Source organism: Populus nigra, chromosome 2, assembly GCF_951802175.1.
Source record: "Populus nigra chromosome 2, ddPopNigr1.1, whole genome shotgun sequence".
In the NCBI taxonomy this organism is placed as follows: Eukaryota; Viridiplantae; Streptophyta; class Magnoliopsida; order Malpighiales; family Salicaceae; genus Populus; species Populus nigra.
Window position 1 is genome coordinate 32,648,826 of NC_084853.1, and position 72,089 is coordinate 32,720,914.

At 35.9% G+C, this 72,089-nt stretch overlaps 2 pseudogenes; both read left to right on the plus strand.

Annotated features, from left to right (window-relative positions):
• Nucleotides 1-9,794: 9,794 nt before the first annotated feature.
• Nucleotides 9,795-11,686, plus strand: LOC133682919 (glucan endo-1,3-beta-glucosidase 7-like; annotated as a pseudogene).
• Nucleotides 11,687-23,152: 11,466 nt separating this feature from the next.
• LOC133682920 (glucan endo-1,3-beta-glucosidase 7-like) lies at nucleotides 23,153-40,832 on the plus strand (annotated as a pseudogene).
• Nucleotides 40,833-72,089: the final 31,257 nt, after the last annotated feature.

Sequence of the window (72,089 nt, forward strand, 5' to 3'; positions counted from 1 at the left end):
GGGAATTTTTGTCTCATTTCTGATTCTCTCTCCCATGTTTCTTCCTTGATTTGTGAGCTTCACCATAACACTCTAATGATGAGAACTTTCTTATTACGAAGTTCTTTCTCACCCCAATCGAGTATCTTTATCGATCTTACCTCAAGTGTTAAGTCTTCTTTTACCTCCACTGACACTTAAGGTAACACTCTCGAAGGGTCCACATCAGCTTTTCACAGCAAACAAACATGAAATACATTGTGAACCTTGGCTAACTGTGAGGGCAAGTTTATTTCATATGCTACAGGTCCGATATGTTTTCAGATTTCAAATGGTCCGATGAACCTTGGAGCTAACTTCCCCTTCATGCTGAATCTCAGCATATACTTCCATAGAGCTAACTTCCTCTTCATGCTGAATCTCAACATATGCTTCCATAGAGCTACCTTCAGAAATATTTTATCTCCAGGACAAAATTCAAGTGGTCTTTTTCAAATATCTGCATACTTCTTCTATCTATCCTGAGCCACCTTCATTCGATCCTTAATAATCCTCACTTTTTCAGTAGTGATTTGTACTAATTCTGCCCTATACAACCTTTTGTCTTGGACTTCTTCCCAACACAAGGGTGTCCTACACTTTCTACCAAAAAGAGCTTCAAATGGGGCCATTGCAATTGTTGTCTAATAATTGTTGTTATACGTGAATTCTACTAGTGACAGGTGCTCCTCCCAGTTTCCATTAAATTCCAAAGCAAATGCCCTTAGTAAATCCTCTAAGATTTAAATAACTCTCTCAGATTGACCATCAGTCTGCGGATGAAAGGCAGTACTGATACTCAAATTTGTTCCCTTGGCACTTTGTAAGCTCGGCTAAAGACGTGAAGTAAATCTTGGATCTTATTCTGAAACAATTGATATTGGGACTCCATGAAGCCTTACAACTTCGTTCACATAAATCTTAGCCAACTTGTCAACTGGATCTGTCATCTTTACTGGTAGGAAAAGGGCAAACTTAGTTAGTCGATCCACAATGACCTAGATTACATCATTTCCCCTTTTTCTTCTAGGTAGTCCTGACACAAAGTCCATTGTTATCATCTCCCACTTCCACTTAGGGATTGGTAATGGTTGTAATAGCCCTGCCGATTTTTAGTGTTCTACTTTTACTTGTTGACAAATACTACATTTTTCCACATAGTCAGCCACTTCTTTTCTCATATTTGGCCACCAGTAGTACTGTTTTAGATCCTGGTACATCTTAGTACTACCTGGATGTACAGTGAACTTAGACTCATGAGCCTCTCGTAGTAACTTTTATTTAAGGGCTTTGTTGTCAGGCATATACATACGTCACCCCAACATCACTATTCCATCATCACCCATTCAAAAAAGAGTTTCACCCCTTGATTCCAATTTTATTCTTACTTTTAACACTTCATCATCAAGTTGTTGTGCCTCTAATATTTGCTCTCAATATCCTGACTTCACCCTTAGTTGAGCTATTAAGGATCCTTTCGGACTCACATTTAATACTGCCCTAATCTCTTTAGCTTAATCATGGTTTCCTCATTCCAAGTTGTTGGTCCACCCCTAATCGCCTTGTCTTTACGGCTGAGAGCATCCGCGACTACATTCGCTTTTCCTGGATGATAATCGATAATACAGTCATAGTCTTTAATTAATTCTACCCATCTCTGTTGTTGCATATTCAACTATTTTTGCGACATCAGATATTTAAGGCTCTTATGATCTGTGAAAATTTAAACCCGGGATCCGTATAAGTAGTGCCTCCATACTCGTAAATAATACGGGTGCCCCCCAAGGTGAGTTGCTTGGTCGTATGAACCCTTTGTCTAAAATCTCCTGCAATTGAATTTTCAACTCATCCAATTCTTTTGGGGCCATTCTATATGATGATTGGGCTATAGGAGACACCTTAGGCAATATATCGATGGTGACTTCTACTTCTCTTTCTGGGGGCAGTCTTGGCAATTCTTCCAGAAATATGTTCGGAAATTCCCTCACAATTGGAATGCCAGACGGTCCTATTTTACCCTTTTTTGAATTTATCACATAGGCAAGGTATGCTTTACAACCTTTCTTTAGTAGTTTTCTCGCAACCATACTCGAGATTATATTTGTAAAGTTGGAAATTCTCTCTCCCTTAAAGACTATTGTTTCACCCTTAGCCCCTTGGAAGGTTACTGTTTTTGTAAAGCAGTCTAGACGAGCCTTGTTTTTGCCCAACCAATTCATACCTAGAATTGTATCAAAATCACTTAATTCTAAGGGTATTAAATCTGCTTCTAGTTCACACCCATTAATGTTAATTCCCACCCCTTCAAATACAACATTTGTTTCCATAGTTTCACCCAAAGGTGTCCCAATAATAAATCTTTTTTCTACCCTTTTTGTTTCCTTACTCAATTTGGTTACATTTTTATTTGCTATAAAGGAGTGAGTGGCACCAGAATCAAACAAAACATGCATTTGATAGTCATTCATTTGCAGCATACCTACTACCACATCTGATGCTGCTCTGATATCCTCCTAGGTCATATGGAAAACCCTTCCTTGATCCCTTTCATTTTGCACTCTGGGTCGTCCCCTATTTGAGTTAACTCCTGACTGAGTCGACTTTCCTGATCTACTTACTGTGATGGATTGCTGATGACTTTGACGTTGTTGCCTATGTCTCTGAGGCTGTTCAGTGTTTAACTGGGAGCATTCCTTTTTAAAGTGACCCTTCTCACCACAGTGATGACATCCTCTTCCCAAGTACTGGCAGGTTCTCCATTTATGACCTTCTCCTCGACATATGTAGCATTGTCCAAGAGAAACCAAGCAACTCCTGGGGTGTCTTTGTTAACACTAAGCACATCGAGGGTAAACAATTTCCTTCTGTTCATTAGGCCCCCTCGCAGATATAGACCTAGAGCAGGTTTGACCACTTCTCGACTTGCCACCAATATCATGTCGGGAGCTAGTTGATGTCCCCCTTTTCTTTTTCAATTGAAGGCACTGTTCGCCTCTACCTTTCTTTGGAAGCGGTGGCCCGCCTAAAAATTCCATATCCTTTCATTTTCCTACACCTTGTGACTCTGTTGGCCTTCTTCCATACAAGCCTCTAAGGTTTGTGCTGCTTCAATCAGTTCCCTTACTGTCTTGAATTATAAAGCAATCAACCTCTGCTTCAATTCTTGTCTGAAGCCATCCTTTAACATAATGTGGTGCGAATAGTGAGAGGTCATGAAATCATATCTCATACTCAAGTATTAACATTCCCTCCTGTCTCAAGGCTAGGAATTCTTGTTCCTTCATCTTCCGATAATATTTGGAGTAATATTGATTCTCAAACTCTGTCTTGAAATCATCCCAGGATAGGGTTTCTGTAGCCCTCCTCAACTAAACTGTCTCCCACCAAGTCATAGCTCCGTCTGATAGTAATTGTGTAGCATAATCTACTCGCAAATCATGTGGTATCTTAATTTGAATCATTGTTTTCTCCACCTTTCTAATCCATCTTCCCACCACTTCAGCATCATGTTCACCTGAGTAGGGTTCACAACCCATTTCTCTCATACTTTTCACCAAACAAACTAGATGTACTACATCATTAGTAGTTGTAGCTGCTTCTGAAACGATTGGTATGATGGGTGCGGGTGCGGGTGCTGGCATAGGAGTGGCAGCATTAGCCATACCTTCCATTACTGCTTTGACTAGCTGAGCTAGGAGCATCTGATCAACATTGGAAACAGATGGCCCTGCAGGTGTAGTCTGACGGGCTCTTCTACTTGTTCCCGTAGGGCTGACATGGTCAGCTGAACATCCCCAATTTGTCTTGGTGCTTGTCTAATTTAAGGCCCCGTCTATTCTTCATGCCCTGCTTGAGTCGATACTACCGGTGCAGGTGAAGCAGTAACTTCCAAAGGACTCTCTTCTTGCCCCTCAAAAAAGTCTATATCTCTATTCCCCCTCCCTGCAGAGGTTAGATCTATTCTAATCTATTGACGGGTACGTACCATCCTGCAATAAATTACTGAACATCAACAACATCTTTTAAATTCTTCCCAGAACCCATACTAAGGCTCTGATACCAACTGTAACAGTCCGACTGTACGACTTGATCAATGTTAAAAGATCCCAACATATCCTCTTAATTTGAGGGTAATTTTTTTTTAATTTAACAAAAAATTAGCAGAGTTTTGTTTGCATTTAGGACATCCCAAGTTATCGGCTACTATCAATTTACTCAATCAACCCATCATCACAAGGTCCCATAATTTCGGACCTTATATCAGACATCATAATTCAACACCTCATATAATCCACACAATATATATATTCTACAAGTTCAGTATAAACATGGTCCACATATCATATTATAAAATTTAAAAGAAAAGGAAAACTAACATGCAAAGAAAGCATTTACAACATAATAAGTGTTCTTAAACATTTCAAAAGGGTTAATTACATGATAACTAAAATACTACATGCTAAACTGAACTTTTATACATACATCAAGGTTTACACAACTATACTACATAAACGTGTTAATTCCCTTTTGTTTAAGTTAAATATTTACATAAGCTTGACAAAGTAGAGTCCTAAACTAATGATCTCCCTGGATATTTGATGGACCTGTTACATGAATAAACATACCATTATGTTGATAATGTTACTGTCTAAACATTTGAACTGTTACTGTCCAACTGTTACTGTCAAGACATTGAACTGTTACTGTCCAACTGTACTATCTAGACATTGAACTGTTACTGTCTGAACACTCATCAGATTTTTAACTATATCTAAAGTTCTAAAACTCTATTTTAAGTGAGATTAATCTCGTTAGAAATCTAAGACATGAGGCTAAAAGTTCTTTAAAGGAAGGAGAACCCAGTTTTGCCTTTAAGATAGTCAAAATTGCTCATCAACTAATCAGTCCTACTGCCTTACATAATCAGTCACAACTCAATCTCGATTGGTAACCTATAACTAGAGTTCTACATCTCCAAATTGAGCAAGACCAGTTTTCTTGGTTAGCTAACATTCAAATCTACAATTTCTATGAAGGAACCCGATCCTAATTCCCTCATCCTCCTACCTGAAATCTCACCGAAAGTTAGGAGATGAATTTGTCCAGATTGGTCACCCCCTTCCCTTCACACAAGACTTTCAAAAACTACATACCACACATCAATTAACTTAATTTTAACAACAAATACTTTTTCCCCAATTCATGTCTAGAACCCTAACTTATAATTCAATATAAAGGCATCAATTCATTATCGAATTTAAAATGAATTTTTAAGATCATGTTTAGAACACTTTACCCAGTACGAATTAAGATTTTGATCTTCAACCAGTTAAAGATTTTCAACTCCTTCCTTTCTTTTCTTCTTGTTCAATTTTTTTGTTAATCCCTTGCACACAAGTGTTTATCCCATCTATATACCCTTAATCTTGGACGGGTTCTTAAAATTTTAGTGTTTCTCTGTAGATTTTGTAAGAATGGGTACAAAACTCCCTATTTTCTTTCCTTATGGTTCCTGCAGATTTTGTTTTAGTGAGGAGAGGGTATTTATACTCTATAATCTCCCTTATTTGCATTTAGGCTCCCCTTTTCTTTTAAGTGTATTATTTTCTTCAATTAAATCCAACCCTCAACAATACCGGGTTTATTATAATGTCTCGAATTATTTCGCCCGGAAATTTATATTCAAAAATTTCAGAATTCTTGTTTTTATTTAACCATATGTATGAATTTCTTCACTTTTATTTATTTATTTATTTTCTTGGGTTTTACATGTTGGCATTGCTTTGCGAAAACAAAGACATCGTTTACGTTGCGGAGTCTAGCTTTTGAGTTGATTTCGACTAGACCATATTGAGGATCTACTCTAATTCCTCTGTCAGTGGTGTCATACCAATAGCATTTGAACAAAAACACTCTATTCTACTTGCTATTATATTGTAATTTCCCATAGTAGTCAACTTCAAACTCACTACAAGTCGATCCTTTAATACAAACACCGTTGTTGTATGTGTTTCTTCCATGCTCGTATTCTTCAATATGAAACACATATCCATTGACAAAATACCCGTTATAGCACTTGACTTTTCTTTCAGGGCCCAGGCTTAGTAAAGACAATGAAATAGCAGCACTACCTCCCATTTGATATACCTTGTATATCAAATACAACAATAATCAATAAATGGACATTATGTAATGTTGACGTACAGTTACCTTGCAAGAGATAATGAGTTTGTAATAGGACTTAAGTGTTTTAAACCACGTGGCAAATTGTTCATCTTGTAATTGAAAGATTTGTGATTCGGTTAGCTGTGAGTTATTGCACAGTAACTATCATCGATGTTACCTACAAGGTTGTTCCAAATTATATAAGTTTATGGTATCACAATATATAAGTAGTACACTTTTGACAAAGTTTAAGTAGTATATCTACTTACTTAATAAAAGGTCTCAGCTCATCACAATTAAATAGAACATAATTGTGTGTTTGTCTGAACTCTATTTCAGACAAATATCTTCCCCTTAAGGAATTTTTAGGTGTGGGTCGTCAAGGATTGAAGAATATTGACAAGTTCCCACTTGAAGGCACTTCACCACTATCATCATGTCGTGGAACATGGTTGATTCTCGTTCTCAACAATATAGACCTCACATATTAAAGCATCAACATGCGCCTTGTTCTTAACCTTTTTATTAAGATTGAACAAGTACCTGCATATATAGAATAAAAAAAATTATTAAATAAAAAAAACAATGAAAAACTTTTAATGATGAATTACATTGCAACTGTAATATCTAACCTCTTGAATTGATACATTCATCTATACTGGACCGGTCCTCCAACTTTTACCTTATACGGTAAATGTACAGGTAGATGCTCCATTGAGTCAAAAAATTATGGAGGGAATATCATCTCAAGTTTGCATATCGTCTCGATGATATTCGTTTCAAGCCTTTCAATGTGATCAACATTCAACTTGCTAGAGCATATATCTCTAAAGAAATGAGTGATCTCTATGAGTGTATCCCATATCCCATTTGGCAACAAATCACGAATAGCTAATGGAATGAGTGTTTGCATAAACATGTGGCAGTCATGACTCTTCATTCCATATAATTCGCATTCCTCCATATTAACCAGCCTTGATATGTTCGAGGCATGTCCATCAGGAAAATGCAGACTCTTAAGCCATTTGTAGACTACTAGTTGTGCATTTTTCTCTAACATAAAGCTTGCTCTAGGTTTTGTGACTCGTGACTCATCAAAAACCAACTCCATATTTTTTTGGTTACAGAACAATGCTAAATCCAATCTAGCCTTGATGTTGTTCTTTGTCTTCCCCTTCACATCCATGACGGTGTTGAAAATATTCTCAAACACGTTCTTTTCTATGTGCATGATGTCAAGGTTATGGCGGAGGAGATTGGTCTTTCAATAAGGAAGCTCCCAAAAAATACTTCACTTTACCCAATTATGGGTCAAACCAAAACCAGAAAACTTCTGCTTACCTGATTGGAAACCAAACACAATGTCACCGTACTATGATACAACATCATGCAATTCATCACCAGAAAGACAGGGGGTGCAACATCCTTTCAACTCTGCTAATAAAAAATCCTTTGTGTTCTTTCTGTACATGTGATTCGGTGGCAAGAAACGATGGTGACAGAACAAAAACGAAGTTTTACCACTGTTTGTTAGCGTGAAAGCCTTGTTGTTTTCCATGCAATATGGACAAGCTAGTTTTCCATGCATGCTCCAACCAGAAACCATTCCATAAGTTGGGAAATCATTGATAGTCCACATTATAGCCGCCCTTATAACTAAATTTTGTTTCCTCAATATATCATAAGTCAAAGCCCCGAAGGACCACAACTACGGCAACTCATCAATCAATTGTAGAAGACAAACATCTATATTTCGGCCTGGACTCCTCGGACCTGGTATGACAGTAGATAAAAACATGAACTCCAACCTCATACACATCCCCAATGGCAAGTTATAAACTGTTAGTATAACTGGCCAACAAGAATAAGGAGCAGCCAATGACCCAAATGGGTTGAATCTGTTTGTACACAACCCAAGACTCACATTCCTTGATTTAGTTGAGAAGTGAGGATGCACACTGTTAAAGTGTTTCCATCCTTCGCCGTCGAAAGGATGCACCATCACTCTATCAACCGTATTATGTGATTGGTGCCATATCATGTGCTCAGCAGTTCTTCGTGACATGAATAACATCTGCAATCTAGGTCTGATTGGGAAGTATCTAAGTTCCTTATATGCCATGAGATTCTTTCCCATGTCAGTTCTGGGTTTGTAACAGGAATGCCCACATGTCATGCACTCGGTCAGCTCAGCATTTTCAAGGTATTAAATCATGCAGAAGTTAGGGCACAAGTCAATTTTCTAGTATCCTAAACTGAGGGGTTTCATTAAGGACTTAGCAGCATTAAAGTTCTCTTTAAGCTTGTTCCCTTTAGGTAAAATGCTTCTCGCTCATTCCATAATTTTTTCATAACTGGCCTCACTCAACCCGTGATCTGACTTGATGGTGAACACTTGTTCTACGGCTGATAATTTATTGTGGTTCGTGCACCCATCCCATAATGGTTCGTCAGAATCTTTCAATAGATAAAAAAACCTTGCTGCATCTGCATTAGGTTCTTCTACGATTGGAAAATGACTGACATTACCTTGATTCATTCTCATTGCATCCATAACCATATTCCTGTAAGGATTACTATTGTCATTTACAACTTTATGCACGTTGCTAGCACTAGAAGTTGACCCAACCACCCTTTCTACCATGCTCTTATTAGGAACAAATAGTTTATTGTGCGCATACCCACATAGGTAATCCTCTATGAACCCTTTGATTAGAAGATGCATCGTTACAACATCTGGATGCAGAAACTTTTTATTTTTACACTTCCTGCATGGATACCTAATATCGCCATCAATAAAATTTTTGGGAATAGATGTTGCGAAATTAATAAAACCATGAACCCCATTACAATAATCCATCCTCCGCAATCCTTGGGGTGAGTCTCGATACATCCATGAACAATCATCCATGACTTCTATCGAACCTCTATAAAATTATGATGACAACATGTATTAATTAACTATGTTACGTAAATAAATTTGCAAAAATATTGGTTTGCCCTGACATTATCTAACAAATTAAAAAAACACTTATGTTAAATATTCATTATCAATTATCGATTATCAACGTTCATACAAATTTATATGTATATAAATTTACGGAAATCACAACTCCGCAATAGAATTGATAAAAATTAAAACGGACCCATTAAACAATCTATTATTTATTTCATCACAACACATCTAATTCAGTAAATCAAATAAAGTTTCAACAATTTACAAACAAATACAATTTAACAAAATTTAAAACAAACTATAACAACTATAAAATTATATATTCATACTACAAGTTTCTTTGAAAAATAACAATAAAACAAGTACATACATTAACAAAATACATATACTAAAAAAAACAATAAAAAATAATAAAATTTACATTTAAATGTTAAAATTAAAAAGGTGAGTGCTTGTGTTGAGAAGAGGGGGATATTTTTAGGGGGGTGGGTGGTTGTTTGCAGTTTGGGAGGGGAGAGTTGGGATGGGGAAGCAGAAGGAGAAATAAAGGAGGAGAGAGTCGGGAGAGTGTGGATATATGTGCTTTTACCGATGGAATCACCGATGGACATGTCATGTCGGTATACCCATCGATAATTCTAACGGTGAACGGGCCATGTCACTATACGAAGATCCCGGTTTGAATCCCTCAGTTATTTTGTCAGTAAAATCGTCTGAAAAATTTTCAGTCATCAAACTGTTTCTTTTTTTCAAATTCTATATATTCCATCAGCAATTTGGTCAGTATATACCAATGGAATTATTCTGTCAGTATATATTGACGGAATTGCTGACATAATATATGCCATCGGTAATTATTACCGACAGCAAAGGTTTGTCGGTATAGACCAACAAAGTTAGAGACGAAATTATACCCATCGGTAAAAATTATTGACCAAATAATTCTGTCGGTAATTCCGTTGGTTTTCGCCAATTTACGGGTGGTGTATTTGATAATAAAAATTAGAGAAGCACATAGAAGTAACAGAAAAAAATTTGAAAAACAAAAACACGCAAATAAAACATTACACAAAGGTTGTACAAAATAGCAATTGCTAATATTATAAAAAATGTTACAATCTTATTAGAAAATAAAATAAAAATTGAATGGTATTTAATAAGAAATATTCCAGATTAATTTTTAATTAATTTATTTTAAAATGCTAAATTATTTGAGATTCCTCCTAAGCCTCGGTGGTGCTTCCTTATACTGTTGCTTTCGTACTCCTTTCCTTCTTATAGACTACAAAAATCGCAAGTAAGTTTCCGTCTCTTCTATTTTAATGACCTCCTTCCATTTCTAAACAATTTACCTTAATTTTGCTGTCTTCATTTCAGTCTATGAAAACAAAAAAAGTTGGTGTTCTGTTTTGTCGTTTAAAAATTGATGTTTGATCATCTGCTTTAAATTTTGCTGCTTTTTGTGCAGGCTCGTAATCATTCATTGGTATAAACTATGGCCAAGTTGCGGACAACCTTCCACCACCATCATCCACCGCAAAACTTCTTCAATCCACTTCAATCAAAATGTCCGATTATATGGATCGGACCCCGCCATAATCAAAGCCTTAGCCAACACCGGAATTGGAATTGTTGTCGGCACTGCAAATGGTGACATTCCAGGACTAGCCTCTGATCCCAATTTTACCAAGAGCTGGATCAACACGAACGTGCTTCCCTTCTATCCAGCTAGCAATATCATCCTCATCACTGTCGGCAACGAGGTCATGACTTCCAATGACCAGAATCTCATGAACAAGCTCTTACCAGCCATGCAAAATGTACAGAATGCTCTATATGATGCATCGCTCGGGGGTAAAATTAAGGTCTCCACAGTTCATTCGATGGGAGTGCTTAAGCAGTCTGAGCCACCTTCTTCTGAAAGCTTTAATCCAAGTTATGGGGATCTGATGAAGGGCTTGTTGGAGTTTAATAGTGCGAATGGTTTGCCTTTGGCAATCAATCCCTACCCTTACTTTGCCTACAGAAGCGATACAAGGCTTGAGACTCTTGCTTTTTGCCTTTTCCAGCCGAATGCAGGACGAATGGATGGAAACACTAAGATCAAGTACATGGACATGTTCGATGCTCAGGTGAGAGTAAATGAAATTGCAAGTGCGAAAATTTTGTATCAATAGATGATCCAATAAAAATGCTACTGACAAGTGGTTTAATCAATTGCAGGTGGATGCAGTTTATTCTGCACTGAATTCTATGGGATTTAAGAATGTTGAGATTGTGGTGGCTGAGATTGGATGGCCGTATAAAGGAGATGACAACGAAGTAGGGCCAAGCATTGAGATTGCCAAGGCTTACAATGGCAATTTGATTGCACACCTTCGATCGATGGTGGGCACTCCACTCATGCCAGGAAAATCAGTGGATACATACCTCTTTGCTCTTTATGACGAAGACTAGAAACCTGGACCTGGTTCTGAGCGATCATCTGGACTTTTCAAGACTGGTCTCACCATGGTTTATGATGTTGGACTCTCTACAAGTATCTAGTTGATCCCAAAGATCTGTCATTGTAGAAAAGCACTCCTGAATACTTATATTTTTCCGGTGAAGAGCTCATCTGTCATTCTTTAATTGATACTACTTTGTAAAACTTGATTGTATGAATAATCTTTGCAGATAATCCCAAATCTCCTTTGCTTTCTCATACTTTGCCAACTGCGTACCTATGGAATGCTCAACAAAATTGTTAATCCAAGTAATAATCTTTGCATTGTTTGCTTCTCATGCATCTATTGAAGCAACATCCCTTTCCTCAGTATTCTTAGATACCACATCGGTTCCACTGACATATCCCCATATCTTTTTGCCCTTAAAGAAATTTCACATTACATAACTCCAATACGAATAGTTCTTCCCATCCAATCTCGCACTCATAGATTGAACCGAATCATCTCTTTCAGTAGCTATAATGAACAATTACAGAGAACCAAAATGCAAAAGTAGCGAAAAACAAAATACCAAATTGCATAAACTAAACAGATATCTCAAAAATTAAACAAATATCTTCTCGAAGTTATATGATTACTCAAAAACAAAACATTGAAAAAATAGAATGCAAATGCCAAGTTGTAGAAATTGAAGAGAAGATGAAATATCAAATTGTAGAAACTTAAGGGAAGATGAAATACCAGATTTGCAGAAAAAAAGCGAATATTACTAAAAAAATTAAACCAAAAGCAATCAAACCAACAAGATTGTGCTATCAAGTCTCTTCAAAATCCATCTAGTTCTAATTATTATTTCTATATCTTTTCAGTTTTATCGCATATTAATTTAGTCTTTTATAAAAACTGAACTAATTAATTATTCTGTTCATTACTTTTTTTATTGCCTTGGTTAATCCTATATATTCGAATATAATAGATAACTATGTTTTCAACTATTTTTAAAGTGTACTAGTTCTGTGACCTAGGCTTTGCCGCTGGTCAAATATTTTTATTTTTTATAAAAAATAATTACGTATATTTTTTCAACGCATTTTGATAGTTCAAAAAATATAACAAATTAAAAAAATGTATTTTTATGACAACTATAGTTATGAAACCCAACCTAGGGGTTGACTTGGCAAAGGGGTTGGGTTCTGGGTTATAAGGGTTGACTCAAGTCAAACCGGGAAAATTGAAAAAAAATTATTTGAGGTTTTAATATTTTATATGAAAAAATATAGAAATAATCAATGTGGATATAAGCTATACATGTTGTAAACAATTAAATTCAAAGGATTACCTGAAAATGTTTTTATCCCACATTGAAAAGGTACTATTTTATTTTTCTAACTTGAAATATTTAAACCAAAAATGTTTTTTATCCCACATTGAAAAAATAAAACATTCTTCTAATATTTATATAGTGAACTTTGAAATGAATTAGTAATTAACTGCAAAATATGAAACAAGAGGGGTCTCTACGTTGGATGAAAAAAAATATTAAAACAAAGGGGACTCTACCGGTTTTTAGTTGAGTCGCCCAAGTTACGGGTTGACCTGGCGGGACCGGTTTCCTTCAGCTCAATTATAGGCCCAAATTTCGAATGAAACAAACTTGGCCAACGCTACTGGGTCCTGGTGACAGAAATACCCAGCAGCAGTGGGTCTTATTGGCAACTGGGCCCACCTCTGCTTAGTCCTAGTGGAAGCAGGGCCCAACTTTAGTGGGTCCTACTTTAGCTAGGCACCTAGACCCACCATTATTGGGTCTGACAGCAGAGTTAGGCCCAATAAACTTAGGTCTAGCACCGTTGTTGGATCCTGCTAACAGCAATACACAATAGTGAAGGGTCTTACTTTCAGCAATATTGACAAGTGCAAAATGTACATGTGTTTTTCTTCGTTTTACGCTATGCTTTTTAAGGGATTTTGAACTTATTCGAGTTGATTGGAAGTTATTTTTATGAGTTTAGCATGCAGAAGAGACTTCGTGAATTAATCGCTAAAAGATAAGAAATTCTGCATTTTACTTTTTGGATCTAGCTTTTTGTGATAGGTTTTTTGCCAAGTTAGAGTTCCAAAATGAGAATGTGGGCTTAATCTAAGTTGAAGTACACGTGTCAAGATTTCCAGGAAGTTATATGAGCAAAAATCTTATCTCATTAGGACCTCAAATCAGACCTTCAAACTCGGGTCAGAATCCTCCTCGCAGCAGGATTCTCTACTTTCACACTTAATATTCAAATGGGAATATTTTCATCTTCAGATATCAAAATCAGGTTATTCAAAATCCCAAATTCATCTGTACATCCAGGAATACAACTTTAATGAAGGAATCCAATTCATATAAAATTGTTTTGAAGGCCAAACTCCGGACGCAATCTGGAGGATGAGATCGGTTTTCTACTATGATCAGGAAACCAATAGTGTTGAGCATCCTAATACGGCTGAGAGTCTGACATAAAAATGGTGGGCCTCAAGACCCAAGAAAGATGCAGATTAAGACTCTAACATACCATGAATGAATGAATACAGCTAGGATAGTTGAATATTGCAATAAATCAAGTCAGAAACAAAGTCTAAGTTGCAGCAGAGTTGAAATTACAACAGAATTGTGATAGCAGCAGAATTAGTTCTCAACATAAATTCTGAGAAGATTTATCCAACCTTAAAGACAAGATAAAGAAGGAACGAATTTAGCATCATGAAGAATCCTAATTAGCTTAATAATCTTGAAGATTTCAGGAGCAAAGGGGGTGGATTAAGAGAGTAGAACATACCTGAAACAAGGTCAGAAATCATTCATTTCTTCTCTGCTTTTGTCAATTTTCCAGCAACCATGAACTAAACTCCTGAATTCGGTTCAAGAGGGATACACTCCATCTCCATTAGCACGTTGTGAGAAGTAATGTTATCATTGTAATTCTTTTAAATTCAAGTAAAGAAAAAAATTTATTGTTAAAAAATTATTTATTTAATACAAATATATAAAGTATATTATGTGAATAAAAAATTTATTTAGAGCGCCATTAACTTTAATATGACAATATTAGAATTATAATTTTTCTAAATGCTTTTATTTTGAAAAAAAAATCAAGAGGAAAAAAATAAAAATCTTAATTCGAAGTAAAGAAAAAAAAATTATTTATTTTGAAAAGCATTTTTGAAAGGCAAAAACAAACATGCTTTAAGAAGGAAATTCAACCCAACCTCAAATGAAAAAAAAATATCACCACTCAATTTTTGTACAATATAAAAAAATTCTCATCTATTTGTGTGCTCTTTATCGTATGAGAAACAAAATTAAAGTCTTGGGTCCTACTAGGGGGAGCACCCAACTCTAATGGGTCTAGCATGACCCAATGCAATTGGGTCCTGGTGTAAGCAGGACCCAACACTATTAAGTCCTACTATAACAACCCAACAACCCTTTAGACCCCAGGTGCGTGGTTCTGCCGACCTGCTTGCCTGGGTTTGTAGCCAAGCACTTGTGTCTGGACCTAGCACCCAAGACATGGCAGCCCAGTGCCAAGTGTTTGCAGCCTAGGGCACAACCCCACCCCCTGCAACCTTTGGAACTCTGTGGTAGTGCATGACAGCATAGCACTAGGTGTCTGCAGTCTATGGCCTGTAACCACACCATGCCCCACCAAAATTTGCACTAACTGTTTTCTCCCAAACCATTTCTTTAACAGATAGACAGGTCCCCTCTGCTCCATGGACCCCCTATAACACTTATCCCCTGGCAGGTCGGACCTCCAACTAATCCCCCAGCATTAACACGTCTAGCACCTCCTAAATTCCTATCATGAATAAAACTCCCCCCTTTTCTCGGGAGTGGCCTGAATAATGACCCGCTCCTTCCTTTCTTTGAAGGAGGATTCCTCCATATAGGAGGCATGAAATCCCTTCTTTTGAATATTATAGTCTGACTCTGCTCACTTGTTAACCTTGGGGTGTCATTCATTACTCTTTCCATACCCTGAGCAGCTCGCACTAACTCTTGGACCCACCGAAACTACATAGCCACCAAAATTAATTTCAGCTCCTCCCTGAGCCCTTCCCAAAACCGTTCCACCCGATGATACTCAGTGGGAAGATAGGTGTTGGCAAAGATAGATAAGTCCTGAAACCTCCTCTCATACTCCAGGACGGTCATATTCCCCTGTTTCAGATCCAGGAACTCTTGTTCTTTCTCTTTCCAGTGCTGCCCGGACTAGTACCACTCCTCAAATTCTTCTCGAAAGTGTTTCCACCTCAATTCTCCTCATGCCATTCTTTCTCTAATAGTCTCCCACCAGGAGTGGGCACTCTCCGTTAACAACTGGGTCACATGGTCTATTTAAGTTTCAACATCAAATATGCAAATTAGATTATATAAATATTGTAATAATACAAAATAAGGATATGCTCTTTAGAAATAGATAACAAAAAGTGAACATAAGCTAGAATCTACTCCTGTCATGCATGCGATGGTCCTGAAACAAAATACATATTATTGAAACATAAATATCACAATAAGTATAATAACACAATTATCCAACAATTTTAAAAAAATAAGCATGTATTCATATTCTATTCACTTCTCCCCTCTTGTTTTCATTACAACTCTTTATCATTCAAGATTTCATAAGATCAACCATGACTATTTCTGCCTAACACATTGATGATACCAATTTCACCGGTATCATCATCACCTCATAGGTGTCGACGCACAACGATCCCCTCACCCGCAGGGGTGGAATTAAAGGGAGGCAAACAGGGGCACGGGCCCCTGCAATACATTTTTTTTTATTACTTAGTAAGTGTGAGAAGGTGAAATATTTTTTATTTTAAATAGGTGGGCCCTTCCCATAGTAAATATATTTGCTAAATGATATAGGATCACTTTAAAAGTCCTATATATGTGGAAAGAAAAACATAAAGTTATAAACCTTTTCAACTAAATTGACTTTGCCGTCACTATTTGGAGCCCTCAAATAAAAGTTAAAAAATATAAATAAGAATACAAATAGAAATAGCAAGCAAAAAGGCTAAAGCAGACGGCAAACCCATCAATTAATTCATCTTTCATCAAACAAAACAAGGTAATTGGTCATTGGTAACCCAAATTAATTTTTTTTTTTGTTTTGGGATGTTTGTTAAGAATTTGATGATTTTTTTTTAATTCTACTATTTTTGCTTTTTTTTTCTCAGATCTGCTAGTTTTAACAATTGTTTTTGAATTCTTGTTATAGTGATTTTTTTTCTAATTAATTAGATATATTTTATGGGTTTGTTTTGATTATGCTTAGATTTTTTTAATGTTTTGTTTTAGCAAAGCCACCAAAATTATCAATTTTTTCTCACGATATATGTTTTGATTTTAGGTTGAACCATGAACAAAATAAGAAGAATTGATTCATTTTTTGAGAAAAAGAGGAAAAATATTGATAACTCATAGCCTAGTGAACCAATTGCAATGTGTAATGTTGAAGTTATGGTTGAGCAGCCCCAATGTGCTTCATTTTATGAACAACCTACATTGACTAGTGAACCACCTCTTAGTAGAATCAACATTGCTCATTTAATTAGAGATCCAAGCAATCGTCCTTCAATTTGGGAATACCCGGTTAATCAACAAGATGAAATTTGAAAGGCATAAATTAATTTGAGGCCATATTAACCTTTGATGTCTAAATATCCACTGACAAGTGAAAAACATCCTTGTCGATTTCAAAATACTGCATTTTGTTTTCCTTGCTATCTATTTTCAAGTAAGCCATCTAGAAGCCAGGACCAAACACATTTACTGTTAAAGGATTCAATTGTTGGAAGAAAGTTAATGATGGGGAACGGTGTGCTTTTTTTACTCATGGGAAAAAGGTCCAAATTCAGCTCACAGATTTGCTACCAAGTGCTTGGAAATTTTGAAAAATCAGTCATGTCATATTGAGAAGGTAGTTAAGAGGCAAACTACTCAAGAAATTCTAAATAATCAATTGCGTATTAAAGCTTCAATAGATATTGTTCGTTGGCTCACATTTGAAGCATGTGCTTTTAGAGGGCATGATGAATGTCTAGAATAAAAAAACCGAGGTAATTTTCTTAAAATGATGGAACTTTTAGCATCTTACAATGAGCAAGTAGGTGCTCTTGTTTTGGGTAATGCTCCACAAAATGCTAAATACACCTCACATCAAATTCAAAAAGAAATTTTGCATGTCTTTGCTAGAAATGTTCAGTCTCCAATTCATCATGAGATTGGTGATGCAAGGTTTTGTTTAATTGTTAATGAAGCTCGAGATGAATCCATAAGAGAGAAAATGACCCTTGTTATTAGGTTTGTTGATAGAAATGGATTTATACGAGAATGATTTTTTGATATAGTTTATGTCAAAGATACAACTGCTTTAACTCTTAAGGAAGGAATTTCCTTGTTTTATCTCATCACAATCTTGATGTTTAAAATATTAAGGGTCAAGGGTATGATGGTGCTAGTAATATGTGTGGAGAGTGGAATGGTTTGCAAGCTTTATTCAAAACATTATGTACATTGCTTAGCTCATCTATTATAATTATCTTTTATTGTTGCAACTAGAGAAATATCTTATGTTCACACTTTCTTTCAGAATTTGATTTTTGTTATTAACATTATCAGTGTTTCTTGCAAGTTTAATGACAAATTACGAGCTTTTCAAGCAGCTACAATTGAACATCTAGTTGATATTGGTGAGATTGAAATAGGTAAAAGAGTTAATCAAGTAGGTGGTTTACAATGGCCTAGAGATAGCAGATGGAGTTAATTATTAAACTCAATTGTTTCACAAGTTCATATACCATAACTCCAGTTTTGATATCAAACTTAGCAATAGATTGTCTACAATAATAACTTAGAGTCTGCTCTAGCAATTACAATAAACAATCATAGGAAAAATAAGCATAGGAGAACAAACATTTTCATCATATAAACTAAAAAGAGAAGGTAAACTAAATCTCACAGTTCTTGAAATCCGAAGGTTTTCATGTCCTTGCCACCAAGAAAAAGAGTTTAGCCTTGCATGTCTACTGAACAATTAATCAAAAAGAAGGAAGAAAACATGATTTGCGATTCTGTTAGGGGAAAGGGGCTTTTTTTTTCTCTTAGCTGGCTGCCCTCTCTTTCCTTTCTCTCTTTCTTTTTATATCTTAGGAAACCCTAATCCCTTTTCTACAAAATTGTCCTTTCCTAAGTAGACAATTTACATTTAAGTACTTTAATAACTATTTTCCTAAAAAAGAAGAAATAGGCTTGCATAAAATCTTTAAGCTTTGACTTTTGACCTAGAGAAGCTAAATTGCCGAAATAAAGACTTGGATGATGTTTGGATTGTTTGAGAAGTACTTTGGACTTGTTTCTTCACAAAACCTGTCTACTAATAAAATTCACGTGTCGTCTTAGAAAAATCATATCCCTCTCATTTCAGCTCTTTTTCTGCTGAAATTTGGTAAGTTGATAGGTCTTTGAGTCAGGAATCCAAACAAATTGAGTTTGCATCCAATGGACTTCTGTAGCTCAAGATATTCTAGTCGCAGTGGTCGAAGGTCAACATTGGCAGAATGTAAGATTTGACTTTGAAGGCTATGATTTCCATGCTCTTTCTCTTTTTGTTTTTATTTCCTTATATGTATAGAATGGTGTGTATGTTAGCTTTCTAATTCTACTGGAATCACTTTGTTTCAACTTCTAGATCTCAAGCTCTACACAAAACATTGATTGAAGGTCAAATCTGTCAATTATCTCCAATTTACTTTTTTTTGAACCTTTCATCCAAAAGTGCCTTCAAAGCATATAAAAAAAATAATATCAAGACATTTTATGCATAAAACATAGGTAAATGTGAATAAAACTATCAAATAATATGGTTGCATTAACTATCCAAAATAATAACATCATTACGCAAACTTTCATCCTTTCACAAAATATCCAACATTTGCTAATTCACATTTCACATTTCACAACAATAACATATTAAATTATAGAATTTAACTAGAAAGTATAGGTGTGGTTCACCTACCTGCAATAGAAGCTCTACTCGTGCTCCCCTACTGCTGTTACTGCACAATGCATGTGGTTCCTCTTGGTAATCACAAGCATATCTCAGAAGTTATCCTCATTCAAGGCTACATTTCATAATAACCATATTAACAGTCAATATAGGTCTTTCTTTCAATTATTACTTTATTTATATTTTACATTCTCTCATTTCATGCATTAATATCGTCATTCTTTTTTCGACCATCATTATCATTATCATTATAAATTTCCATTTTGAATATGGCTTGTTTCTTCTAATGGTTTCTGAGTCAATGGTGATTGTGTGCATTGACAAATCCATATGTTCTGTAAAACCCGTCAAAAGAATTTAATGTTAGACTAGCCTATTTTAAGGAAAGTTGGTGGGGGAGGAACCAGCCTATCCTAGGAGGGGATTATGGAGGATATAACCAGTCAATAAGAGGATAAAGACCAAGGATAACTAGCACCCAAACATCCCCTCTCATTTAAGAGGGGTATAAATGCAGGAGGGAAGCGAAGGTGACCCTTTCTCTTCCCAAAAAACAGCCGCCTAGTAGCCTTGGCTTCAACAACCCCTCTCTTTTCAAAGTAGAGCCCAGTTGCATGCAAGCCCTTGATTGTTGTATGAAGAGAGAGTTAGAAGAAAAGAGAGGAGACCATGAAAGGCAAGTGAGATGGAAGGGCCGACTACTGCAATAGAGAGGGAAGAGAAGAAAAACTGAAAGTAGAGAGGAAGAAGAAGAAGAACTACATAAGAAACCTACCTAGGACAACCCAAGATTGTGAGGTAAGGAAAGAACATCACCTCATTACTTGCATTTTGGAATTTCGAGATAGAAAAGAGAAGGAAACCATAAGGGTTTGGCTAGGGTTCTTACACCTATTACTTGAGAGGATTGATTAGTACTTAAAAGTGCATTTTTATCAAAGTTTTATATCATTATATTACACTTAAAGTATCATTAAATTCCCTAACTTGAGCATGTTTTGTAATAGCAAGTATGATAACATAAGACATCTTTAATTTATGGTAAATGTTCATTTTGAATGTAGGTTTATCCTTCAACTCAAAGGATTGATTGATGTGATTAACTATTAAAAGTGAAGAGACAAAGAGAGGACTAAGCTTAGAGAAGAGATGCTGGTTCAATTCAAACTAGAACACCATTCGGTTATTGGATCATAACTGGAGTTGTAGACCTTGGATTTAGGTCTAGTTTATCTTGATGGAAACCTAAGAGATAGGTCTAAAACTTTCATGTAGAGTCCAAGATTCAAATCTTCCGTTTTCAAGTTCAACTCTTAACATCAAAAGAGACGTTTAAATCTGTTTTGTAGCCTAGATACTGTTCAGTGTTCAACCCATATCTCGAGTTCTAGAAGTCCAAATGAGCTTTGGTTTTTTTTGTTGAAAATCTGAGACAATTTCCCACAACTTTTATGAAGACTATGTGCTCGAATTCTGATGTTAGCAATGATGTTTTGGCTAGCCAACAATGTCAATAACCAACCACCAAGTCAATGGTTGGCCACCAACTAAATAGTTAGTCATCTAATCAATAGTTCTGAATTTTAGCCTATAAAAGGAGGCATTTTCTATATATTTAAGCATCTTGTTTTTGAGATCAAGATCATCTTCTTGCTTTCTCTTTTTGTAATGTTCAAGTTTTCTTTCATGCTATATTAATCTCTTGTTTATGCTTTTTCATTTCCTTTCTATACTGAGTTAACATATATCATAATCATGTTCTTAGCTTGTTTATTCATGTTTCTCTTCTTCATAATATTTAGCTAAGTTTATTATGTCAAGGTGAAATGTTTTCACTAGTGGTGTTAGAATATGTATAATATGAACTCAACATGGACTTCAATGTTTATATCCAAGAAAGTTTGCTGTTAACATGTCTTATCATTTTTATCTTATTCACTTTTAATACTTTGCTTGTTAAATGGTTAATCTAGATTTATGTTGTATAACACTTGGTACAATAAATGCTTGATCCTTCATAGTTTTCAGCTGACATCGTTGTTATGAGAGGAACTTGATTTGTTGTTAACATAAGTTAGAATCATGAATACTTGGCAATATTTACAAGTATGGTGTTACTTAGATAAGATGATTAATATGATCATGTGAATAATTTATAATGAGATAATAACGATAAATCATCTGATTGGATCCTCCTTTTTGTGTGGTTTCTAGTTGAGTAATAAAAAGAGTTTATATTATATTTATTTGAAATACCATTAGTGGATCCTCTAACGTTAATAATTGTTTTTATCTTTGATTAAATCTTTACATCAATATCACATCTCAAAAGTTCTCTTAAACTTTTCTCCATTTATACCGACCATCCATTCAGATGTCAATAGTCGAAGTTAATCAATCATTTGTTCCGGCCATCCATTCAGATGCCATTAGCTGAACCTAATCAATCATTTGTCAACATTTACCCATTTGGTAGTTTGATATCTATACTAACACAATACGTTAACTATTCATGATAAAGCATTTCATAAATCAATGTTATGAAAAAGGAAGGTGGAAGTCACCTACCTGCTCCACCTGTTGGTTGTTTTTGTCCTGACAATGGTCTAATCCCGACCGCACCACCTAAGACATCAATGGTCACAAATCAATACATTTGTATCTTTGAATCACATTCATCACCATACTTATTTCAAGAGTTCATATGTTCACATTCAAATGTTTCACATTTTACACCATTATACAATGAAATTGTTATAAGCATTTGAGTCATTTTTGCCCGAGAGGCCTATTGTAGAAATTGACAGCGAAAATTGATTCGTTGTAGGCCATACAATTTGGCAACGAAAACTGTTTCGCTGTTGACGCCACAATTTCAGCAGCAAGTCACAAATTCCCTGCGAACAATACAACTTTGGCATTGAATCACAAATTCATTACAGAACACAAAATTTAGCAGCGAATGCAAATTCGCTGCAACAAATCAATTTTGGCAGCAAATTACAAATTCACTGCATAACACACAATTTGACAGTGAATGCTAATTTGCTATAAACAACTCAATTTCAACAGCGAATTACAAATTTGTTGCATAAAATAGAACTTTTGGTAGCGAACCCTAAATTCGCTGCAGAACACATAATTCAACAGTGAATACTAATTTGCTACAAACGAATCAATTTCAGCAACGATTTACAAATTCACTGCAGACAATGCAATTTGACATTAGGTTCCAGCAAAGTCACATGATTTTTGCATGAACACACACACACACATGCAATAATCAATTCCAACACATAATTTGTCACAAAAGTCCAGCAGAAGACACACATGCAATAATGAATTCCAGCACATAATCTTTCATCAAATCTCAGCAGAACACACACATTGAAATCATCAATTCCAACACATAATCTTTAATCAAATCCCAGCATAACACACACAAATGCATTAGATAATGTAAACATGTGTTTTGGGGAATGTAATGTAGTATGTCCAATATGGGATATGTCAAGGCCGTTACCGTCACCAACATGCAAATAATCATTACCAAGATAGGGTACAAAATTGGTTAGAGTTCCAAGATCAAGTGTGACGTGTTGATTTATGCCGGTGTCGGGGAACCAAGTCACAACAGAAACATTCCCAACAACAAGGTGAGTAGAAGGTTGTTGAGTGCTACTGCGAAACTAGGAACAATGGGGAGCTATGTGACCGAAATTGGAGCATAATTGGCAGGGTACATGCTGCTATCTAGACCACTGCCCAGTGATGGAGTTGTGCCTGGTCTGCTACTAGTGGTTTGGCCGCCAATCTGCAACAGATTGGCCCCTGTTCTGGGGAGGGTAACTGTTGTAGCTGAAGTTGGGGTTGTGATGAGACATAGCATGGTGAGCAGAAAATTGTGGTGTTGGCAGCAGTGGTGGCTGTTGCGGCAGAGAAGAAGAAGACAGCAGAGGGAGTGGCATTCATGGAATGGAAAGAGTTCTTGTGCAGAAATTCATGGGTAAGAAGGTGGCTGTAAAGATCAGCATATAATAGCGGTTTTGCCTTGGTTATGAGACACGTTACCAAGTCTTTGAACTCGCCATGAAGGCCACGAAACATATAGAGATTGAAGTCTTCAAAAGACATTGGGTGACCAGCAGCAGCCAATTCGTCAAATAACGATCTAGCTTGCTTCATGTATATACTAACCGATAAGTCACCTTGCCAAAGGTCTTGAAAGGAGCCATGGAGTTGCATGATGCGAGAATTAGATGGAGAGTCAAGAGTGCGCTAAACACAATGCGAGGTAGAACAACCTATCACGAGATGCAACACATCTACGGAGAGAGAGGAGAGTAAAGTACTTAAAATAAGTTGATCTTGTTGCTTCCAATGAAGAAAAGATGGGCTAATGGTAGAGGAAGAACTAGCATAACTATAAAAAATATGAGATGGAGGACAAGGCACTAAGCCGTCAACGAAGTGAAAAACACTTTGACCAAGGAGATATGGCTTCATCTGCATTCGCCAATAGAGATAATTTGTGTTTGTAATTTTCAACGAAACAACTTGGTGGGTGTTTGATAAAGGAATGATAGCTTGGGGATGGCTGGCCGGCTGTGCTGCACCACCAGTGGAGAGAGAGAAGTCGGCGGCAATAGTAGAATCGATGTAGGAAAAGTAGAGAGAGGGCTGGCTGCAAAGGGAGGGAGGGAGAAAAGAGTTTTGACTGCAGAAAGCTCTGATACCAAGTTGAGAATAATTAGGAGGCTTAACCTAATGGTTAGCCAACCCTTTCTATATATATGTGTAAGGTAGTATACAATAGCAATGGTGGAGGTTACCACACAAGAGTATATCTACAATATTTCCTGTATACAATATTTCCTATATAAGTACATTTTATAATATTGTGCAACAGAATAAATCAAATTTTCCTTTATTATCAACAGAGTAATTTGATTTAATCCAATTTGCGTTCTGTTGCACAATTTTCCTTTATTACTCGTTCAGGTGAGAGTAAATCAAATTGCAAGTGCGAAATTTTTGTATCAATAGATGATCTAATAAAAATGCTATTGACAAGTAGTTTAATCAATTCCAGGTGGATACAGTTTGTTCTGCACTGAATTCTATGGGATTTAAGAATGTTGAGATTATGTGGTGGCTGAGACTGGATGGCCATTTAAAGGAGATGACAATGACGTAGGGCCAAGCATTGAGAATGTCAAGGCTTACAATGGCAATTTGATTGCACACCTTTGCTCTTTATGACGAAGACTTGAAACCTGGACCTGGTTCTGAGCGATCGTTTCGACTTTTCAAGACTGATCTCACCATGGTTTATGATGTTGGACTCTCTACAGAGCCTTTTGGAGGTGATGGGTGCTTTATGCCATTCTCTTTCTCACTTAAAGCGGTGAAGCCATCATCTTTTTACTAGTAAATTAAGGAGATTCAGTGTGTGTGCGTGTAAGCTTGCAAAGAAATGTTCATACAGTATTTTTTTTGCTAGAACGACCTATCCTCCATGTATTTGTGAAATTAGTGGGTCAAGTTTCTTACAATTGAGTAATGCTTGAGGTTATGCAGCAAGATAGTCTGATTTGATCAATGCAAACAACAATAAAATATATATAGCCTTGTTGCAGGTGATTAATGAAACCATAAAAACTTTTACTGCTTAGTCCACCATATGTGGCAGGACATAAAAACTTTTACTGCTTAGTCCACCATATGTGGCAGGACATGATTGCCTAGCACCAAGTGTCTACAATCAGGTCTGTAGTTCTATTATGCCCTATCAAAATTTACACTAATCGTTTTTTTAACTATTTTTTTAATATCAAATGTATCTCAATGAAAAGACAACCCGGCCCACCCTCCCCCTATAGTCTTTGCACCTCTATGTGACAAGGACAACTCTGTTATTATACTGCTTTAATCCACAGTGCCATGAATCTTGATGAACATGACTTTTACTAACACTGTTCCAATTCACGGTACAATTAGTCTTTATAAATAGAACTTTCCTCGCATGATTTAGTTTTATATATAATAATTTGCAGTTATGGGGGAAAACAAGAGGGAAAGGCTAAGAACTAAAGCGATCCAAGTCCTTGGAAAGTTATGGGGCGACGACAAACACTCCAAAGCTAGCTTGTTAACGTATAGTTCCTCCAGCCCTAACAACTAACACTAGGCATTGTCACAACCGTTGCATCTGCTTATAAATTCTTTGAAGACAAGTTCTCCTTCCAAGTTTCAAAGCTTCTCTGTAGAAATAAACATGCACAATTTTCTTTTATCTGAACCTACTAGTACGTAGGCACAACATAGATGACGTTGAAATAAACCGCGACTTCTAGATTTAGAAACGTGTGCTAACTAAGTACGCTACAACACAAAATTATTATCATATGAATCAAATAAATATATTGAACAATGAAGTACCAAAAAAAAACTCGAAGCTCAGCATAGCAATTTGTGCTAATAAATAGATGATTTCCCTTGTTGTTGTTTAGTGTATACAAATCAAAGCTCAAACAAATTTTCAGAAGTTTACATAGCAATTTGATATATGGATTGCACACCATTAACACTTTGCGAGTCTCAAAAAAGAGGAAACCTTCTCGTCTAATTCTCCGTTTCACTTGCAGGATTGAAGGGTGGAGAATGCTTTTCAGTTTGCAATACTTCTTTTCAACATGAACTTGGCCCCTAACGATCTACATACAGGATTTCAACGTCATCTACGGTGTGCCCACGTATTAGTAGGTTCGGATAAAAGGAAAATTGTACGTTTATTTCTACAAAGAAGCTTTGAAACTTAGAAGGAGAACTTGTCTTCAAAGAATCTATAAGCAGATGCAATGGTTGTGACAATGCTTAGTGTTAGTTGTTAGGGCTGGAGGAACTATACGTTAACAAGCTAGCTTTGAAGTGTTAGTCGTCGCACCATAACTTTCCAATCGATTTCAGTTCTCTGCCTTTCCCTCTTGTTTTCCACATAATAACCAAAAGGCAGGTCAATGGTCCTAAGAAAAAGAAAAAAACAACTGCAAATTCACTTTAAAAATGGTTGAAAACATAGTTATCTATTACATTCGAATATATATGATTAACCAAGGCAATAAAAAAAAAATTAATGAAGAGAATAATTAATCAGTTCGGTTTGACTAAATTAATACGCGATAAGAGGCAAAAGAACATTTTCTTACGAATTCTAGAAAAGCCATGCTATTTTTTTATGTTTGGTATTTTTTCTTTTAAATATGTTTTTATGCTCTAAATTAAAACTTTATCTCATCAACTTTGCTTCCAAGAATATATAAATTTAAGAGATCAACTTTATCTCATCAACTCAAAAACATCACATGAAATAAATAAAAAATTTAAGTCCTAAAACATAATGTTAAGGGCCTTACTAAAACACCGTTAAAGAATTAGTTTATATAAATTTAACTAGGATATACTAATTGGTTTCTACTTGAAGTTTCACCACCCATATTCTATAATAAGAATATATCCGAAGTCATCATTACGCTTCTGCCCTCGACTTGTAGCATCTTCTATATTTAATGCCCACTCCAGTTTCGAAAAATGCAGAATAGAAACCGCTCCTCCTGAGCCATGGTGGTGCTTCCTTATACTGTTGTTTTCCTACTCCTTTCCTCCTTACAGACTGTAAAAATCACAAGAAAGTTTGCGTCTCCTTTTATTTTAATTACCTCCTTCCATTTCTAAAGAATTTACCTTAACTGAGCTGTCTTCTTTTCAGTCTATGAAAACAAAAAATATGTTGGTGTTCTGTTTTGTCGTTTAAAAATTGATGTTTGATCATCTGCTTTAAATTTTGCTGCTTTTTGTGCAGGCTCGCAATCATTCATCGGTATAAACTATGGCCAAGTTGCGGACAACCTTCCACCACCATCATCCACCGCAAAGCTTCTTCAATCCACTTCAATCCAAAAGGTCCGATTATATGGATCGGATCCCGCCATAATCAAAGCCTTAGCCAACACCGGAATTGGAATTGTTGTCGGCACTGCAAATGGTGACATTCCAGGACTAGCCTCTCATCACTGTTGACAACGAGGTCATGACTTCCAATGACCAGAATCTCCTGTACAAGCTCTTACCAGCAATGCAAAATGTACAGAATGCTCTAAATGATGCATCGCTCGGGGGTAAAATTAAGGTCTCCACAGTTCATTCGATGGGAGTGCTTAAGCAGTCTGAGCCACCTTCTTCTGGAAGCTTTGATCCAAGTTATGGAGATCTGATGAAGGGCTTGTTGGAGTTTAATAGTGCGAATGGTTCGCCTTTCGCAATCAATCCCTACCCTTACTATGCCTACAGAAGCGATACAAGGCCTGAGACTCTTGCTTTTTGCCTTTCCCGGCCGAATGCAGGACGAACGGATGGAAACACTAAGATCAAGTACATGAACATGTTCGATGCTCAGGTGAGAGTAAATCAAATTGCAAATGCGAAAATTTTGTATCAATAGATGATCGAATAAAAATGCTACTGACAAGTGGTTTAATCGATTGCAGGTGGATGCAGTTTATTCTGCACTGAATTCTATGGGATTTAAGAATGTTGAGATTGTGGTGGCTGAGACTGGATGGCCATTTAAAGGAGATGACAACCACGTAGGGCCAAGCATTGAGAATGCCAAGGCTTACAATGGCAATTTGATTGCACACCTTCGATCGATGGTGGGCACTCCACTCAAGCCAGGAAAATCAGTGGATACATACCTCTTTGCTCTTTATGACGAAGACTTGAAACCTGGACCTGGTTCTGAGCGATCATTTGGACTTTTCAAGACTGATCTCACAATGGTTTATGATGTTGGACTCTCTACAAGTAGCCAGGTAAGAACAAAATTTACGTGCATTTCATTGGTATTTCGAGTTTTCAACAGCCAAGTGTTCTATTCCTGAGCTTTCCTTTGATTTGGCATTTAAATTTCTGTGTTTGGTTGGGAAGATGGGTTTTAAAAACATCACTACGCATTTTGTTTGTTAACAGAATGGACAGTTCCTTTTCAGGAAAGAAAAAGGCCAAATTGTACTAAAAAAAAACCCCTTAAACCTAACTTCTGAATAAAAAAAATCCTGATTTTCTATCCTAAACATTATGATTTTTGGAATAGGCTTCATCTGTTAGGAAATTAACAAAAAGAAATAGCCCATAACATCTTTTTAATCGATCTCTGTGCCTCTATTAATAATGATAAAAAAAAAAGGAAAAAAGAAATATTAAATTTTTTAATCAAACATCTTTATCAACAATATTTGAAATACATGGAATCATCATTTTTAGACAAATAAATCCAAAATATTCTTGCACGTGCAAAAACCCATTTAATTTATTGAAACAGATCGAGTCATTAGCAGCAGCATCACAACCACTAATAAGAGCAGCCACCAGCACCAGCAATAATAACAATAGCATGAGCATGAGCACGAGCACAAGCACGTGCAATTGCACGTGTAATTGCACGAGCACTATCAACATTAGCAACGGTAGCAACAAAGTATATTTAATTAGGATTTTCAATTTAGATTTGTTGTATGGGTTTATGGGACTTTCTTTGATTTACCTTTTTTTTTTATGACTTACAAACATAGAATAAGAAGTTGTAAAGAGATGATGAAGATGGGTTAAGGTTTTTCTCTCTATTTTATAAGTTTCTCTGTCGAATCTATTGTTTATAAGTAAATTGAAAAATAATTGAAAAATCATTTAAGAGGATATTTGTACTCGATTTACACTTTTATAGTGTGCTCAGTTCCCAATCCAATGGGATGAGGAAAGGTAATGCCACATTCAGCATTGTGACCAACTGGCTCATTTGGTAGAAATGTGATCCTTACGAGTATCAGAAACCTCAATTTTGATAGATTTCATTGGTGGAATTGTGAATATTTTTACATGATGCTTCTTTCATAATTCCTATCTCCGTTGCCACTGTTTCTTTTGATGAATTGTGACCAAGTGGCCTTCCTTGTTGCCACTGTTTCTTTCGGTTCATCTCCGTCGTAACAGTAGTTTATGAAGTTTTATTAATTTGATCTATTATGCTTTAAGACTCCGACTAAACCAAAAACTCCAGCAACACCATCTCCAAAGCCGAACAAACAAAGCAACATGGTGTGTGCCCAAGTCTGGTGTATCAGATGCACAATTGCAGGCTAATCTGGATTTTGCTTATGGATGAGGGATTGACCGTGATCCGATCCAACTAGGCAGGGCTTGCTTTGAACCGAACATAATAGCATCTCTTACCCTACAAGAAATTCACTTAATACCAACGAAATTGCCGACAGAATAATTCTATCGGTAATTTGAGGTTGCCATTACCCACTGCTAGAAATTTGCTAAATAGCAACGGATTTACTGACGGAATATTTATGTCGGTAATTTGAGGTCGAAATTACCGAAGGAAACTTTTCCATCTGTAATTCAATCGGTAACTATCGACGAACACTTTCCGTCGGTAGTTATCGACTGAATTACGGACGGAAAAGTTTTTGAATTTAAAAAAAAGGCGGGTCGCTGATGTGGAGGTTTTGGCGGGGTTATGTTACCGATGGATTTAAAACGACAGCCCGTATAGTGACATGACTGGTTCACCGTTTAAAATGCCAATGGAATCACCGACGGATTTGAAATAGTAGATTCGTGTCGGTGAAACCGTCGAAAAAAGTTAATATATGTCCTCTCTGCCGACCCTCTCCTCCCCTATTTCTCCTTCTTCTTCCTAATCCCAACTCTCCCCATTTGCAAACAACCAGCCCCCCTCCCCTCCAAAAAAAAATCTCCCTCATCTCAGCACAACAAGTTATATTTTTTGAAGTTTTGTGGTCACAACATCCGTGTTCTGATTTACCGACGGATTTTATCAATTTTTGTAAGTAATTCTATCTTTTTAAATTTTAACATTTAATTAAATGTCAATTTTATTGTTTTATTGTATTTTGTTAGTAGATGTACATGTTTTATTGTTATTTCTCAAACAAACTTGTAGTATATGAATGTATAATTCTATACCTGTTATGGTTTGTTTTAGATTTTGTAAGATTGTATTTGTTTGTAAATTGTTAAAAATTTATGGAACTACCGAATTACATGTTCTGGTTTGAAATAATTAATAGCTTTCTTAATGGGTCCGTTTAAAGTTTTATCAATGGTATTGCGGAGTGGTAATTTCTGTAAATTTATATATATTAATTTGTATGGACGTTGATAAATGATAATGAATATTTAATATTTATGAGAAGTTGTGATTGGTTTGTTGGAGTGGTAAAGTAATATTTTTACAAGTTTATTTACCTAACTTAGTTAATTAATACATGATGTCATCATAATTTTATAGAGGTTCGATATAAGTCATGGATGATCGTTCATGGATGTATCAAGATTCATCCCAAAGATTTCAGGGGATTGATTATTGTAATGGGGTTCAGGGTTTTATTAATTTTGCAACATCTATTCCCAGAAATTTTACTGGAGGCGGTTTTAGGTGTCCATGCAGGAAGTGTCAAAATAAAAAATATCTGCATCCAGATGTTGTAATGATGCATCTTCTACACAAAGGGTTTATGGAGAATTATCAGTGTTAGTATGCACGTTAAAAACCTAGAACTGCCAGGGGAAAGACTCTAATGGCATATAAAAAATTTAGATACTTCCCGATCACACCTAGACTACAGAGGTTATTCATGTCACCAAGGACTGTTGAGCACATGACATGGCACCAATCACATGATGCGGTTGATGGAGTGATGGTGCATCCTTCTGACGGCGAAGCGTGGAAACTCTTTAACAGTGTGCATCCTCACTTTTCAGCTGAATCAAGAAAGGTGAGTCTTGGGTTGTGTACAGACAGATTCAACCTATTTGGGTCATTTGCTACTCCTTATTCTTGTTGGCCGGTCATACTCACAGTTTATAACTTGCCACCGGTAATGTGTATGAGGCCGAAATTCATGTTTTTATCTACTATCATACCCGGTCCAACAAGCCCAGGATGGAATATAGATGTTTGTCTTCGACCGTTGATTGATGAGTTGATGCAGTTGTGGTCCTCTGGAGCTCTGACTTATGATATATCGAGGAAACAAAATTTTCTTATAAGAGCGGCTTTGATGTGGACTATCAATATTTTCCAGCTTATGGAATGCTTTCTGGTTGGAGCACGCATGGGAAACTCGCATGTCCATACTGTATGGAAAACAACAAGGCATTCACGCTAGCAAACGGAGGTAAAGCTTCTTTTTTTTACTGTCATCGTCGCTTCTTGCCACTTAATCACAGGTACAAAAAGAACAGAAAAGATTTCTTTGTTGGCAAAGTTGAAAAAGATGTTGCATCCCCGCGTCTTTCTGGTGAAGAATTGCATGATGTTGTATCAAAGTATGGTGATATTGTGTTTGGCCTTCAATCAGGTAAACAAAAATTTCCTGGTTTTGGTTTGACCCATAATTGGATAAAGGGAAGTATCTTTTGGGAGCTTCCTTATTGGAAGACCAATTTGCTCCGCCATAACCTTGACGTCATACACATCGAAAAGAACATGTTTGAGAACATTTTCAACACCGTCATGGATGTGAAGAGGAAGACAAAGGACAACATCAAGGCTAGATTGGATATAGCTTTATACTATAACCGTAAAAATATGGAGTTGGTTTATGATGAGTCACGGGTCGTAAAACCAAGAGCAAGCTTCGTGTTAAAGAAAAACGCACAACTACTAGTCTACAAATGGCTTAAGAGTCTGCGTTTTCCGGATGGACATGCATCGAACATATCAAGGCTGGTTAATATATAAGACTACAGATTGTATGGAATGAAGAGTCATGACTGCCACATGTTTATACAAACACTCATCCCATTAGCTTTTCGTGATTTGTTCCCAAAGGGAATATGGGATGCACTCACGGAGATCAGTCATTTCTTCAGAGATATATGCTCCAGCAAGTTGAATGTTGATCACATTGAGAGGCTTCAAACAAATATTGTCGAGACACTATGCAAATTTGAGATGATATTCCCTTCATCATTTTTTGACTCAATGGAGAATCTCCCTATACATCTACTGTTCGAGGCAAAAGCTGGAGGACCAATCCAATATAGATGGATGTACCCATTCGAACGGTTAGATATTATAGTTGCAATTTAATTCATATATAAAAGTATTTTCTATGTTTTTCTTAATTGAAAATACATGATTAATTCAATGCAAGTAATTGTTTAATCTTAAGAAAAAGGTTAAGAACAAGGCGCATGTTGAAGCTTCGATATGTGAGGCCTATATTGTTGAGGAGATCTCAACATTTATCTCGTACTATTTCGAACCTCATCTGAGAACGAGAATCAATCGCGTTCCACGACATGATGATGGCAGTGAAGTGCCTTCCAGTGGGAACTTGTCAAAATTCTCCAATATTGGACGACCCATACCTAAAAATGCCGTAAGAGGAAGATATTTGTTGGAAATAGAGTTCAAACAAGCACACAACTATGTTCTATTTAACTGTGATGAGCTGAGACCTTTTATTCAGTAAGTTTATATATGTGTAATACTAATTAAACTTTGTGAGTAATATACTATTAATTATATATTGTAATATCATACACTCATTATCACTTGCAGGCAACATCGACAATATTATTCTCCAATAACTCATAGCTGACCGAATTCCAGATCTTTCAATTATAAGATGAACAATTTGCCACGTGGTTCAGAACACATGTAAGCACTATCACAAACTCATTCTAACTTGCAAAATTACTATACGTATGCATGTCATTACAAGATTCTCGTTCATTTACTATTTATTGATGTACATTACATACAAGGTTTATCAAATGGGAAGGAGTGCGCCTAAGTCATTGTCTTCACTAAGCCTGGGACCTGAAAGAAAATGCAAGTGCTACAACGGGTATTTTGTCAATGGATATGTTTTTCATACTGAAGAATACGGGCAAAGAGGAAAGACATACAACAACGGTGTTTGTGTTAAGGGGTCCACTAGTAGTGAATTAGAAGTTGACTACTATGGTGGATTAGAAGAGGTCGTCGAACTGCAATATCATAACGAGCAGAATAGAGTGTTTTTATTCAAATGCTATTGGTATGACACGACTGATAGAGGAATCAGAGTTGATCCGCATTATGGTCTAGTCAAAATCAACTCAAAAGCTAGACTCCACAACATAAACGATGTCTTTGTTTTCGCAAAGCAATGTCAACAAGTTTATTACACATACACCCCTTCATTTAGAAAGGATCGATCAAGAGTGGATTGGTTGTCCATTTTAAAAACGAACCTCGGGGTCGTGTTCGAGGTTGTTCAGGATGAGAACAAAGACACAAGTGTGCGAGATGAAGTCTTTCAAGTTAGTGAGTTGGTTAAACCATATTGAGTTGCTCCTTTGATTGAATTGGAAGATAATTCAAATTTTTGTGTTTTTGATGATAGTCTTGTTGATGTTGACATAGAGGAGTTGAATGTTGTTTTCAGCTCTAGCGGACAAGCAAATGTCGATGAAGAAGATGATATCTATATTGAAGATTGTGATGAAGGTGATGACAATTCAATTAATGACGAAGAAGAAGAAAATTCTGACTAACAATCAAAATGAAGCCTTGTATAAAACCATTTTTTTCATGTAATTTAGATTATGGATAATATATTTTGTAACACGAAATATTTATTACTTGAAATGCCACAATCACGAAATAATTACTTGAAATAATTATAAATCATGGATGATATATTTTGTAACATAAAATAATTACTTGAAATGTCACAATCACCAATGTCTATACCGACGGATTAAGTCTGTCGGCATTTCACAAAGAGTTCGAAAAATAGTTACTTGAAATGCCACAATCACCGACGTCTATACCGATGGATTAAGTTTGTCGGGAATTCACAGAGAGTTCGAAAACAATTACTTGAAATGCCACAATCACCGACATCCATACCAATGGATTACGCCCGTCGACATTTCACAGAGAGTTCAAAAGTAATTACTTGAAATGCCACAATCACCAACGTCCATACCGACGGATTACGTCCGTCGACATTTCATAGAGTGTTTGAAAACAATTACATGAAATGCCACAATCACCGACGTTCATACCAACGAATTAAGTCCGTCGGTAAGTTGTTGGCGGGTCAATTTTATCGACAACATTACCGATGGACTGCTTGAATTCCAAAGGGTTGTGCATTAAATGTATCTCTGACCGCATCATCTTGCCGACAAAATTACCGACGGACCACGAAAAATATGGAGGGTCATTAAAAATTTTGGTGTGAAATTCAAAAATAACCAACAGATTTTTGACACTTCACCGACGGAATAAATTAAAATAATAATTAATTTTATATCCGTCAGTGAATCTGTCGGTAAAACTGCCATATAAGTTCTAGCGACCGCCCCTTCAGTTCATTTTTTCTTCTCCTCAGTTTTTCACCTTAAATTTCGATTCTTTTCCTCTCCATTCTTCAAAGCTTTCACCTGCAATCTCTAGCAAGTTTTCTTGTGAATCTTCATCAGTTTAAAAGGTATGTGTTTCTTCTATTTTATTTTACTTTAAGGGTTTTTTTTTTGCTTTTTTTTGTTATGTTTTTTTTTTTGGTGTATTTTTTGTAATGTAGATAAAATATTGAATTCAACACATTATTAAAATAAGCATATTTCATTAGTGCTAGCAACGTGCATGAAGCGAAAAATGACAACACTAATCCTTCAGGAATATGGTTATGGATGCAATGAGAATGAATCAAGGTAATGTCAGTCAATGTCCAATTATAGAAGAAGAACCTAATGCAGATGCAACTAGGTTTTTTGATTTGTTGAAAGATTCTGACGAACCATTATGGGATGGCTGCACGGACAACAATAAATTATCGGTCGTAGCACAAGTGTTCACCATCAAGTCAGATCATGGGTTGAGTGAGGCCGGGTATGACAAGGTTAATGAATGGGCTAGAAGCATTTTACCTGAAGGGAACAGGCTGAAAGAAAACTTCTATGCTACAAAGTCCATGATGAAACCCCTCGGTTTAGGATACCAGAAAATTGACATGTGCCCTAACTTCTGCATGTTACACTACCTTGAAAATGCTGAGATGACCGAGTGCATGACATGCGGGCATTCCCGTTACAAACCCAAAACTAGTAGGGGAAAAACTCTAGTGGCATATAAAAAACTTTGATACTTCCCAATCACATTTAGGTTGCAGAGGTTATTCATGTCACCAAGAACTACTGAGCACATGACATGGCACCAATCACATGATGCGGTTGATGGAGTGAAGGTGCATCCTTCTAACGGCGAAGCATGGAAACACTTTAATAGTGTGCATCCACACATTTCAGCTGAATCAAGGAATGTGCATCTTAGATTGTGTACAGACGGATTCAACCCATTCGGGTCATTTGCTACTCCTTATTCTTGTTGGCCGATCATACTAACGGTTTATAACTTGCCATCGGGGATGTGTATGAGGCTGAAGTTCATGTTTTTATTTATGGTCATACCAGGTTCAAGTAGCCTGGGGCAGAATATAGATGTTTGTCTTTGTCTGTTGATTGATGAGTTGACACAGTTGTGGTTCTCTAGAGCTTTGACTTATGACATCTCGAGGAAATAGAATTTTCTTATGAGAGCGGCTTTGATGTGGACTATCAATGATTTCCCAACTTATGGAATGGTTTCTAGTTGGAGCACGTATGGAAAGCTAGCATGTCCATACTGCATGGAAAACAACAAGGCATTCACGCTAACAAACGGAGGTAAAGCTTCTTTTTTTGACTGTCACCGTCATTTCTTGCCACATAATCACAGGTACAGAAAAAATAGAAAAGATTTCTTTATTGGCAGAGTTGAAAAGGATGTTGCACCCCCGCGTCTTTCTAGTGAAGAATTGCATGATGGTGTATCAGAGTACATTGACATTGCGTTTGGTCTCCAATCAGGTAAGCAGAAGTTCCTTGGTTTTGGTTTGACCCATAATTAGGTAAAGCAAAGTATATGTTAGGAGCTTCCTTATTAGAAGAACAATTTTCTCTGCCATAACTTTGACGTGATGCACATTGAAAAGAACGTGTTTGAGAACATTTTCAACACCGTCATGGATGTGAAGGGGAAGACAAAGGACAACATCAAGGCTAGATTGGATGTAGCTTTGTTCTGTAACCGTCAAAATATGGAGTTGGTTTGTGATGAGTCACGAGTTGCAAAACCAAGAGCAAGTTTCGTGTTAGAGAAAAATGCACAACTACTAGTCTACAAATGGCTTAAGAGTCTGCGTTTTTCAGATGGATATGCCTCGAACATATCAAAGCTGGTTAATATAAAGGAATGCAGATTGTATGGAATGAAGAGTCATGACTAGCACGTGTTTATGCAAACACTCATCCCATTAGCTTTTCGTGATTTGTTGCCAAAGAGGATATGGGATGCACTTACGGTTACGGAGATCAGTCATTTTTTTAGAGATTTATGCTCTAGCAAGTTGAATGTTGATCACATTGAGAGGTTTGAAACGAATATCACTCATCCCATTAGCTTTTCATGATTTGTTGCCAAAGAGGATATGGGATGCACTCAATGGAGGTCAGTCATTTCTTTAGAGATTTATGCTCCAGCAAGTTGAATGTTGATCACATTGAGAGGTTTAAAACAAATATCATCAAGACACTATGCAAACTTGAGATGATATTCCCTCTATCATTTTTTGACTCAATGGAGCATCTCCCTATGCATCTACCATTCGATGCAAAAGTTGGAGGACCGGTCCAGTATAGATGGATGTACCTATTTGAACGGTTAGATATTACAGTAGCAATGTAATTCATATATAAAAGTATTTTCTTTGTTTTTCTTCATTGAAAATATTTGATTAATTCAATGCAGGTACTTGTTTAATCTTAAGAAAAAGGTTAAGAACAAGGCGCATGTTGAGGCTTTCGATATGTGAGACCTATATTGTTGAGAAGATCTCAACATTTATCTCATACTATTTCGAACCTCATCTGAGAACGAGAATCAATCTCGTTCAACGGCATGATGATGGCGGTGAAATGTCTTCTAGTGGGAACTCGTCAATATTCTCCAATCATGGACGACCCACACCTAAATATGCCGTAAGAGGAAGATATTTGTCAGAAATAGGGAATATCGACAATATTTGGTGTCCAATAACTTAACGGCTGACCGAATCCCAAATCTTTCAATTACAAGATGAACAATTTGCCACATGGTTCAGAACACATGTAAGCACTATCACAAACTCATTCTCACTTGTAAAATTATTGTATGCATGTCATTATGTGATTCTCGTTTACTGTTCATTGATGTACATTATATACAAGGTTTATCAAATGAGAAGAAATGATGCTATGTCATTGTCTTCACTAAACCTGGGCCCTGAAAGAAAAGTCGATGAAGATGATGATATCCATGTTGAAGATTGTGATGAAGGTGATGACTATTCAATTAACGACGAAGAAGAAGAAAATTCGGACTAACTATCAGAATGAATCCCTGTGTAAAACATTTTTTTCATGTAATATATATTATGGATGATATATTTTGTAACATGAAATATTTATTTTATAAGTTTATGTATTGTTTAAGCACTGTTGTTATTGTTTTGTGCGATGGACAGTTTAGCAATCAAAATAATTACTTGAAATGCCACTATCACCAACATCCATACCGACTGAAAAGAATTAAATAGAGGCGAAAAAATAGATTTATCATCCCATTCCAATCGATTCAAGAAAAAGAACTAATGTCCCATTCCGATATCTTGATTGAAATACCTATAAATGGCATTTTCTGTAGAAATAGTATTTTTGCTTATTTTGACGATCCCCAATACCGAAGAAAGAGTTCAGGAATTACTAAATATGTGGCTATAGGGGTGCATTCAATTGTCAAAAAAGAGGATTTAGTTGAGTATCGAGGAGTCAAAGAATTTCAACCAAAATACCAAATGAAAGTAGATCGCTTTTTTTTCATTCCCGAGGAAGTGTACATTTTACCTGAATCTTCTTCCCTAATGGTACGGAACAATAGTATCATTGGAGTCGATACACAAATCACTTTAAATACAAAAAGTCGAGTAGGGGAGTTGATCCGAATAGAGAGAGAAAAAAATGGAACTTAAAATCTTTTCTGGAGATATCCATTTTCCGAGGGCGACAGATAAGATATCCCGATACAGTGGTATCTTGATACCACCAGGAACAGTAAAAATAAGGAGTCAAAAAAGATGAAAAATTGGATCTATGTCCAACGGATCACACCTATCAAGAAAAAGTCTTTTGTTTTGGTTCGACCAGTACTCATATATGAAAGAGAGGACGGTATAAATTTAGAAAGACTTTTTCCGCCGGATTTATTGCAAGAAAAAGAGAATCTAAAACTTCAAATTGTCAATTATATTCTTTATGGAAATGGTAAACCAATTCAGGGAATTTCTAACACAAGTATTCAATTAGTTCATACTTGTTTAGTGTTGAATTGGAACCAAGATAAAAAAAAGTTCTTTTATCGAAGAGGCTCGTGTTTATTTTGTTGAAGTAAGTATAAATGGTCTGATTCGTGATTTCCTAAGAATCCACTTAGGGAAATCACGCATTTCCTATATCAGCAGAAAAAGGAACGATCCATCAAGTTTGGGATTGATCTCTGATAATGGGTCAGATCACGCCAATATTAATCCGTTTTATTCCATTTATTCCAAGACAAGGATTCCACAATCACTTAAACAAAATCAAGGAACTATTAGTATTAGTACGTTGTTGAATAGAAATATGGAATGTCAATCTTTGATAATTTTGTCATCATCTAATTGTTTTCGAATGGATCCATCCAACGGTGTAAAATCTTATAATGTAATATGTCGCACCCTCCCGAGAGCTCGACGTCACGGCGATTTTTCATTGTCATTTGATTTGATTGGTTCGTTGGAGTCGCCACCTAGTAATTTATTAAAGGCTACTAGGAAACCCGGGTACTGGTTTTATCAGAGATTCGCGGGTAAGGGACTGATTGTGGTTAGGGAAGGTATTAGCACCCCTAACACACCCTACCTGAGGTAAGCTGCTTCGTGAACTTGATGTGTTAAAGAAGTTTTAAAAATTCTGTTCTTTCATCGAATTTTAGAAATACGACTTACATGTAAGTTCGTAATTCTTTATCCGTGATCAAATCAAAATCTTAAATTCTTCTTTATTCTTGGAATTTTATCATACAAAAAAACAATCATAAACAAAATACAAACAAACACATACACTTTCAGTGTATTTTTTTTCTTTTCTTTTTCTTTACTGTATCTTTTCTTTTCTTTTTTTTTGCTTCCATGTTTACAAAATACAAATTCCAAAAACTTAAAACTAAACAAAAATTACATTAAACAATTCTAAAATTACAAAACAGCCCCTAAAACATCCAAAGACTGCTAGAATATGCAGGAACAGTGCACGGGGAACAGTGGCGCAGGAACAGTGGCGGCGCGTGGGTTCACGCGCCGCCGCAAAAACACAACAGCGAAACAGGGGGTCTGTAACAGCATCCTCCCCTCTTCCCTTCCCTGCCGGCGGTGACACCCACCGTCACCTACAGAAAACCAAACACAAGCAGTCATTTTCAAATTTTTTACTTCACAGATCTGTTTTTTCTTCTTCTTCATATCTGCTTCTTTCTTGGTTTCGCCTTCTTCGTTTCAGGCGGGTCCGTTTGGTATGGGTTTCATCCTCTTCTCCTCTGCTTCGGGTGGCGAATCAGGCGGTACTGCAGTGTGCAGTGTGCAGAGGGCAACGGTGCTGCACGGGGATAGGGATGTCGTGGCTGGTCTGTCGTTGAGGTCGACGGTGAGGGAATAGACGGAGTCCGTAAGCTACTGTGTCTCTAGTGATGGCAGCGTTGTTGTGGCTGTTGCTTTGGCCGCTGTTACTGGAGGCCGGCTGGAGGGAGGACCTGGTTCGGTCGCTGATAGAGAAGAAGAGGCTGAAGTCAGTGGGGACGACCGGCTTGGTTTCTGTGACAGGGAGCTGCTGTGGCTGTTGTTGAAGATCAGAGGAAAGGGAGGGGGCTGCCCCGGTTTGGTTTTGAAAGAGACGGAGTTGTCCCTTGTTGCCGGCTGCTGAGGAAGGAAATACCTGCTGGGGGAAGGCTTCGGTATGAGTGGTCCTTGATTCTGCAGGAAAAAATGGCGATGGCTAGGGGCTGCTGGGTCTGTTGGCTGTGGGAGAAGGAAGTGAGATGGAGAGGGTAGAAGGGAGGCTTGCGTCCAGCGGCTGAGGAAGAAGAAAATCAAAAGGGAGGGGCTCTGTGTTGTTGGCTAGAAAATGGGGGGAACTGCGTGGCTGTTCTGGGAAGGAGGAGGACCGGCTGAGAGGGAGAAGGAAAATCAACGCCAGGGGGTAGGGGGGCTGGCGGCTGCTGCCTTGGGTGAGGGAGATGAGAGTTCAGTTTTTTAGGGTTTTCCCCCCTTTTGTGTTGCCTCTCACCAAATTGCAAAATGCCCCCCCTTTGTTTGAGTTGTGGACCAGTATTTATAGGTAAAATGTTGCATGGATCTCAAAATTGGTCCCTCAACTTTCTTTCTTATTTTATAAATTTGATTTTTCTTAATTTTTTTGTATTTTTTGAAAAAGAGCAATATCAACGTCGACTCAATGAAGAAAATCAATGATTTTAAAAATAACGCGTTAAAAGTTGAACGCGTTCCAAATGTCTTTCAAAATTTAAATTCTTTTGAGACGATGCTAAAAATGCTAAAAACGATGCAAATGTATTAAAAATGTATTTTTTTTGGATTTTCAATGTTTTTCGCTATTTTTGGATTTTTCTGAAAATTTATCAAAACATGGGTCAAAAATTGGGTAGCAACAATTTTATCATTTATTCCAAGACAAGGATTCCACAATCACTTAAACAAAATCAAGGAACTATTAGTATTAGTACGTTGTTGAATAGAAATATGGAATGTCAATCTTTGATAATTTTGTCATCATCTAATTGTTTTCGAATGGATCCATCCAACGGTGTAAAATCTTATAATGTGATAAAAGAATCAACTAAAAGAGATCCTATAATTCCAATTAGGAATTTGTTGGGCCCTTTAGGAACAGCCCTTCAAATTGTGAATTTTTATTCATTTTACCATTTACTAACTCATAATCAGATCTCGGTAATTAAATATTTGAAACTTGACAATTTAAAATTAAAACAGACTTCAAAAGTACTAAAATATTATTTAATGGATGAGAACGGTAGAATTGTTAATCATGATTCGTACAGTAACAACGTTTTGAATCCATTCAAATTGAATTGGTATTTTCTCCGTCATAATTATCATCATAATTATTGTGAAGAAACATTCACAATAATTAACCTAGGACAGTTTATTTGTGAAAATGTATGTATGACAAAAAACAGACCACGCCTAAAATCAGGTCAAGTTCTAATTGTTCACGCCGACTCTGTAATACTAAGATTGGCTAAGCCCTATTTGGCCACTCCAGGAGCAACTGTTCATGGCCATTATGGGGAAATCCTTTACGAAGGAGATACATTAGTTACATTTATATATGAAAAATCGAGATCTGGTGATATAATGCAGGGTCTTCCAAAAGTGGAACATGTGTTAGAAGTGCGCTCAATTGATTCAATATCGATAAACCTAGAAAAAAGAGTGGAGAATTGGAACGAGTGTATAACAAGAATTGTTGGAATTCCTTGGGGGTTCTTGATTGGTGCTGAGCTAACTATAGTGCAAAGTCGTATTTCCTTGGTTAATAAGATCCAAAAGGTTTATCGATCCCAGGGGGTACAGATCCATAATAGGCATATAGAAATTATTGTACACCAAATAACATCAAAAGTCTTGGTTTTAGAAGATGGAATGTCTAATATTTTTTCACCCGGAGAACTAATTGGATTGTTGCGGGCAGAATGAGCGAAGTGAGCTTTGGAAGAAGTGATCTATTACCGAACCGTATTCTTGGGAATAATGAGAGCATCTCTGAGTACTCAAAGTTTCATATCCGAAGCGAGTTTTCAAGAAACTGCTCGTGTTTTAGCAAAAGCTGCTCTCCGCGGTCGTATCGATTGGCTGAAAGGCCTAAAAGAAAACGTCGTTCTAGGTGGTATGATACCCGTTGGTACCGGATTCAAAGGATTAGCGCACCGCTCAAGCCAACATAAGATCATTCCTTTCAAAACCAAAATGAAGAATTTATTCGAGGGGGAAATGAGAGATATTTTGTTTCACCACAGAGAGTTATTTGATTCTTGCATTTCAAAAAATTTCTATAATATATCAGAACAATCATTTATAGGATTTAACGATTCCTAAGAGTGGATTTGTCCTTTTAACTGTCGGTGGTCCTGTGATTTCTTACATTTACATGTGATTTGTTAATATTTGTTATTTGTTAATAGTAATAAATAAAAGTAATAAATAAAGATAATATATAGTAATAAATAAAGATAATAAGGAATAGAAAGAAATTAATCGCTTGGATCGTGTATCAGCGTCCAATTACGGGAAAAGAAAAGGTTCCTTCGGAACAATTATTTATTTTAGGGTATCTCGTTTCTTTTTTTTTCAAAGAAAAAAAAAAGAGGAAGTGTGGAGAGAAATGATAAGAAGATATTGGAACATTAATTTGAAAGAGATGTTGGAAACAGGAGTTCATTTTGGTCATGCTACTAGAAAATGGAATCCGAAAATGGCACCTTATATCTCTGCAAAGCGTAAGGGTATTCATATTACAAATCTTACTAGAACTGCTCGTTTTTTATCAGAAGCGTGCGATTTGGTTTTTGATGCAGCAAGTAGAAGAAAACAATTCTTAATTGTTGGTACCAAAAATAAAGCAGCTGATCCAGTAGCACGGGCTGCAATAAGAGCTCGGTGTCCACTACAGAAATGGGACTTCAAAAGTTCAGGGACTTGAGAATGGAACAAAAGACAGGGGGAATCCACCGCCTTCCGAAAGGGGATGCGGCTCGATTAAAGAGACAGTTATTTCACTTGCAAACATATCTGGGCGGGATTAAATATATGACAGGGTTACCTGATATTGTAATAATCGTTGATCAGCAAGAAGAATATATGGCTCTTCAAGAATGTATCACTTTGGGAATTCCAACAATTTGTTTAATTGATACAAACTGTGACCCGGATCTCACAGATATTTCGATTCCAGTGAATGATGACGCTATAGCTTCAATCCGATTAATTCTTAACAAATTAGTATTTGCGATTTGTGAAGTGTGTTCTAGCTATATACGAAATCCCTGATTAATAATAAGATAAATAAATTCTTTTTTGAATTCTATAGATTGATGGAATCCGTTACTATTTCTAAATCTCATAAAAGAGATAAAAAACTGAGGATATTATGTGATTAGTTGGTATCTAAAATATACAATTCAAGTGAGCAAGTCGAAAAAAAAACGGTTGAATCAAAATAATTTCTTGTAAAGTTTTCTTTCTTTCAGAGGACAATATAAATGTTCTATCATATTCCATTAACACATTAAAAGGGTTATATGAAATATCTGGTGTGGAAGTAGGCCAGCATTTCTATTGGAAAATAGGCGGTTTCCAAGTCCATGCCCAAGTACTTATTACTTCTTGGGTTGTAATTGTTGTCTTATTAGGTTCAGCCATTGTAACTGTTCGGAATCCACAAACCATTCCTATTGATGGTTAGAATTTCTTCGAATATATCCTTGAATTTATTCGAGATGTGAGCAAAACCCAGATTGGAGAGGAATATGGTCCATGGGTTCCCTTTATTGGAACTTTGTTTCTATTTTTTTTTGTTTCTAATTGGTCATGGGCGCTTTTACCTTGGAAAATCATAAAGTTACCTCATGGGGAGTTAGTCGCACCCACGAATGATATAAATACTATCGTTGCTTTAGCTTTACTTAAGTCAATAGCATATTTTTATGCGGGCCTTAGCAAAAAAGGATTAGGTTATTTTAGTAAATACATACAACCAACTCCAATTCTTTTACCCATTAACATTTTAGAAGATTTCACAAAACCTTTATCACTTAGCTTTTGACTTTTTGGAAATATATTAGCGGACGAATTAGTAGTTGTTGTTCTTGTTTCTTTAGTACTTTCAATGGTTCCTATACCTGTCATGTTCCTTGGATTATTTACAAGTGGTATTCAAGCTCTTATTTTTGCAACTTTAGCTGCGACTTATATAGGTGAATCCATGGAGGGACACCATTGACTAAGTTTCAAAATAGTCTTTTTTAGCTTAGTGCAAGGTAATCTATGCCTTGCTCGAGATAATCTTCTTCGTGAACATAAATATACACATAAATAGACAAAAAAAGTCTATAAGATCTATCTATCTATAAGATCTAGAAGAATAGTAAAAAAGATTATGATATTAGGGAATTGTAAAAAAAAAAATTAGGTTCTATAGAGCGATTCCCATTTCAGTCAGTTTTATTCAAAGATTGACCAAAAGAAAATATTAATAAAGAATAAATTACATGAACTTAGATCAACCAAAAACTTATATTTCTATGCAATGATTTAGACTAAGAAATTCGCCCATTTAGATTGATTGTATCCATGTGGGATAATGCTAAATTCTAAATTAAATAAAAGGAAGATAGGGGTTTACAAAAAATGAGATTAAGAGAAAATGGTTTCGTTAGAAGAGTGGGATCAAACTAGGTATATCTAATATATATAATCGCTATAAGCCAACTTTCCAAAAATATGGACGGTAATTAAAAATGTTGGTGCGAAATTCAAAATTTACCGACAAATTTTTGTGAATTCATCGGTAAAACTACCCTATAAACCCCAGCGACTGCCCCTTCAGCTCATTTTTTCATCTCCTTCGTTCTATATTTCCCCTCTTCTTCGATTTTTTTCCTCTCATTTCCTTCAAGATTTCTGCAAAGGTTACTAGTTTTATTTTTTAATCTTCATCAAACTAAAAGGTATGTGTTTTCTCTATTTCATTTTACTTTAAGGATTTTTTTTCATTTTAGCAATTTTTATTTTTGTTATGTTTTTGTTTTGGTGTATTTTTATAATGTAGATAAAGTCTTGAAATAAACACATTATTAAGGTAAGCATATTTCATTCCTAAAGTCTATTGTTTTTTTTAAAAAAAAATTATTGAATATATTTTATTGTTGTATTGGCATAATTATTGAATAATTTGTTGAATTGTAACTCTTAATATTGAATGTACCTTAGAATTAGTAATTGAATATGTTGGAATAATTAGTAATTTTACTCTATTATTGAATGATTTGTGTTTACTTATTTCCATTGATTTTAATTGTTAGTCTATAGTTTTTTTTTTAATTTTTTGAATTTATTTTATTGTTATATTGGCATAATAATTGAATAATTTGTTGAATTATAATTGTTAATGTTGAATTTACCTTAGAATAAGTAATTGAATATATTGGAATAATTAGTAATTTTACTACATTATTGCATTATTTGTGTTTAATTATTTACATTAATTTTAATTGTTAGTCTAGAGTTTTTTAAAAAAATTTTGAATATTTTTTATTGTTTGTATTTATATAATGATTGAATATGTTGTTAATGTTGAATTTACCTTGTAATTAGTATGAATGTTGTCATAACCTAATTTTTGTCCTTTTTATTTTAATTATTTTACTTACTAAAAAAATAAAAATAAAAATTAAGAAAAAACAAGTAAAAATAAAATAAATGAAGAATGAATTAAAATTTGGGTTAAGGACAACATGATTGGAAGTTTAAAGATTTAATTAAACTCTTGACTAGTTTAATTAATTAAATCAAGGGCTTAATTGGAGAATTGATAAGTCTTGAGACTTAATTGAGTTTGGAATTAATTAAATTAATCAAATCACGGGTTTAATTGAAGAATTGATAAGTTTTAGACTTAATTGGACTTGGATTTAGTTAAATTAATGAAATCAGGGACTCAATTGAAGAAATAACAAAGTTTGGGGTTAATGGGGGGCAAAATTGCAACAGATTAAAGTCCAAGGATTAGTTTGTAGAAAGCGCCAAAATACAGGGATCCAATTACAATTTATCTAGGGGCTTGATTACACGATTTCAGAACTTCAATGACTAGATTGCAAATGGCCATTCCCATCACACAAACGGCGCCGTTTCTAGAAATCAACCATCGCCTTCTTTGTCTCTTTCCACAAGAACGGTTTCTGCAGTAATGGCTTTGAAGCCGTTTGAATTGTAAAGATGCTTGGCATTCTCTGGCTATAAAGCCAGAGAAGATGAGAGAGCGCAGAAGGGGGGGGAAGACGAAAACAAAACCAGGGGAACCGAGAGAGAGAAGACTGGAGAGACAAAAAAAAACAGTGAGGCGCATTGGCCAGCCAGCACAGGAGCGCCAACCTCGTCTCCGGTTGCGCCACCCCCTTCCCCCTCTGAACAGACATAATACAGAGACGAGAAGAGAGCCACGAGCAGACTTTCATTCCTCGGTTTCTTCTCAAAGAAACAGAGAAGGCTAAAGAAAAAGAGCCACGAGGGACGGAAAAAAAAGCTCACGAACGGCAGGGAACAAGAAACACAGAGATGAAAAAAACAGTGGAGAGGAAGAAGAAAACAGAGGGAGAACTGAAAAAAAAAACCAGGAGACAGAGACGAACGGCAGAAAACGAAGACACAGGACGAACCAGAATAGGAAACAGTTTTCCTTGTTTCTTCTCGGAGAACATGGACGAAGGAAAATAAACAGGGGAATAGATAGGGAGTAGACAGAGAGAGACTAGAGAACAAAACAGAGGGAGGAACAAAAGGGAACAAACAAGGAGCGACACAGAGAGAAGAATCAGCCCCACATTTGTCTTCATCCCTTCATCTCAAAACCGAAGGTGACAGAACCCAAACAGGGGAGGGTCTGATAAACAAGGGAAACGAAACAAAAAGGAAAGACAAGCAGAAGGAGCAAGAGGAAACTTTAAAGCAGGAGCGTCGCCCTCAGCAACCTCGCGTAAATTTTCTGCAAAAGAACCAGGTAAGTCTTTTACTCTTTTTCCCTGCTTTTCGTTTTAATTCACTGTCTGCCGTTTACTTTGAATTTATCTGCTCATGCACGCGTGATTTGGTTCACGCGTTCTTCATGTGGCCCAGCCGGGTCACTGGCTTGGGCTAGTGACCGGGCCGGGCTGGCTGGGTTCAGCCTAGCTCATGTGGGCTGAGTTGGACCCAGCCCAAAAAAATAAAAAATAAAAAACAAAAAAGTAAAAAAAGTAGAAAAAATAAAAAATATGTGCATAAATAAAAATAATATAAATTTATTGGTTTATTCACTGACGTCAAAGTCAGAAATAAAAATACTGGTTTAAATTTATATTATTTTTATTCATTGTATTTTATTTTATTTAGCTAGAAAATAAAAAATATATATTTGCATGCGTAAAAAATAATTTTTTTGTGAATATTCACTGATGCCAGAGTCAAGAATTTTATAAGCAAATTATCATAGCACAAACTAATAAACATTTAGCAATTTAAGACAAAACCAACAATGCAGTCTGCCTTAGGCAGAACGTTTAAGGGGTGATAATATCTTCCCTTTTACGTAACCAATCCCGAGCCATAGAATCTCTGATGACCAGTTAGGGTTCCTAGTGGCTGTAATATTAGGTGGCGACTCCTTAGACAAGACCTTTTTCCCTAAAAGAACCAGATGCCAGAAATCTGTTCTTTTTCCATAATCGAATATTATTTTGTGGGCCGCTGCGATGTCGGGTGCAACAAATGTTATATGTATAGATGTTATGTTATATACAATATTAGTATAAATGGAGTCAATTGGTTGTGGCTTTTGTCAATATTTGCAGGTTTGTGGATTTGAGTAGTATCCAGTATATTGGAGATGCTGTCGAATTTTTTTTTTAACATTCGAATTTAATTATATAAGTATTCGTATACAATTGTGTAGATGCGTAGAACAAAAACCACAGCTCGGCTTTCACGTATGGTTGCAACTAGTTCTTCTAGCAACGAGGATGACGTATCCTTACGTGCCTCTCAAGAAGAGGCACCTAAACCACCTGCGCCGTCAACCGATGCTGCCTCTTCCAGCGTGGTTTCACAGCACAGAGGTGGCGTGCCTTCTGTCGCACCCGACATCGCGGCGACCCACAAATAATTCTCTTGAATGATGGAAAAAGAACAGATTTCTGGCATCTGGTTCATTTAAGGGAAAATGTCTTGTTTTAGGAGTCGCCACCTAGTATTATGGTCACTAGGAACCCTAACTGATCAACAGAGATTCTATGGTTCGGGACTGGTTACGTAAAAGAGAAGATATTATCACCCCTTAAACGTTCTGCCTAAGGCAAATTGCATTGTTGTTTTTGTCTTAAATTGCTAAATCTTTATTGGTTCATGTTCTGATGATTTATTCACAATATTCCTGACTCTGGCGTTAGTGAATATTCAACTATGGATAATTTCAACTTTAGTATTGATAACTATTACGTAGTTATAAAACAAATTTGGATCAATATTTTTATTCTTAACTCTGGCGTCAGTGAATAAACAAATAAAATAAATTTATTTTTACGCATGCACATATTTTTTATTTTTCTAGCTAAATAAAATAAAATATAAATGAATAAAAATAATATAAATTTATGTTATTTTTATTCATGCATACACATCTTTTATTTTTTATTTTTCTGTTTTTTTTTTATTTTTTATTTTTTAATTTATGTTGCATGGTAAAAAAAAAAAGGGTTGGGTCACTAGTCCAAACCAGTGACCCGGCTGCCACTGTTGCATGCGTGAATCACTCACGCATGCATGCAAACGGTAATTAATTTACCAAAAGAAAGAAAGCTGAAGAACTTACCTGGCAAGGCTGAGGGAGATGGCTGCTTCAATGGAGGACTGCTGGATGTTCACGCTGTGGAAGAGCTGCTGGGGGTGGTGCAGCTGCGGGGTGAAGGCGAAAACGATGTCGATGGTGACGGAGGCTTGCCCGACTGCTGCTGCTTCCTCCTCTGTTTCTGTTGTTCTGCTTCTTCTCTAGTCCTCCCTTCCTGTGCTGTTGCTTGTGCTATTATTGGAAGATGAAGACGATGGTCGATGGTGATGGAGGTCTGAACAAAAGAGATGGAGGTTCTTCTCCTGTCTGGGTTCCTTGGGGCTGAAGAGTTGCTGAAGATGGTGAAGAGATGGTTGAAACTGATTTTGTGTCTTTTTTTTCTCTTTTCCCCAGCCCCACTGTTAATCTATTTTTTGTTCTTCTCCTCCCTGTCTCTCTGTTTTTCCTCCTTTTGTTCTGTCTCTTGCGTTTTTCTCTGGTTTTGCTTTTCTCTTTGGTTCTCTCTCTCTCTCGTCGGTTCACTCTCTCCTCCCAGTTCCCCTGTTCTTCCTTCCCCTCCTCGGTTCTGCTCCTTTTCTCCAGTTTTTTCTTTGATTTATTTCTTCTCCGGTTCTGTGGTTTCCCTTGTCTTCCCCCCAGTTTTTCCTCCATTTTTTTCTTCGTGTTCCTCCTTCCTCTCTGGTCTGCTGCACTGCTGTTGCTGAGACGCTGCGTTGATGGAGCAGATTCTCCACTGCTACTTCTAGTGCGAAGGAGATGAAAGGACGATGGTTGACAAGGGAAACCTGTTGGGACTTAACATATAAGCCTGCTGCAAGAAGACTGGATAGTGAGCACCAACCTGACAGGAATCGATAGGCACCAAAGAGCATGGTGCAGAGAACGTTGCGTTCATTACTGCAACATGTTGTTCAGGCCCATCCGGAGATCCAGAGGAGCCTGAGAGCAACGAGGACTTGATCACTCTTTGGGACTGCTCTTCCCCTGGTTTTTCTTCTTTAATCATAAACTCCTCCCCTCGCACCAGTCTTAGGTGGATAGAGGGGAGATCTTGGGGGGAGGCCTGGCGGCTCCCTTCTTGATCGTCTCCCCTTTTTTTTCACTCTTCTCCTTCGTTCGGTCCACTCTCCTCCAGTTATTCCCCTCTCTCGGTCTCTTCCCCCCCCCCCCCCCCCACGTTTTTGTCCCCTGGGTCTCCCTTGTTAATGCCTCTACGCTGAAACATAAACATTGTCTGTAACTGTCGAAACGGAAGCTGAAATGGGCAGTGAACAGTTTGTCCAAGAAACGGCTCCGTTTTCAATTCAAATTGCTATTTTTGATGTGGTCCTTGAAGTTTGAAACTTTTTGTAAGTAAACCCCTGGGTAAACTTTAATAGGACCCCTGCATTTCATTGAATTTTACGAAACAGTCCTTGGTTTCAGAATGTATCAATTCAGTCCTTAATTGACTCTTCAAACTTTGGTATTTCTTTAATTAAGTCCCTGATTTCATTAATTAAATTAATTCCAAGTTCAATTAAGTCTCAAAACTTATCAATTTTTTAATTAAACCCTTGATTTGATTAATTAAACTAGTCAAGAGTTTAATTAAATCTTTAAACTTTCAATCATGTTTCCCTTAACCCAAATTTTAATTTATTTTATTTTTATTTGTTTTTCATCATCATTTTTCATTTCTTTATTATCATTTTTCAGTAAATAAAATAATAGTAATAATAATAATAATAAAATAAAAGGGTCAAAAATTAGGTTATGACAATTGCCTCCTCTTTATAATATTTACTATGCAAAGATATTGGAAAATTTCATTTTTGTTTAGCTTTGTGTAGTAAATTTATAAAGAAAAGTAAATACAAAAAGAACCTTTGCTTCTTTTTTTTTTTTTTTTTAGTCTTGAAACCTTCGAAAACAGTAGATTGACATATAACTTTTACAGGGAGATGTAGAAATCAAGAAACAAAATAATTTGGAAAACGACCCACATTTTTTGTTTTGTTTTTTTTAAAAAAAAATGGATCAAATTTGGGAAACTTGCCCGATGATAAAAGAACGCAAAGAATTTTGCGAGTGGTCTAATTGTTCTAGGCGACCTGCCTGATAGGAAGAAGAAACGCGAAAAGGGTTTCACGAGTGGTCTAATTGTTCCAGGCAACCTGCCCGATGAAGAATAAAACACGAAAAGGGTTTCGCGAGTGGTCTAATTATTCCAGGCGACCTGCCCGATGAAGAATAAAACGCGAAAAGGGTTTCGCAAGTGGTCTAATTGTTCCAGGCGACCTACCCGATAGGAAGAATAAAACAATATTTTTTTTTTACAAATACAAAAAAAGGTCTCATTGTAATAGGTGACCTACCCAAGTAAAAATGAAAGGGTCTCATTGTGATGGGTGACCTACCCAAGTAAAAAGAGAAAGGAAAATGAGGGCTCAAAGGCGCACTCAAAATGATGGTCGAGGGCTTCGAAGGCGCGCTCGAAGGGAAGCGAGGGCTCAAAGGCGCGCTCGAAAGTGGGGGCTCGAAGGCACACTCAAAAGAGAGGTAGGGTTAGGAAACGCACTACCTTGGTTGGTCAAGGGCTCAAAGGCGCACTTGAAAGGAGATAAGACTCAAAGGCGCACTTGAAAGGAGATAAGGGCTTGAAAGCGCTCTAAAAATAATGCTCAAAGGCTCGAAGGTGCATTTGAAGGAGATAAGGCTCGAAGGCGCACTTCAAAGGAGATAAGGGCTTGAAAGCATCCTAAAAATGATGATCGGAGGCTCGAAGGCGCATTTAAAGGAGATAAGGGCTCGAAGGCGCACTTGAAAGGAGATAAGGGCTTGAAAGCGCTCTAAAAATAATGCTCAAAGGCTCGAAGGCGCATTTGTAGGAGATAAGGCTCGAAGGCGCACTTGAAAGGAGATAAGGGCTTGAAAGCGCCCTAAAAATGCTGATCAAAGGCTCGAAGGCGCATTTAAAGGAGATAAGGGTTTGAAAGCGCTCTAAAAATAATGCTCGAAGGCTCGAAGGCGCATTTGAAGCAGATAAGGCTCGAAAGCGCACTTGAAAGGAGATAAGGGCTTGAAAGCGCCCTAAAAATGCTGATCAAAGGCTCGAAGGCGCATTTAAAGGAGATAAGGGCTCGAAGGCGCACTTGAAAGGAGATAAGGGCTTGAAAGCACTCTAAAAATGATGATCAAAGGCTCAAAGGCGCATTTGAAGGGAGTGGAAAAACATAGAGATTTTTCAGATGGCCTAATCCTCATGGGCGGCCTATCCAGGTTGAAAAATTTTCAAAAATAAAAAATTTTCAAAAGCAATTTCAATCTTTGGCCATTTCAAAGTTGGCCTTCCACTTGATGGATTCCGTTGGAATTTTCTGTAATGAAATTTGCAAAACTCATTGTTCAATGTCTCAAAGATGATATGCATGCATCTTTACCTGTTTTGAAATATAGGCCCCCATTTCTTCTTAGTCTTCTTGTTGCTTGATTAATGAGGACTTGCTACCTCTGATTTGGGTCCTCTTTGTCGCTTGGCTTCTAGCCCACTCGAGTTGGCCCATGTAAGTGTATTTCCAGATTTGTTTGCACAACTCAGCCTTTGTGGTGCCCATCGTGACCCACTTGCTTGCTAAAGATTTTCTGACTCGTCAAATAATTTGAGAGGACCACTCATTACTCCTCGTTTCACTACTAGAAACATTCAGTGTCACTTGTTGAAAGGATCAAACTGTCTTTTGTAGACCAAAATGCTCCCTTGTCTAGTTGAAGGAAATTACCATCTCATTTTCTAGAATTTTTCCTTCTAAACACAATGTTGCCCCTTGTATTGGTCATTGCCCCTAGGTGTGCTTTGTCAGCGACTTAGACAAATAATGGTTTTAAGAGGCCATTCTCTCATTTCTCTCCTTTTTAGTTTGGTGAAGGAATATGGGTCTAGAATGAATCTTGAAATCTTGATCTTGCATTTTGAAAACAAAAATCATTTCGATGTGAATCTAAAACAATTTGCTTTTGAAATCTTGCAACTCCTTGGTTATTTTCTTTCTTGAAAAAGAGATTATTTGCCTGTGTTTGGCAATGAGGTCTTTGGTTAAAATATATCATGAGATGACCTTTTGTTTTTATAGGTTTTCAAAGTGAAGGGCTCGAGAAAAAGCTCGAGGTTTTGTTTGAGAAAAACTTGTCTCTTTTTTTTTAACATCATTTTTATCAGCATGAATAATAATGAGTAGTTTATTCTTGATGTCATGAATCTTATGAAAAAGTATTCTTTGCATTTTGAGAGCATTGTTTATTGTTCCAGGTTGCTTGTTTGCTTGATTAGAAAGGACTTCTACAGGTATATAATGTAGGCTATGGTTTTTGGCTATGAAAAAAAATGATTCATAAGACTCAAAGAGTGTTTCAGGGTTTCAAAGACCGAGGATCACTATCAACAGTTTGACTATTGATGTCATTCATATTTTCTTTTGCCGCTCTTTTTTTATTTGCTTCTTCTTCTTTTTTATTGCTTTGCTAGGGCATACTCACTTTATCTTGGTGGTCACTTTTTCTAGTGATTTGGGCATGCCCCCTAGCATTTGAGTTTCTTAAGCTCTTATGTCTTTTTTTAGCTTTCTCATGACATTTTCTCTTTTCTTATTGAAATTTTCTCTTGCCCCCCAGTGTGGGGTGTGATCCTAGTCAAGATTTGTTTTCATGAAAGAAAAATTATTCAGGCTCAAAAAGGGATCGCAAGGGATGTACTTATTTCAAAAAGTGAAAGGAATAACAAAGATGACCTTTCCTCATTTCAAGCGCAAGCAGCTATGATCAATAAACTTTGACCTCATCCAATATGATGGTTTGGTCTTTGCAAAGATGCATTTTATGAGTCATGAGTAACGAGTTCACAACATACCATTATTCATACATTTAAAAACACATGATTCAAGAGTCATGGATGGGGTAAGGGTGTTTATTCATTTCTTTTTTTCTCTGTTTTTTTTTATATATAATTTAGTCACCTCAATGATGGAGTTGCTTGATTCAATTGTCATTCTACAAGTAGAATGTTAAAAATATCATTTTTGAAAGAACATCAAATTACTTTTTGAAATCAAAATACCAGATCAATTTTTCAAAACTCCAATAGGGAAATGGATTTTGGTACAAGTGATGAATTGCGTCTATGAGATCACGCAAGGCTTCAAAGGTGTATTCGTGAGTTCTTATAAGAAAATTCTCTTAATCAGATGAATAATGCTTGGTCGTGAACACGATTGAATGACAAACTCATTATTTCATTGAAATGGTAAGTGCCTTGGCAACCCTCTTCATTGTCCTTTTCTTTTTCGGTGAAACCGTTCTTTTCAGTCGGATCAGCAATTTTACCTAACCCAATGGCTTGTTCAATCCTCTCAGTTATAATAACCAGTTCAATAAAATGTTATGCAGAGCTTCTAACCAAGTATTCAAAGTATGGAGCTTTAAAGGTGTTGGAAAATAAATTGATCATATCCTGGAAGATTTATGCCTGCACTATCTTGAGCACGTGACGTCTAAGCGGTTCACATGACGCTCGCAATCTGGTGCTGGCAACCGGAATCAGCCAAGTCATGGCTTGGTGACAACGCACACCGGCAGCTCCGTTCCGTTTGTTGAACATGCGAAACGGATGGTAAGATTAATTTAAATGAAATATATCATTAAATTACTTTGTTGTTATTTAATTTTTTTCATTATAGGCTACGTCTCTTGGACATGAGCCGAGCCCGATGGAGTTGTTTGTGGAGACGCACGTGCGAAGTCAAGACCGCCAAAAGGGGGCGCAGCAGTTCGTTGACAACCGTGCTTAACACTTCGTGGTATGTTTGTTCAACTATTTTATTTCGTATGTTATTATTTTTATTGAATTGAATATGATGATTACTTTTTTATTATTATTATTTTCAGGAGACCTATAATAGCTGGTTGATGGAGAGATATGGGGACGATCCTTTGACCCATCCAGAATTCAATCCGGATTTATAGATGGAGGTTGGATCGTTTGGTGGACCCGATAAGTTTTGGGAGTTGCAGGGGCAGACTAAAGTCCCCTAGGTCTTACAGTTCTCATTGGCCCAAAACAATTGAGTTAAGAGTCAAACCCTAGGTTAATGAGTCTGCGTCATGACACAATGCTCTTGGATCTTGCATCTTCACCCAACTCTAATGGGTTCGAATTATGGTTACAACCAGACCCACTTAAACTTTGATAAGTTTATTGTTATTATTAATATTAAATATATTATTATTAGTATTACAACTATTATTATTATTATGATGATTAATATTAAAAATATTATTATTTATATTATAATTAATATTGCTAATATTAAAAATACTATTATTTGTATTATAAATTTTATTGTTTTTATTATAATTAATATTATTAATATCATAATTAAGAAATTTTAAAATCATTAATTCTGAAAAACACAATCGATTTTATTTGAAAGGTAAAATTATTATTATTATTATTAAATTTGAAGAAAAATATTATTATTATAAAAGAAAAACAATAAGTTTTATTTTAGGGGATTAAAAACTATGAAAACTTAGGTAAGATAAGTTTAATATTATTATTAATATCATAAATATTATTAAATTTGAAAAAAATTATATTACTATCGAAAAAAATATAGATGTTATTTGAAGGGTAAAACTAATTATTTTTATTATTTTTAACTTGGGTTTGGAAGGACATGCAAGACCCAAGTTACTTGCGAGTGGCAAGGGGCAGACCAAAGTCCCTTGGGTCTTGCAGCCTTACCTGACTCAATACAATTGGGTAAAGCATCAGACCCTAGGCTAATGGTTCCATGTCATGACTCGATGCTCTTGGATCTTACATCTTCGCCCAACTTTAATGAGTTCTGATTATAGCTAAATCCAAGGCTTTTGGGTCCCTCATTTTAGAGGGAGCTCAAAGCTGTTAAACCTAGTGTTGCAGCCAGATTCACTAAAACTTGGATAAGTTTATTGTTATTATGAATATTAAAATATTACTATTTTGGTTTATAAATATTATTATTTTTATGACGATTAATATTGCTAATATTAAAAATATTATTATTTGTATTATAAATTTTATTGTTTTTATTATAATTAATATTACTAATATCATAATTAAAAATTTCAAAAATATATCATTAATTTTGAAAAACAAAATAGATTTGATTTAAAGGGTTAAATTATTATTATTATTATTATTATAAAATTAATAAGTTTGAAGAAAACTATTATTATTATCGAAGAAAAACAATAAGTTTTATTTGAGGGGAATAAAAACTATAAAAACTTAGGTAAGATAAGTTTAATATTATTATTAATATCATAAATATTATTAAATTTGAAATAAATTTTATTACTATTGAAAAAAACATATATGTTATTTTAAAGGTAAAATCAATTATTTTTATTATTATTAATTTAGGTCTGGAAGGGCATGTCAAACCCAAGTTGCTTGGGAAAGATAGGAGGAAGACCTAAGTCCCCTGGGTATTGCAGCCCTACCTGGCTTAAGACAATTGGGTCAAGAGTCCGACCCTAGGTTAATGTGTCCGCCTTAGCATTCAATGCTCTTAAATCTTGCGTCCTCACCAAAATATAATGGATTTAGATTGCAGCCAGACCCAGGCTTTTGGGTCCCTCATTTAAGAGGTGCCAAAAGCTTTTGGGCCTTGTATTGCAGTATGACCCACTTAAATTTAGATAAGTTTATTGTTATTATTAATATAAAAATATTATTATTTATATTATAAATATTTTTAATTTTAATATTAAAAATATTATTATTTGTGTTATAAATTTTCTTGTTTTTATTATAATTAATATTATTAATATCATAATTAAGAAATTTTAAAACTATATCATTAATTTTGAAAAACAAACATAGATTTGATTTCAAGGGTAAAATTATTATTAAATTAATAAATTTGAAGAAAAATCTTATTATTATCGAAGAATAACAATAAGTTTTATTTTAGGGGATTGAAAACTATAAAAACTTAGGTCAGATAAGTTTAATATTATTATTAATATCATAAGTATTTTTAAATTCATTCATATTAATAAATTTGAAATAAATTTTATTACTATAAAAAAAACATATATGTGATTTGAAGGGTAAAATCAAATATTTTTATTTTAATTAACTTTGGTTTGAAAGGGCATACTAGACCCACTTTACTTGAGAGGGGCGGGGAGCAGACCCGCATCCCTTTGGTCTTGTAGTCCTACCTGGCCTAAAACTATTGGGTCAAAAATTAGACCCTAGGCTAATGCATCTATGTCAGGACCCCATGCTCTTGGGTTTTGCGTATTCACAAACTATAATGAGTTTATATTGCAGTCAGACTCAAGGCTTTTGTGTCCGTCATTTAAAAGGGACCTAAAGCTCTTGAGCCTGGTCTTACAGCCGAACCCACTTAAACTTGGGTAAGTTTATTATTATTTGTATTATAAATATTTTTAATTTTAATATTATTAATATTAAAAATATTATTGTTTGTATTGGAAATATTATTGTTTTTATTATAATTAATATTGTTAATATTGAAAATATGATTATTTGTATCATAAATTTTATTGTTTTTATAATAATTAATATTATTAATATCATAATTTAGAAATTTTAAAAATATATCATTAATTTTCAAAAAACAACCATAGATTTGATTTGAAGGGTAAAATTCTTTTTCTTATTATTATTAAATTAATAAATTTGAAGAAAATTATTATTATTATTGAAGAAACACAATAAGTTTTATTTGAGGGGATTAAAAATTATAAAAATGTAGGTCATATAAGTTTAATTTTATTATTAATATCATAAATATTATTAAATTTGAAACAAAATTTAGTACTATAAAAAAAATATAGATGTGATTTGAAGGATAAAATCAATTATTTTTATTATTATTAACTTGGGGCTGGAAGGGCATGCTAGATCCAAGTTGCTTGGGAGTAGCAGTGGGCAGACCTAAGTCCCTTGAGTATTGCAGCCCTATTTGACCCAAGACAATTGGGTCAAGAGTGAGACCCTAGGCTAATGGGTCCACGTCATGACCCAATGCTCTTACATCTTGCGTCCTCACCCAACTTTAATGGGTTAAAGCTTTTGGGTTCCTCATTTTAGAGGGCCCAAAACTCTTGGATCTGGTATTGCAGTTAAACTCACTTAAACTTGGGTAAGTTTATTGTTATTATTAATATTAAAAATATTATTATTATTATTATTATTATTATTTATATTTAAAATATTTTATTGTTTTTATTATAATTAATATTGTAATATCATAATTAAAAATTTTATAAATATATCATTAATTTTGAAAAACACATATTAAATAAGTTTTATTTTAGGGGATTGAAAAATATAAAAACTTAGGTCAAATAAGTTTAATATTATTTTTAATATCATAAGTATTTTTAAATTCATTCATATTAATAAATTTGAAATAAATTTCATTACTATAAAAAAAACATATATGTGATTTAAAGAGTAAAATCAATAATTTTTATTATTATTAACTTGGGTTTGGAAGGGCATGCCAAACCCAAGTTGCTTGGGAGTGGCAAGGGGTAGAACCAAGTTCCCTAGGTCTTGCAGCAGTACCTGGCCCAAGACAATTGGGTCAAGAGTCAGACCCAAGGCTAATGGGTTTGGAATGCAGGCAGACTCAAGGCTTTTGGGTCCGCAATTTAAGATGGGCCTAAAGCTCTTAAGCTTGGTGTTTAGCTAGACCCACTTAAACTTAGGTAAGTTTATTATTATTGTCATAGCCCATTTTTGTATTATTATCAAATTCATTTCTTTTTTTTTTTTCAAAAGAAAAACCAAAACAGTGTGTTTTAAACCACATTGTTCTCCTTTTTCCCCTGCATACGTAGAGGCAGGGAAGAAGGGGATTTTTAAAATCTTCTTTCTCCACTCACTCTCTCCCTAGACTTGACACCACCTATACCCACCATACCCTCCCAACATGATAAAGAAAAGAGAGGGAACCATGCCCTAGGGCGGCTATGCAGAAGCCGCCCCACGCCACCTTACTTTACACTTGGACAGGGTAGGGTGGCCCTTCCCCCTGCTTCCTATAATACAGTGTGAGAACCAGAAATAGAGGGGGGGGGAGATTTTGAAGAAAGACGGAGAGAAAAAGGTGAAACAAAAGGGGAAGAGAGGAGATTTTGGGGAGGTGGACAAATTTTTTGAGAGGGAGACAAAATAGAGAAAAGGAACAGAGAGGGGGGAGAATAGGAAAAAAAATGAGGACAAGGAGATTGTTTTTGAAACCAGAGAAAAGGAAACAGGGGACAAAAAATAGGGGAAATGAGAAGAGATAACAGAGAAGAACAATAACCTCACTCTCTTTTTGGTCTCTTTCTCTACCGTTTGAAAAAGCATCATTGTCAGCCTCTCGCCATCTTCTTCCCCCTGTGGGCTGCGCTACAACAATCATGTAGAAAAAGAAGAAACTAGTGCCTCTGCACAAAAGGGAAAAACAGCAGCAACAATTGGTTTTTTTCACCACTGCCTAGAACCAACGTTCGATCGCCACTAGCAGCACCGCCAACGATAGCAGCACCGCCATAAAAGGGAAGAACACCGTCAAAAACAGAAGAAGAATCAGAGAAGAGGAGGGAATGAAGAAAAAAAAGGAATAACACAAAGAGGTAGAGAAGAAGAAGAACTGTCAACTGGCCACCCTCAGCTCCCCAGTTCGTAACCACAACGCCGCCGCCGCCACCATCGGCGAGCACCACCATGAGCCACTACAAGTTAGCTTCTCGCTCTGCTTCATCTTGTTCATTTCCTGCACTGTTTACTGGGCCAGACAGCACCAAGGCAGTCCAAAATAGTTAGGCCGGGTGTGGCTCAGTCCAAAAAAAATTTCAAAAACAATCCTTTCAAAATGTGTGATTTCCCACATTTTGTTTTATCAACTTTGGTTAATATTGGTTTACAAATTCGGTATTAAAATACCCGGTTTTCATCGAAACATTGCAAAAAATTATATAAAAAAAATGTTTTGTTTTCATGCATACGACCAAGTCTCTCAAAGATAAAAAAAAAATATATCATATTGTATTTTCATACATCAAAACTTCAAAAATTTTATTTTTTAGCATGCATTTTAGCTTTAATAACCAATTTATTAAAGTTATGAGAACTAGGCTAGTATTTCAAAAATATCCCAAAAATATTTTGTTTTCTTTTAGTATATGGAATTAGAAATTTATACGTAAAACGTATTCCGGACACTAAAAAGGTAGTTCTTTTTATTGATGTTAGAACGATTAGGTTTTATCCATAAGATAAGGATCTCCTTACTAAGGAGAACTGTTCTTAAACCTTAGACAGACCAACAATTAGAAAACACGACAAGACCTTAGATTTTTATCAGGCAATTAGACAATTAAATAATGCAGCCTACCTTAGGTAGGGTGTAATTGGGGTGCTAATACCTTCCCTTTACGCAACTAGTCTCCATGCCCGATCTCTAAGACCAATTAAGGTTTCTAATGACCAAAATACTAGGTGGCGACAATCATTTCCCCTTCCCACTAATAAAAGACAAGAATTCCTTATCTCCCCATATTTTCCAGATACATACGAGAGTGGACAATAGCCATCGACACCGCGCGGGCACATGCGACAGAATGGAAACTCCGTTAGGGACCCAGTGGACTAAGCTTTCTTTATGTCTAATTTTTATGTTGTTATTGGGTTTGTATGTTTGTGTTTTTAAAAATATGCATTGTGTTTTTAAAAATATGCATTTTCCTTTTATTATTTACACTTTGATTTTTGCATGTATCGTTCACACATTGTATAGAATAGATTCATGCATCATTCACTTTTTTCTGTGAGAGTTTACACTGAAAAACTTTAAGTTAAGTGGGAGACTAGCAGCTTACCTTATGACTTTTAGTCAAGGTTTAAGTTTGTGTAAACCCTAATTGTTCGTTGAGTGCTTAGACTGGTAATGATTGGTCCAAATGTCATCCCATTACCTACTAAGCCTCCGCATTGCCTTCACGAGGGTGATCACTAAGACAACAAGAGACCATTTTGAGACTAGGGTAGAAAGCCTACCCATCATGCAATGTCCCCAAAACTTGTTCTTAGAGTATAAGCTCCCTAAATAACCATCTATATCTAATGAGCATATACAAACATTTACATCCATTCATTGTAAATAACATACATACATGCTCCATGTTGAAAAATAGGTCCCCAGAGAATTTACAACACCTGACTTTGAGCAAGAAACATGGAAGATGAAGAGTGTGCTCACCATGATGCCTATTTTCAAGAAGAGTTGGAGTCTCTGGAGACAAGCATGGCTCGCCTCACTAGCTTACTCGAGCAAATACTAGGAAATACCTCTGGTGAAAGTCCTCCTAACCGACCTGTCACCTTCAATTAGACTCCAACAATAGCTTAGCCTAAAGAAAGAATGAGTGAACATAGTCAAGAGCCTCAATGCAATCCAGTATTTGTGCAGTTAATGATACCTGTACCAACCCTGACAATCATGGAAAATTAGAAGTGTATAGAGACTCGATATAGATAATCTGTTAGGTAAAGGGTGAATGATAGATAAAAGATGAAAAATTAAAACCGTACCAGGAATACCTCTCCAAATTGGCTGAAAGCTTCAATGAAATAGAATTTACTCATTTGGAGAGGGACAAAATTAGTTTGTCGATGCTTTAGCTACCCTAGCTTCTATGGCTATAATTGGTGGTGGTGCCAAAATTCAGACTATAAGCATAAAGATCAGAAATTTTCCCACTCATTATTGTTCAATAGAAGAAAAAGAGAATAGTAACCCATGGTACCTAGATATAAAAAGGTTCATCCAACATCAAGAGTACCCATCGGGAGCCTCGAAGATAGATAAAAAGACTTTGAGAAGAATGGCTATGGAATACTACATAGACAGGGAAATTTTGTATAGAAGGTCATTTGATGGGACCTTGCTGAGGTGTCTGAGCGATCTGGAAGCCAACAAAGCCCTGCAAGAAGTGCACGAGGGAATTTGTGCTACCCACGGAAACAGACACATGATGGCTAGGGACAATCTCAACTCCTCATTTGCTTTGAGCTTGGCTTGCAACAGTTTTACTTGCTCTCTCAATTCTTCTTCACAACCCACCCTCTTTCTTTGGATGCCCACAAATTTAAAAGCTTCTTCCATGTTGGTAACTCCTCTATTACGCCATTCAGGATATTTTTCACTAACCATAGGATTCCTCGATCCATTCTATTTTTTTTATCAGTAACAAATATTTCCAATCCTGCCTGATATTTTCTAGCATCTCCATGGTGGCCCCTTTATAGACCCTAGTAAATTGAGCTATGCCGACTATCCTAGGGATGCTTTGTATGTTCCTGTGCTGCTTTACAACTAAGGCAGTTGCGTAACTGACATATCCCATTACTCCAATTAATGGTACCCAAGGCTTTTAACCATAACTCATCAAGCTTGCCATATTCCTCATCCACGGAGCTCTCCAATTAAAAACACTTATAGGAAGTCTTTATAATTTTACCTTCCAATCATTTTCAGAAAAACTCTCCCACTCCTCTGATACGAATAACTCAAGTGGCTTTTGGTCGAACCATCAGAAATTTTTGAATATGAGCGTCTTCGTTTCTACATGGCTTACCAACCAAATGAATAGTAATGAGACACAACATCTCATGGAGCCTTTACCCATTTTCTTACAATGATTAAGAGACAGGAAGGTTTCGACTAAACTCGCAGCACATGGGTTGATCTTCGTCTTTTCATACTCCATAAACAAATTAGCAGCTTCCAGACTGATAATTCTCGTGGTAGAGGGACATAGAACTAATCCAAATAATCCCAAGGCCAATATTCTGTGTTTCTCTATTTTAGCACTAGGATTAGCCTTTTTAGCAATCAAGAACTCCTCCAATTGTTTCTATCTAAGACCCGTAGAGTTATATTTCTCTCTATATGGGATTAGGTGAGGGATTCCCAATAGTTTGGCAACTCATCCATAGTGTCATCAATTCTCTAGCGAAAGTACACTTTATAGGCACCTTCAAGGAATTCAGTCAACATATTATACTCTTCAATGGTAGGTTTCATGTTGACATTTTGGAATGTGAAACGTCGGTAATCGGGATCCCAAAAATGGGTCAGGGCTTTTATAGCTAATGACAATATCGACACTTTTAAGAGGTGTGAAATCCTCTAATTTTTCATGGAAAATTATGCTTCGTCTATTTGAGACTTGGTGAGCAAAAACAATCGATTGGTGTCATTTATTATGCACCTGATGTCTTTGAGTAGCGGTGTCTCATTAACATTAAGTCTAAAACAGTCTCCTTCAGCCATTTGCAAGGATTCAGACTCGAGTATATACTCAACAGTTGTTACCTCATGAATAGCGGTCATTATATCACCTAAAAGCCCTATAATAAGGATGCTTACATGTTAAGCTTATCTTAGTGAAATTATGCAGGGATCCACCTAAAGGTTAGGTTCTAATCATTAAATGTATTAGGATAGTTTTGCTATCTAGTCTCAAAGGTCTTTCACATGCTTAGTGATCATCCTTGAAAGGTCGATATGAGGTTTACAAGCAGCGAGCATATCGACCACTGTCGAGCAAACAATCATGTGAGAGTTGGATGAGTGATGTGTGATGACCTAGATCCATATCCAATATATATATGCAAGATAAACATGAATAACTATGCATGCTAAAATAGTAAAAAGAGCAAGAAAATAAAACTTGATAAACACAATATAGTAATAATAAAGAAAAAAATTAGTACGACAAATATTGTTTAGCAATAAAAAGACAAATATCAAAGCTTAGTCCTAGAAGGTCCCTAGCGGAGTCACCATTTTTTCACACCCGGACATTATGGCAACCAATTAAAAATTTATTGTATCTTGATTGGAAAAAAAACGGATATTTGGCATCTTGTTCTTTCGGGAAAAAGATCTTATTTAAGGAGTCGCTACCTAGTATTATGGTCACTAGGAATCCTAACTGGTCAACAGAGATTCCAATGGTACGGGACTAGTTACGCAAAAGGGAAGATGCTATCACCCTTAAGCGTCCTACTTCAGGTAGGGTACATTGCTAGTTTTGTCTAAAATTGCTAAGAATATGTTCTCTTATTTTTTTTCTTTTTTTACTCTTCCTATAATGTTCCTAACTATGGCATCAGTTGATAGTTCATACAAATATTTCCAACTTTGGCAATGGTAAATATTGCACAAAACCCAAAAAATTATGATATTCTTGACTCTAGCGTCAGTGAATAATTTTACAAAAATTTGAATTCGAAGAAGAATTTTCCTATGCCTTTTTCTTTGTTTACCCTTTATTATTATTTACCCTTTTTAGATGGAAAAAAATGCCCAGACCCGACCAGCCTTTTTTTTTAGGGCTGGGTCTAGCCCAACTAGTATGGGCTGGGCTGGACCTTGCCTGGTCACTTGCCCAAGCCAGTGACCTGGATGGGCAGCAGGCATGCTTGAACCAACTAACGCGTGCATTGCACAGTGCAAATGCAATTAATTACCTTCACACTATTTTGAAAAGCTCAGAAATAGAGTGAGAAGGAAGCTTTACTTGGCGAAGACAAAGACGAAGATGAAGGTAATGGTCCTAGCACCAGCCAGAGAATGCTCTCTTCTTCCTTCTCCTTTCATTCTTTTCTCTTTCTACTCTTGTGTTTTTTTTTTTGTTATGGATTCTCTCCTTTGTTTTCTATTTTATTGTCTCTCTGCTTTTTTTTTTTTTGCCCAAAGCTCTGTACTTATAGGGGACGTGCCTCGTCTTCTCTTCACACACGGCATACCTCTGGATAAGCATGACTGGAAAGGACGTGTTGGTGTTTCACTGGGACTTGGATACCTGAGCTTGATCCTTATCTTCTCGGGGCAATGATCTTCATGAGGATAGGGTTTGAGACTCTGTGTTTTGGTTGGATTAGGACACCAACAGTCCTTCCATTGTTGAACTGTTGGTGGTGGTTTCCTTCTCGCGTCAATGTCTTGTTATGGCGACAAGGGACACGGAAACGAACTAAGAAGCTGGTGGTGGAAGTCGTGTGCATCGTAGTGTGTCTGGTGGTGTTCTGCATTTCCTTTATTGGTAGTTTCCTTTGTTTCCAGAGGAAGAAGATGAAGAATAGGAGTGACCAAAACAGCGTCAGATCTGTAGGTGGCCCGTTTCTCAATTCGGCCCCTGAAGTTTTGAACTTCTATATTTAAACCCCTGATCTTTTAAATTTAAAGCTTTACCCTTCTTAAAATTAAATTAAAAATAAGTGGGTCAAAATTGGGTTATAACAAGCACCAAAATTTATAGTTCAACCACTACAAGATTTCATAGTTTTACCGACAGAAATATTCTGTTGGTCTATGATTTAGAGTTCATCGGTAATTTTTTTACCGATGAAATCCCTGACGAAAAATGTATGTCGGCTTTCCTTTCATCAGTAATACCTAATTCTATCGCTAAGTCGGTCAGTAAAAAAAACAATTGCCGATGATTTTATAGACAGAACTTGCGTGAAAAAAAGTTCCACTTGAAATATACCGACAGATGTATTTCGTCGGTGATAGTGGCATATCCAGTAAATATTTTTCAGCTCCCAGTTAAATGCCGATGGACTATACCCCTTTGTAAATTCATCAGTGATTATGACATTTCCACCAAGCTACTGTGAAATGCCGATGGAAACATTTCGTTAGTAAATTCATCGGTTATTGGGACATTTGGACCAAGCTACTATGAAATTCCGACGGAAACACTCTGTTGGTATATTTCATCGGTGATTATTTTTAAATATATTTTTTAAAAAATTATTTATAATAAATAATATAAAATTATATAAATTAATAGTTAAAAAAACTAATTATGCAAATAAAATTTTTATTAAACATCAAAAACAAAAAAAATAAAGTTAAATAATATTCATTACAAATTGAATGTGTTTCAAAAAAAATATTAAATTAACATAATGGTGGTGGAGGAGGAGGAGGAGGATGCTAGTTGTTATACGGCAAAAAAGGAGGCGCACATGTATCACCACTCTATGATGCCATGTTCATGACCATGTGGCGAAGCTGTTCATAATTCATCGAGAGGTGCTTGTATTTTTTTGTGAGTTGAGTTGTGTGTTACTGCAAGGCCATGAACTTTTTAGATTGGGTGCTCGATACTGATTGGAAGATTCCAACGGTTGAGACACTATGGGTCGTCTGCAAGTTCTCGGCTGTAGTGTTGGAGAGCCCGTACACCCAATTGTTATCGGGTCCACCAGATGATCCTACCTTCATCAACAAATCCGGATCGAAATTCGGATGGGTCGAAGAATCGTCCACATATCTCTCCCTGAACTGGCTATTATAGGTCTCCTGAAAATGAAAAAAGAAATCATCATATTCAATTTAATAAAAATAATAACTTGCAAAATAAAATGGTTGAACAAACACACCACAAAGTGTTAAGCGTGGTTGTCAACGAACTGTTGTGCCCCGTTTTGGCGGTCTTGACTTCGCACGTGCGTCTCAACAAACAGTTCCATTGAGTTCGGCTCACGTCCAAGTGACGTAGCATGTAATGAAAAAAATTAATTAACAACAAATTATTTAACGATATATTTCATTTAAATTAATCTTACCATCCATTTCGCATGTGCAGCAAACAGAACGGAGCCGCTGGTGTGCGTTGTCACCAAGCCATGAATTGGCCGGTTCTAGTTGCCAGCACCGGACTGTGAGCGTTGTGTGAATCACTCAGCATCACGTGCCATATATCTGTCGGGATGTATAGCGGTTTGAAATCCCTTAATATCGCCACGTCATTCCAGCCTTGGAGACTCTTATCTCTCACGTTTTGTTTTGCTTTTTTTCGTGCTTCATACCAAAAATCACGCAACCTACTTCCACAGCGAGAAATTATATTTTGAAACATAATTTTTTTTTCTAAAAACATCTTATATTGTTTTCAATGTTACCTAGTTATCGTGTGATTTTCCCACACACTCCTCACAACAGTGTCATGCGCGTTGTCCCAGTCGAATTTGTCTTATATATGAATAATTAATTTTAAATAAAAATAATAATTTATTTCCAATTATATTAATAATTTATTAGAAATAAGCTGAAAGTTAGAAATTAACACCAACCTCAAATCTGCCAAACCATGCATCGATTTGAGGTATCCATTCAGGATGTCTAGATACCTGACTCCATTGAAATAATGGAATCTCTATCGACGATTTAAACGCCGATGATATTACTCGGGCGACCTCAATGTTTGTGAACCTGAAAATAAATTAAATAAATTAAATATTGATTAATTGTTCATAAATTATGTTATAATTAAAAAAAAACTAAAACCGAAACAAACTTATAGCCATAATTTTATACGAATAATTATATAATTAAATTCGAATGTTAAAAAAATTCAGCAGCACCTCCTCTATACTGGAGACTACCCAAACTTTTCAAACTTGAAAATACTGACAATAGCCACAACCAATTGACCCCATCTATACTAATCTTGTATATAACATAACATCTATACAAATAACATCCATACTAATTATAAGGTAAATTCAACAATAACAATTAAAATTCTACAAATTATTCAATAATTATGGAAATACAAACAATAAAATATATTTTTAAAAAAACTCTAGATTAACAATTAAAACTAATGGAAATAATTAAACACAAATCATGCAATAATAGAGTAAAATTAAGAGAAAATAATTAAATTTATTCCAACATATTCAATTACTAATTACAAGGTAAATTCAACATTAACAATTACAATTCAACAAATTATTCAATTATTATGGCAATACAAACAATAAAATATATTCAAAAATTCAAAAAAAAAAACTCTAGACTAACAATTAAAATTAATGGAAATAATTAAACACTAATCATGCAATAATAGAATAAAATTGAGAGAAAATAATTAAATTTATTCCAACATATTCAATTACTAATTACAAGGTAAATTCAACATTAACAATTATAATTCAACAAATTATTCAATTATTATAGCAATACAAACAATAAAATATGTTCAAAAAATTAAAAAAAAAACTCTAGACTTTAGGAATGAAATATGCTTACCTTAATAATGTGTTTATTTCAAGACTTTATCTTCATTATAAAAATACACCAAAACAAGAAACATAACAAAAATAACAATAGTTAAAACAAAGAAAAAAAAATTAAAAGTAAAATAAAGCAAAGGAAACACATACCTTTTAATTTGATGAAGATTCAAGTAAAGATTACAAGCAAAACAAACAAAAGTCTTGAAGGAAATGAGAGGAAAAAAATCAAAAATGAAAAGGGAATAACGAAGCAAATGAAAAAATGAACTGAAGGGGCGGTTGCTAGGATTTATAGCACAATTTTACCGACAGATTCACCAACGGACATTAAAAAAATATTATTTTAAATTATTCTGTCGGTGATGTTTCGAAAATCCATCAGTAACTTTTGAATTTTGCACCATCATTTTTAATTACCTTTCATATTTTTCACAGTCCGTCGGCAAATACACAGTCAGAGATGCATGTAATACCCCGCCCTTTGGAATTCTCAACGTCCGTTGGTGATATTGTTGGTAATTGTAACCTACTGACAAATTACCGACGGATTGGAATCCGTACGCAAAGTCATCGGTGATGGTTGTGGAATTTCCAACGACGCTATTGTGAAATGCCGACGGAATGGCATCCATCCGCAAAGTCATCGGTGATGGTCCAGGGACGCTACTGTGAAATGTTGACGGACTGGAATCCGTCTGCAACGTCATCAATGATGGTTGTGGCATTTCCAGGGACACTACTGTGAAATGTTGTCGGACTGGAATGCATCCGCAACGTCGCCAGTGATGGTTGTGGCATTTCTAGGGATGCTATTGTGAAATGCCGACGGACTGGAATCTGTCGGTATGGACGTCGGTGATAATGCAGTGTGCAAGAAAGATGATGTTTGTATTGCCTATTCAACTTCCTGCAAACACTTAAATGATAAATCGTCCATCGCACAAAACAATAACAAAAGTACTTAAACAATACAAACTTATAAAACAAATATTTCGTGTTACAAAATATATCATCCATAATATATATTACATGAAAAAAATGTTTTACACATGGCTTCATTCTGATAGTTAGTTAGAATTTTCTTCTTCTTCGTCGTCAATTGAATAGTCATCACCTTCATCGCAATCTCCAATATAGATATCATCATCTTCATCGACATTTGGTTGTCCGCTAGAGCTCAAAACAACATTTAACTCCTCTACGTCAACATCAACAAGACTATCATCGAAAACATGAAAATTTGAATTTCCTTCCAAGTCAATCGAAGGAGCAACTCGATATGGTTCAACCAACTCACTAACTTGAGAGACTTCATCTCACACACTTCATCTCGGTGATTCCGTCGGTAAAATCACCCACAAAAACTTCTATGTCAGCGAACCGCCCTTTTTTTTAAATTTTGAATATTCTGTCTGTAATTTCATCGGTATATATCGACTGAAGTAGTCCACCGGTATATACCGACGGAATTACAGACAGAAAATATGTTGTCGGTAATTATGATCGCAAATACGTTGGTATGAAGCAAATTTCTGGTAGTGAACAATTAGTTAAAATAATTCTTAACTAGAGGAGATATAGAAATCGAGTACCAAACTACTGTAAATGCTCGACTTATGTTCCCCTGTTGTTGCTGCCCTCCTCCCGCGGTTCCTTCTGAAACCATGAACACCCATCATCATTCCATATTAGTCCACATATCACAACACAATAACAACAATAGCAATAATATTCATTTCTCTTTTACCATTCTTTTCTTTCTCACCTACATTCCTCATTATTATCCTTTAACATTTTCAGCTCATTAGTAGCCTAAGTGGATATCATGAATTCAATTTTGATCACAGTTTATTCCTTTGTGAAGATCAAGACATGATACACATTTTACAAAGCGTAGGAAAACAAATTTTATCCTTTATATGGCTAAATTTCATTGTTTTATAGACTTGGCCGAATCTGCTAGTAGGGGTGACAGTTTGACCTCCCCTCAGATTTTTATTTGTATCTGGAGTTCCAGAACTCCAAATTAAGTGAGGTCAAATTCGTTGGAAAGCTAACACTCCCGACTACATTTGCTATAAAGGGACCTTCTTTGGATTCTATCATTTTCATGTCTGAACTCCCTCAGAAATCAGGGCGGCGAACCTGTCCTGTTTCGTCAACGGGCAATGTATCTCCATTTTTTTTTCTCCAATCCCTTCTTCCTCATTAGATATAGCTATGCCTTCAACTTATACATGGCAATCTGTCTCATTGTGACCTCCCAAGGTCATTTGTACCAAGTTAATTAATGCATTTCTACTTTGGTCGAACCTACCCAAAGGAACAAAGGGTTCCTTTTCCTTATAAGTGATGCATTATTTTTTTCTAATTAGCAACCATATTATAATAGCACATCTCAAATAATTAAGCAAGGAAATCATAAGTTCTCCTCTCCTTTCTTCCCCTCTAATAGCTAGTCACCTTGCATATGTTCTCTCTCTCTCTGTTTTTTTTTTTCATTGCACCCCTCCACATTCAAGACAATTTCTATCACTAATTTATGCATCAAGAATACTTAACCCACCAGAATTTCTCTTCCCTTCCTGACTTGGCTCTTGGCCGAAATATGCCGAAGGGAACCAATGGTTCCCTTCCTCTCTTTTATGCATAATTTCATCTTTTGAGGCAACTTAGAATATTCTAGTCCACTTAATTCCAATCATTTCAACATTTCCCCTAATTTTATTTTACTCAAGAGCCCTAATTTTTCAACTTCAAATTACTACATAATTCTTAATTGAATCTAAATTAGCTTTCACAATTTGTTTAGTATTACATACCAGGGGGAAATTTAGGTTTAATTTCTAGTTTGATTAAGGTTTCTCAACACTTTTTTTCTTCACCTGCAGTCGACCCTCCTTGCTCCCTCTTTTCTTCATAAATTCTTCACCTTTCTTCTTGTAAATCCTCTACCCAAGTGTGTTTTCTCCACTTAATAATTCCAAGACTGGTGTAGGTATACTAACTTATGTGTTTTCTCCTAGGCTTGATGAAGGAAAAAATCCCCCCCTTCTTAATGTTGTCCAACCAGTTAAGGTTGTCAAAAACACATTTTTGACACGCACGGAAAATGCAAAATAAACTCGGATCGTAAAATAATCCAAATATGTCTTTGCAGGTGATTTTTTTTTCAAGTCCATACAATTAAACGAGAGTACAACGGCCATCAAAGTAAAACGTGCCAAGCATAATGTACCTGTTGAAAAGTTGCACCAATTGGCCTCAAAATCTCTGTTACCCTTTCTTCAGACAGATTCAGTGCACCCCTGATCTATAGAGGAAGCAAATTCTTGGCAGGCCCATAAGAATAAACAACAAAAGAAGCCCCTTTCGCTATAGATTCCTCCACT